Below are 72,089 nucleotides of genomic sequence, written 5' to 3'. Positions count from 1 at the left end.
ATGTGTGCCTAGTTGACCATTATTCAGCGAAAAGGCCCTTAGTGTAGCGACTTCAATGATTTTTATTTTTTTTAGATAACCAATTGATGTTATACATAATTTTGAAGGGAATTACATCACAAGTACAAAACTGAAAAAAAAAGAAAATCTGTTGAACGTAAGTGGAGTTATCTCCCTTTGAAAATTGAAAAAAAGGTGATTTTTCAGGTAAAAAACACATTTTGAGTGTTGAAATTATTAATGTGATATTATGATGCAGAATACAAGTTGTCTGCTGATAAATGTTAAATATGTGAATGTCAAAGTAAGAAAATAATTTATTTTATGCTTTCCGGTGGTTTATAGAAAAATATCAGTGAAATAAAACTGGTATTTCACTGTTTGAAACCGTGAAAAATGACAGTGAAAAATGTCGATATTTTTCACTGTTTTATTGTGAAATGACGTCGTTTTTTCAACGAAATGACGTCATAAATCCAGCGAAATTATACAGTTTAACTCTTTTACAATGTAAATAAACGGTGAAAAAAGCATAAAATGAAAAGAAAATTTGTTGGATTCGATGGCATATCCATTTTAATTCACTCGTGATCATAAAAAATACATATTTTATATGATCACTCGTGAAATAAAATTGATATTCCACCGAATCCAACAAATATCCTCTATATAAACAATCACATTTGCCATAAACAATAATGGCAAACTACAGTCAAACACAACATGTCTGTAAAATCACACACTGACAAAAAAAAATGTACAAAATAAATGCAAGTATTATGACATAAAACATGTGGTAATAGCTCCCCTTCTGTTATGTAAATGTCGTTCACTAATCATTAAACAGCATGTCAAGATGCATTTGTCTCACCACCTTTCTTATATTCTAAACACGGATCATAACGTCACCATCCTGGAACTCCTTTTCTAGCCTTGCCGTGTAAATATCGTCATCATCCTCATATTTCAGGTTGAACCATTCCGGAAAGCCAGGAACCTATAGAACAGTGGAAAAAAAATAACATATTTATTTTAAACACATTGAAAGAAAACATGTATTCGTATGTGTGCTCTTGTTAGCTCACTTATTACTATTTTATTACATGAAATTGATTTATTATACAAATACTTATGCTGTAATGTTATATGTTACGTTATTTATATTGTATTAGTTATGGTCGCCGTGGTGTAATGGATATGGTGTCCACCTAGTGACAATGAGGTCATGGGTTCGATCCCCACTGTGGGAGCGTTCTTTAGATCTCCCCCATAGACACCAAGTACTGGTTCTAGTCCCAGGAAATGGACTCGAGAGCATTTCAAATAAGCCTTAGGCTTTCTATGCATTCGAGCTTAAATAAATAGGTTTAAACTAAAAATTAAACTATATTGTAACACAAAGTTGTCAGTCCAAATGAAGTTTTATGTAAAGCACAGACACATGTTGTTGTTTTGATTTTTAAGAATACCTGAGAGATAACTGTTCCATTGTACCATTTGTACTGTCCATTTTCTTCTATAAATCTGTGCATTATATTTCTACCAACCAAGTCATGTAGCGTTTCAGATGCAGGAATTTCCTTTGCTTTGTTCATGAGTATAATTACATTTTTTACAAGTTAGTGGACAAAAGTTGATTTATTTATGTATTTATCATCAATTTTTAGTATATTATTTTTCTCCATTACTATAGAGCTAAAGAAGCACAATATATAGTATATGTATTTGGACATTTAGGGACATGTGAAAACCTGCTTTGAAAACTGAGCTCGTGGGAAACCCTGGTTCTTAAAGGCCTGTTTATAGGAGGTTTTTGTGTGACGTCACAAGAGGGGTTTTCCGTTACTAAAAATAGATTGGCCGTCAACTTCTCGATCGCGGCCTATTGTATTGTATCAGAGTAAAGGTCGTCGGAAGATTTAATACTTACAATTTCACAAAACAAAACTATAAATACCTGTATTCTTTTTTAAGTAAGACTTAAATAAATGATATTTAAAAAAATATAAAACATATAATAATTTGAATATTATTATAAGTGGTGTGGATGCGATAGTGTTATTTTTCATCAGAGATTGAAATTTAGTGTAAGGGGTGTATTGAATCAGTCATAAAACAAAGCCCTTAAATAGCTCAATACATTTCAATCTTGAAATGTAGTTTTAATTTTCTTTTACATTGAATGAATTTTCGTTTCGTTTACATTGAATGAAAATATTAATTATTTAAGCATTCCAATTGAAAAAACACCTGCATATTTTGCAAATTGAACTGTCTTTGCATGTACATGTATATTGAAAACTCTTCTCTAGTGATAATGAGCGATACAAATCTAGTATTTTATGATACCATAAATCTACACATTTAATTTATTTTACGCAAGTATTTTATATCCGTATATAATGACCAAACGCGATTAGTTGTTTTCATGATGATGTTTCGAACACTGCTGCTGTAACGCACGATCTTTACACATTATAGCAGAGTTTACATTTGCAGGTACCCGTTAAATACGTTAATTGTGAAGCAGTAAATATTTAAAAAAAATTTAAATGTATAGTTATTAAACACTTTATTGTTATGTTTAAACTGGCTAATATATAAACTTAATAGTTCTTAGCTGTTAATCCATTTCGGACAAATGTCATTTTTTTTAAATATGTTCAAATATTTTATTAAAGCAACTGTTAAGTTTTTGACTTAATATGCTAAGAGATGACATGGAGGTATCATAAATTGTGTTTAATGACCAGACACATGTGGTTTATGCAGAGACCCCATACCGAGTCATACAAGTATAGGTCCCTGGGTTTATTACACACTGATTTCTTAGTAATTGTCTGGATAGTATCCGATCATATCGAGATAATCGGTTTGTGATAAACAAAGGGGCAATTAAACACTGGGTTAAAAATGCTGAAACAAAGAGTGTCAAAACTGGTGTGAACAATTAAATAGAAGCATTTACATTTATAAAGAGGATTAAGTTAATCTGTAACAAGGTAAGTTTTTACAGACAAATACGTTCATATCAGTTTCTATATGTTGATTACATAAATTCAATCAATTTGTTGTTTGTTTTCGTACTTATTTGTGTTCGTTCATTGGATTCAATTTAATCTGAAAGAAGTTCAAGTTCTGAGTATTTTTTGTTCTTTAAAAGGGTCGCGAATATGATTGTAATTTTATCACGATGCAGTTCATCACATGCAAACAATAGCAGAATGGCCGCAGTTTTGACGGCCAAAATTTGAGCATGCGCAAACGTGACGTCATTATCGGAATCCCCAAAACCTCCTATAGTTTGGTATTACAAACACTTATTAATTTGGTTACTCATTCATCAAGGCTTACCAAAACAGACTTTATTTATTACAGCAGAGCTCTGAAAGTCCCACTAAATCAAAATAACAGCCAACACGGCAAGAAGGTTCCCTCATATAAGGGTGAACAGGTTGAAAAACAAATTCTCTAAAATAGGAAAAGTTGTGCAATTCTATTGGGCATTGAATTCTCATGCTGCATGATTATCTCAATACATATAGGTGAAGTTATCTTTGTCAGCTACACCATCAACCATAGAAACAGTAAAGACAGCTGAAAACTAACCTGTATGTGAATCTTGTTATTATATTTCAGGGCAAATTGAACAGTCACAATCTGTGTGGCGCCTGTCCCTCATCTCGGAGTTCTTCTGGGGTATTATCAACTTTGTAGTTCTTTTGTAAGTATGAAAACTTGGTATTTGGCTATTCTTGTAAATTTTACTATTTATAAGACAGTTATTTGACTGTATGTCATCACATGAGTACAACATTTTTCGTCGCAGTAACATCTTTTTATACTGCATTATCTAGTATGTTTCAATCTGTTATTTTGTTTTTGGCAACATCCCAATTTTTGCATGGATTGAAGTAAATCTGTAATTCAGCAAAATTCAAATTAAATCTTTTGATTTAAAAAGTTAAATAGGTCCAGAAAATCATGCCTACATTTATATTTGTACATGTAGCTCAGCTGAGCAAAATGTGCTGATTGTGAGCTATTGTGATCAGGTTTTGTCTGGTTTTAATTCAGTGACGTCCATCTTGAACATTTACCCTGTGAAAACTCTAGAATCCACATTTTATTACCCAATATTCATGAAACATGGTAAGAACAGATGCCCTAATAATATCTCAGCAGAGATCAAAACTGGGTCAGGTTGCATGAATAAATTAATAAAGTCAAAAAGGTCAAATGAAAGAAAAGCTTATGAGCTTTCTAAGACTAAGAGTATTTTTTTCCAACCATTATGAACCTTGCTCAGAACATTTGTTCGTATGGTATAATCCCTATTTTGGTGGAGCTTGAAAATGGTTCTGCTGTGTCGAAAAACATGGTTTTTAGGCGGCAGTTTTTCTTAAAGGGCTTAAGCCAAACCTTGTGAACACACCTAAAGTCATATTTTTGCTCATCATGAAACGGTGCTCAGAACATTGGTCTCAGCTTAGGGCCTTAGTCTTTGTCTAATCTTGTTAATTATTTTTCACTATTCATGTAAGGCAACAAAGTATAAACCAGCACAGGTAAGGTATAAATATTATGTACATGAATGGCCTGAACACTTACCGGTAAATATTAATCCATGGTGTGGCTACATTGCATATAACAGTATTGTTTATGGATCTTTTAAAATAATATATGACTCACCATTATGGGGTCATTATAGTTAACTTTATTTAAACAGTAATATTGTATGCATAAATATGATAAGACTTTGTGAAGAATTTTGTTAGAATTGTTGCCTGTTGTGGTTGCTCTAAATTGCATTAAAAATATTATTGTCAGGTCGCCATGGCATAGTGGATATTGAGTCAGCCTTGTGACCTTCTGGTCACGGATTTGATCTGCACTGGGAGCATTCCTTTCAAAGACACCAAGTACTGGTTCCAGCCCCAGGAAACGGACTTGAGAGCGTTTTAATAAGCCTAAGGCTTTCAATGCCATATTGAGATAAAATAAATAGGTTTAAACTTAAATATTATTATGCAATAAATGCAAATGATACCTTTTATATTTTCAGTTTCCAAACAATGGTCTCTGTAAGTATTCCATTAGCTGAAAGCTAATTTTGATATGTTTATTGAAACAAATAAAAAATTTGTTGGATATAAAATGTAATGCCATCATGATCAAATAATAACTTGACAGGACAGTGTTACTAAAACCTTCTTACTTTCCTTGTTTGGTTAAACTTTTTTTAGTATTTTTAAATAAATAAATGTTACTCTGTGCATTCATAAAATGTGGATTGTAATAGAGGTTGAAGTGGATCTACATGATGGCAATGTTGAAGCAGGATTCCAAAATCAAAATCATTTTAACAACATGAAAAATTATGTAACTACATGAACAAATTAATGTTCATGTTTTGCACAGCATACATGTTGTATCAGTACATGTACTTTCCACAGGCCAACTTTTGTGTTTATGAAATTCTTTAGCATTTGTTTTCAATATTAAGCTTTTTAGTATGAAAATTGTTATTACCTGTATAAGGGATTGTTGGGTAGTGGGTAGAGATGGGAAAAAGAATTAGTATATGGTAATAGAAAGAGTCTGGTTTATATGGATGTATTGGGGAATATATTGAATCAGGATTATGCTTATCTTCATTGCCAGAAAGTGTTAAATGTTAAAACAATTTTTGTGTATTGTTATCAATGACTTTATAGCTGTTTTCTCTTTAAGAGTCATTATCTCTCCAAACATCATTACACATGATAAATTTAATAACAAATTCCACTTACGGAGGTGACAACCCTCTCTTACCCACCTCTAACGTCCCTGAATTAGAGGCCATGTTCAAACCACTGTTAACATAACAAAAAACAGGGATTACGAATATTATGAGAAAAGGCTGAAGAAGTAATTGGAATCAACCAAATTTCATTTTGAATGAGCTTATCACCATATGTGAGAACTTTTTCAGACTTAAGAGTAATTTGTAAAACAAAAGTAAATATGAAATTTCTTCTTAAGTTCACGTCCATGCATTGTGAACATTGCACTGTATTTCAGCCAAGCAAAACAAAGTATGGAAACAGTTATTCCACAGACTACAAAGCAGGCAATGACGGAGGGTATGTTGTAACTCAAACTTAATTTGAATGAGCCTCATTGTGTGAAAACAGGGCTTAATGCATTTGTGTCTGCACAGGCTAATCATGGAAACACTGTTTGCCTAGACTGGACTTTGTCTTAGAAGAGACTTCATAAAAAAAAACACAAAAACTAACCATGAAAGCAAAAAGCGTTGTCCCTGCTTGCAGATTGTACAGGCTAATCTGGGATGACACTTTATGCACATGCTTTAAGCCTCGTTTTCCGAGAGAGCGGTTCAAATATTAGATTCCTGATTAAACAGCAGCTACATGTAACAGGTTTAAACATCAATGCGAAAACATTAAATTTCATATTATTAGCTTTATGTTTGATACGTTAACATAGGTATGCCAGTAAAACAGGGAGGGAGTTGTATCACTCTTACATTCAAGGAATTAAACAAATGATACAATTTCTGTTACTATTTATATTCATGTAGTTGTTTGTTTGTGAGAATTTAAGAAAATAGTAGTCATCATTCATGAGACCATTTGCCTATTTGCAGTGGGGGCCGTCCACAAAGAAGAATGGGTGGCTTCCGAGGAGGTCAGGGTAAGAGTCAAAAAATGTATTTCATGAAACGTTTTGATAAACGTACACAATTTAACCCTTTACCACTTAGATACGTATTTTGACGCATTTGCAGTCATTTAGAAAGTTACATTTAACTAAAGACCTTTCTAGTCAGGTTAAAGTTTATAAGGCTTCATTTCGAACCCTTAGATACTAATGTCAGAGCAGCAAACAGCATTAAACCTGAACAGAGTGCAAGTTACTCGCAGGCTGTTCTGGTTTTATGCTGTTTGCACATAGGCATCTTCTCTTTGCTTCTGAGTGGGAAAGGGTTAATTATATTACCGGTACATAATAGCAAAATGTTAGAATTGTTTAAATGAAAATATTAAATAAAGTGTGAAGTACTGTGTACATATAACACAAACCATTTTATCTTAATGTGGATTCTTATTTACTCGCCAATGGAAATTTGGTGCATTTACATGTATCATAAAAAAGTTTGCTTAAATTGTGTTTAATAAAAAATGTGTTGTTTCATAATTTGTAGATAGCCTTATTTTCAATAACCTTTGTGCATGCCAAGTATTTCTTTATTGAATAAAGTATAAATGAGCCTTGATCTGGTAAAACAGGGCTAAATGCACGGGCTAAAAGTGTCGTTCTGTGCAGACTGCAAAGGCTAATGATAACGTCATTTCTGGCTTTTATGGAATTTTGATTTTCAAAGCAGTCTCTTCTAAAAAATAAATTAGCTTGTGCATACTGCACAGCAGGGGTTTTTCTGCTATGTAAAATATGCCTTAAAACGGACCCGATCCCAAAGCAAATGAACCTGTTCCCAAACCGAAATTGTAAAAAAATTCCCAATTTAAAAAAATATTATTTTTTTAGATTTTTTTTAGAAAGAATTGTCCAATTATTATTATATCAGAATTTTATTTTATGAACATCTCACAAAGTATATAACTATAATTTATATGATTTTTTTTCTAAAAGGGCCAGGAAAAGGCCTGATGTTTTAATATTTGTTGATACAAAAAATCCTGATTTTGTCCATTTTGTAGATAAAAAATTCCCAACTTTGCCATTTTATCGATAAAAAAAAATCCCTATTTGACCAGACTCCTTTACCCAAAATGGCTAGAAAAACCCCTGCACAGGCTAATCTGGGTCAACACTTCACGCAAATGTATTAAACCCTGTTTTTCAAGAGCAACTTTCAAATGTATTACATGTGCTTTACGAACACCATGTATCATTCTCTCCCGCAGGTGGCCCTGCCTCCCCACCCATGGGAGGAGGATGAGGTCGGTAAGCCCCAGGGATTTCCCTGTGTTACCACGGTAACCAGGTGATGGTCCAGCTGGGGTTGGCATGGCGATGATATACAGACACTCTTTGAAGAAGAAAAGACAGTCACCTGAATGATCCATCTTTGTTAGTTTTCTGTTTTAAAGTGTCATTAGTTTCTGTTTAAAAGCAACTTTAAGTTTTATTCTTGTATAGTTTGATACACACATAATGCTTATATAAGGATAAGAAAGGAAAATTAATATTGCAATGATAATTTGATGTTAGTAGGATTTGTTAATAACAGTACAGATTTGCTGTTTGTGGCAAATGAATTTAAACTTTCAAAGATAATACTTTTTTTATCAAATTAATAATATGTCTTTATATAAAGCTGTAAAAATATCTACTTTCCTTTACTAGATTTTTCAAAGACTGCCTGTTATATCAAACATGTTTGACGAAACAACTTATGTTTTGGGATACAATGCTACATTTTACATGGATGCATATTCAGTTGGTTGCAGTAAACAGGCTCTGAATGGTCACAGGTGTTGGGCTTAATAATGGCCAATTCACTGATTAACACTATCAATATGTCATAAAAAACACTTTTCATCACTTTGACAAAACAAATTCTGATATAATATATATGAACATATATATATATATATGAAAGTTCATGTACAATGTATATTATATCAGAATTTGTTTTTGTCAAAGTGATGAAAAATGTTGTTTTATGACATATTGATAGTGTTTCAGTGAATTGGCCACGCGCCCAACACCAGTGCTGAATGGAAACCCAAAATATACGTGTCGAGTCGAGAATTCTTGTTGTAAAGTGCTGTATGGTTTCATGCGCAGACTTATGATAGGATGTCTTGAAACATTGTAATGATGTAAGATGTCTTTGATGTGAGCTTTACAACTTGCAAATTCATGTTATTGTTTTCTTTTGCAATTAATGTTAAACGACTTAAAAATGTTAAAAAAATATATAAAAAATTGTGAGAAAAAATGTTAAAGAAGTCATTGGGGATAATTTATTTAATGTAAATAACCTCTGTAATGTAAGTCTTATTATGGTTTGGTACTATGAGCAACCATAATAAGACTTATAATTTGTTATTATAAAATGCATGTTAATGTATATAGCTGGCTATATGGTATATAATTTCATAAGGTGAATACATGGTTTACTTTGAATGTAAGTTTATTTCAAATGTTCTTCCATGTCCTTGTGCATATAATTCGTATTTTCTCTGCTATATAAATCATGTTTGACCCCCTTGTATTAAATTTAGGGGACGATGTAAGATCAACATGCAGCTAAAAGTTATATAGTCAACTGAGTAGAGATGTAGATACACGGTTATTTCCCAAAAGGGTGTTTAATTTGTTATAATTGTTTTCGTGGTATAGAGGTCATCCACCATTTCCTTAGCATAATTAAGCCGCAAAATGTGTTTAAAATAGACGTGTTCATTTGCAATTATTCTAAATAACAGTATGGGTATAAAGCTGCTTTAGTTGAACAAATAATTCTGACCCATTAATTTGGCTTAATTTTGTAAGCTGAAAAAGAAGTTTTAATCTACTAATTGCATTGATAAATGTAATTCATGAAGGATTATTCACACACATGTTTTGATTGCTTTAGAATGAACTTTGTTGTGTTGACTTAAACACAGCCTCATAAACCTGATGAAATCTATATATTTTTTTTCGTACATAATTTTGAACAAAGACATGTCAAGTGCACATTTTGAAAGGACCATTTAAAATGGATGTGGTATATATGTTTATATACATTCTTCAATTATATCAACATATGGTTTGGTGTCAACATAATACATTGTTACAGATTGATGAAAGCTTTTCATAAATATTGAATCACAGTAATTTCCCTTTTTATGCTGGGGAGTATCATACAAGTTGGCTATAGTCTTTCAGATCTGTAGCCATATAAGTCATATGCCATTACTGAGGTTGCCCCTGTTGGCAATGTACTTTTTCTTCTGTTATATGTACTGAAATCCTGCTTCATTCATGCTTGTTATATTTGTATGGCAGACAAGTTGATTGGGTTCTCATTTTAAGAAAATTATATATGGTTATTACAGTTATAAAAGATTGTTTGTCTCCTTCATACCATTTTTACATCGTTTTTGTCACAAATTCATGTCATTATTAAAAAAAAATGTATAAACAACTGTTGGTTTTTGTTTTCATATAGTTTTAACTAATAAATTGATTGTCAGATTTTTTAAATCGATAGTGTTATTGTAACTTTCTCATCGCTCAACAATTGTGCTCATAAAATCATTTGATGTACACATGACTTGCTATGGTTCTTTATGTTATCAAAAACTATGGCATATTTTACATGAAGATTATAGCTAATGGCTTATTTCACAACGCAATTATAGCCAATATCTAATTTTGCTTGTGTATAATAGCCAAAAGCTTTATTCACATTTAAACAATAGCCAATATTTTACTTCACAGAGCAATTCTAGCCAATTTCTTATTTCACATGGCTTCAAAACCAGATATCTTAATTCACAGGACTAGGATAGCCAATATTCTATTTCACAGGATTAGGACATACAATATCATTTCACTGGACTTATTTCAGACAACCAGGATAAGCAGTTTATTGTTTCATAGAATAAAAATAGCCAGTATCTTATTTCACAGTACTAGGATAGCCCATATCTTATTTCACAGGACTAGGATAACCTATGTCTTATTTCACAGAACTAGGATAGCCAATATCTCATTTCAAAGGACAAGAATATACAATGTCTTATTTCACAGGACTAGGATATCCAAAGTTTTATTTCACAGCATAAGAATAGCCAGTATCTTATTTCACAGGACTAGGATAACCCATATCTTATTTCACAGGACTAGGATAGCTTTCACAGGACTAGGATAACCACTATCTTATTTCACAGTACTAGGATAGCCCATATCTTATTTCACAGGACTAGTATAGCCAATATCTTATTTCACAGGACTAGTATAGCCCATATGTTATTCCATAGTAATAGGATAGCTCATATCTTATTTCACAGGACTAGGATAACTGGTATCTTATTTCACAGAGTTAGGATTACCCATATCTTATTTCACAGGAATAGAATAGCCAAAATATTATTTCACAGTACCAGAATAGCCCATGTCTTATTTCACATGACTTGGATAGCCAGTATCTTATTTCACAGGACTATGATAGCCAGTGTCTTATTTCACAGGACTAGGATAGCCCATATCTTATTTCACAGAACTAGTATAGCCCATATCTTCTTCCACAAGACTAGAATAGCCAGTATCTTATTTCACAGGACTAGGATATCTAGTATTCTATTTCACAGGACTAGGGTAGCCCATACCTTATACCACAGGACAAGGATAGCCCATATCTTATTTCATATGACAAGGATAGCCTGTATCTTATTTTGCAGGACTATAATAGCCAGTATCTTATTTCACTTGACTAGACTAGCCGATTTATTATATCACAGTACTAGGATAACCAATATCTCATTTCACAGGTCAAGGATAGCCAATGTTTTATTTGACAGGATTACGATAGCCAATGTTTTATTTCCCAGGACTAGAATAACCAGTATCTTATTTCACTGGACTAGGATAGCCCATATCTTATTTCACAGGACTAGGATAACCAGTATCTTATTTCATAGGACTAGGATAGCCAATATCTTATTTAACAGGACTAGGATAGCCAATATCGTATTTCACGGTACTATGATAGCCAATACCTTATTTCACAGGACTAGGGTAGCCAGTATCTTATTTCACTGTACTAGGATAGCCCATATCTTATTCCACATGACTAGGATAGCCAGTGTCGTATTTCACAGGGCTAGGATAGCCAGTATCTTATTTCACAGCACTATGATCTTATTTCACAGGACTAGGATAGCCAGTATCTTATTTCACAGGACTAGGATAGCCGGTATCTTATTTCACAGGACTATGATAGCCAATATCTTATTTCACAGGACTAGGATAACCAATATCTTAAAGTTTCACAGGACTGGGATAGCCCATATCTTATTTCACAGGACTAGGTTAGCCATAATGTTATTTCACATGACTAGGATCTTATTTCACAGGACTAGGATAGCCTTTATCTTATTTCACAGGACTAGGATAGCCAATATGTTATTTCACACGACTTGGATATCTTATATCGTTTTTAATATGACAATTAAAACAAAATTCTTCTTTTAAGTCATGGAAATGATAGCCAAAAACTTATTTCATATTAAAGTTAAAACAAAAAAATGCCGCAAGAAATCTTAATTTGAACAACAACTATAGCACAAGTATGTTTTCAATCGGCCATTCTATGGATTGTGTTTTATTTGCAAAAAAATCATAGCAAAAATCCAATTTTGTTTCAGCTGGAAATAAAATGATGATGCAATGTATTGTTTGCGCGAACGGGTGATCGAGTTGTTAAAGGAATATACTGGTTGCGACGGGGATTTAAAGGGCTCCCATCCCAGGGAGCAGTATCACGTGACTTTGTGGTATTCACAATTGGACGTTAATGGATGAAAACACACCGGTATGTGGTGCTTTTCATCAGCTAACTTATTTGAACAATTTTCCTAAGAATTTCATTTAGTGCATAAAAACCGTTTTTATGCTGCTTATGGAAATGTCAAATACATGTACATCAGATTAACTTTATTTAATAAGCCTGCGTTCTCATCCGAAAATTCGACCTGGAACGCATTCATTTACACGGTTTTGCCGCACGCAACGTGAAATTGTGGCATCGATTTTAGACGTATTCAAAAATTTATTCTTAAGTCTTAAAACATTTTTACAAACGAATTTCAATAACTAAGATATTTGAAAAAATAAAGTTCTTAACGGTGTATTTACATTCTTTCCAGCCCGTGTGTAAACCCTTGTGAACTCCGTTGATCATGCACCCTGATCCCTTAAAGTTATAAATTAGTGTTATAGCGAGGTAAGTGTTTGGCTCCACAAATAGCGACAACGACAACCTGTGGTGTAATGCTCAGGATTAGAGAATAAACATTTTATGTACATTATATTAAAATATTCTAGATAAAATATCGAAAAGTGTTTCGTTGATAAGGTGTTACATTCATGATCATTAATCTAAAATCTGTTAACCCATTCATGCCTATTGTCCTGAAAAAAGGACATTGCAAACAGCGTAGACCCAGATGAGACGCCGCATGATGCGGCGTCTCATCTGGGTCTGCGCTGTTTGCTTAAAGGAATTTCAGTAAGTAATATTCTAAATATAGAAATAAATATACTACCCATTAATGACCAGCGTCCTATATTTGGGACACCTAGGAAATCTGGTCAGTGTTAATGATTTCAGTGATAAATATACAGCTATCTCTGTTGTGTGGCTGTGCTATCAGTCCTTTGTATCAGGTAACACCAATTTGAAATAAAACAGAAAGAGATTTCATGCATTCATAAGGCTGCATTTAACGACAAGGGGCAATTTTTTCTTGGACTGACAAAGGCTAAAAAAAGGTATGTATTTATTTATGCTCAATTATACATTTTTTGTAGTAAAGTCAAAATTATAGATTTGTAATATTGAAATATGTGATTTTTATAATTTACACTAATGGAAATATAAGTATTTACTTATTTTCCCTTGACTTTGTACTGATCAATATGATGTCCCAAATTTGGGACGCTAAGCACATATGCGTAAAAAATTGAGATTAAGTATGGTCTGTAAAAATAACAAATAATACTATTTTACAACTTCATTTATATAAATTTATGTTAACAGGCTCACTCTTAATGATGTGTTGCATCTTCTTTAAGATTGTACAGACTTTCAAGAAGCTGATGTGTTCATGACTGGACCAGAAGATGCTACAAAAAGTGATGAGGATAGAGGGGATGAAGACCTCGGAGGCAATATAAACAATTTGACAGGGATCCAACTTCGTGCTGATGTGACTGTTTGTTTGCGAAGTGCCACCTGATCAGTCTCAAACATCACAGACACTAACCATTCGGATACATCGCAAGATGAGGGTAGTGATGTAGATTCTATGTCCGATGCATCGGACACCACTATTGACTATGACGTTCAGATCCCTGTGCAACAAAACCAGAATGAGCAAAGGATGTCGAACATTCCTAGAAGGAGAAGAAGAACATGGGTGTGCAAAATGCATGGATCCTGTACAGGTTATCCGCAAAATATCAGAACCAACCCATGGATCTTCTAGATTTCAGGCGGGAAATACGCAAAGTTTATCTTATGCGGTTTTCCCAACGAGCTTTGCGTGGACGTCCGGTTGGGAGGGTCATGCACATAAATCGCAGAGTACCGGCTGCTGTCAGGTAAGACAGGCGCGACCACTTCGTTGCGCTAAATAACATACAGAGAAGGTGTGCCTTTTGTGGCGGAATGTCAACCCGAATCTGCGTGAAGTGTAATGTTGGACTCTATGACAGATGTTTCAAAGCATTTCATCGCCAGTGATAAGTGGAGATATATATTACACAAATTATAGACAGGTGATTGGATTGTCATAAACATGCAGAAAAACATACATTCGTGCATATTTGGAAGTAAATGTGTCATTACTGAAAGATGGAATATATACGAATATGGATATCTTATGTGTCTGGCGTCCCAAATTTGTGACATGACTAAAATTGCATAAAGCAATGATATTCCAATAGTGCATATCATTATAAAGTTGTTTAATAGCATTATTATTATAGTTCCTTACAGTTTTTAATAAAATTGCAAAAACAAATAATTTGGTCATTAATGGGTGTTAAAGTTGTCGGAACACATTGTTTTTTAGCACTTAACATATTCTTTTGTTCTCGATAATTATTTTCTTTATGTAAACTAACGCGTGATCATTATGGCTATCTCCTGACGTTGAAGAAAGAAAAGCTCATCGATGCATGAATGCTTTGCATGTTTATACACAAAAAAGATATCTAGACAAGAAACATTTATTGTCACTTGTGAAATCCGGAGTCTTTAAAGTGACAGATTAACAGCAAAAAATTCTCAATAAGATAAGCGCTTTGTCATAAGACATGAATTATGAACAACGCGCGTCGTAATTATCCAATGTCCTTAATCAATAGAACCTCGTTTTATGTATATTAAAATATAATTAAGAGCAAGTTTGCCTTAAGAAGTTGTTCTAATATTTGATCAACTTTCCGTCAGGAAGACAGGCTATCGGGGGCTATTATATCAAGCACGTCTTAATCCTCAACTCGGAAGGACGGTGTCAGATGAGTAAATCCTTAAAAGTAAGATAAACACAATATCTACCGTAGACTGTTTGCTTAATGAATTTACAGAGTTCGTCTTGATTTCACCGTTTATATTGCCCGCTGATTAACGATCAAGATAGAAGATTGGAAAAAAGTGAATCTGAAAGATAGTCGACCGCGAAAGGTACACGCACGAGGAACTTGTGATATTGTGAGATAAGTGTCGTCGCCATTACCAGTAAAGTGTGCTTGAAAACATAAAACGTTGTAGGTAAGTTTTATGTATATTTTAGACATGACACTTAAATAATTATGTTCTTATGTCATAAAAGCACCAGTATAAGTGATGTTTTATGTATGCAATTTAACCGACATTTCTTTACTATTTTTATATATTTTATCTTGTTCAATAAATTAAAGGGACATATTCACAGGCCAAGACTTTCCAATACTGTAATTGTCACATTTTTCAATAAAGAATATATGGTTATTTATATAGAAAATATTTAACTTTACTGGTACGGATATTGCGTGCAGAAATATGCTGGACAATAGTTGTCGAAAAATGAATTATCATTCAAGAACGCAACTTGAAACGCTTAAACATGTACACATGTTACAGCAATTATTGTTTCATTGTATTAATTTTATGAATATCTCTCAAAAACGCTCGATGGCCAGAGCGCTGGGCTACAAAGCAGAGGATCGCGGATTTGATTCCAGGTCCGGTCACATACCTTGTGTGGGGATTTGAAATTAAATTTCTTCGGTAGTTATTCTCCAATCTCTGATGAGCCAAACGTCATTTCCAGTTTCTAAGTGTCAAACTACAAAAAAAGACAAGGACAAAAATAGTCTTTTAAAAGCTGTTCTATTACGAAAAATACAAAAATACAACTTCTTTATTGTTCTTAACCCATTTATGCCTGGTGGACCCTCCCATCCTTCTAAATTGGATCAATCTATTTCTAAAATTAGGGATTTCTAGTATATTTATTTCTATATTTAGAATATTTCTTGCAGAAATTCCTTTAAGCAAACAGGGCAGACCCTGATGAGACGCCGCATCATGCGGCGTCTCATCTGGGTCTACGCTGTTTGCCAAGGCCTTTATTATAGACGCTAGGCATAAATTGGTCAAAGATTGCATTATGATTGCCAGTACAAAAGTCGCACATATTAAGTCAAGGACATCGAATATACAGTTGAACGTTACATCCAAGTAATTAAGGAACTGAAACTGAAAAAGGTATCAGCGGTCCGACTTCAGTAAATGTGTTCTTTTGAAGATGTCATATACCAACGGAAAACCAGGGTCCGTTAATTCTTGTACACATCATTATAATTTGCAATTAGACGAAGTGGCAGCAATTAATTCATGAAATTTGTTTACTTGATTATATCGTAATTCAGTTCTCCGTGTGAATAATTTAAAACAGACGCATTACTCGAAGTACTAACTTGAAAAAATAATTGTTACAAAAATATATATAGTGTAACAAAACGCCACTTTCCACTGTTAATTACTCTTGTACCAACTCACCGCTTACAATAAACTTTTCAATGTTTACAATTCATTTTGACAAGGTAAAACGCACTTGAAACTATGTATAAACTTTAACGACGTACATTAACAATGGAAAATCATGAATGCCCTGTACATCAGCTTTTCCTTCGCGCCGACAGAAGACAGTTTTGAAGAAAGTTAATCGGCTGGTAAGAACACAAAAGTGGCCTTTTGTTTTTATAGGTATTGTATTTCGTCTTATTGTTTGATTCATTTAAATTCCTGTGTTGAACTGTGCAATGTTTGTCGGATAGTAAATTAAATGTTTGTATTTATAAAGTGTTATTTAAATTTCAATATTTATGTCCGTGGGGTTTGTTTTATGTGATTTTTTCGTGAATAAAACAGACAAAAGCAGTATATGAAATATAATAAAAGCTGTTAAGCGCGGTTTTTAGAGGGACATATTATACATAAAGGGTTAAGTTCTGTATGCCACATTATTGTATATGTTTGCAACGACAAATCATCAAAATGTTTTAACAAAAAAACGGAGTAAAAGAATCAAAACATAAGCCGCATACATAGGCTACGTATGACTTGTTCGTGTACTGTTTAAATGTTGATAAGAACAAATAAAGATGGAAAAGCATTAAGTTATACAGAAGATGTAAGTAAAATCTTAACAATTTGAACAACAGTGTTCTTTGATAACCGGGGCAAGGACATACAGTGGTGAGTTTGCTTTAATAGCTTTGTATTCTGCCTCACAACATAAAAATAGATAATACAAGTGTGTAATATGTGTCAACACCACATCTTCAACGTTAATTTAGAACGCATTGACTTGTAATACAATATCATCATACCAATGGGTGAATGATACAACTCTGGGTACAATTGAACGACGATTTAAATTCTGGTGGATTACAACCGTTGTCATGGATACTGCAAAGGGTTTTAATGAAAATGTGTCAATGTCGCCACTGCTTCGTAAAAAGGCGTTAAAAGATTCCAACGCTCGGGAATCGCCGAAAATGATGTCTTCAAAAGAAGTCAGTTTTTATCTGGACGACAGCGTTACAGGTAATCTCGGGGTATGGGCCGAAACCATGGTGACGTTGTCGCTTGGTTCAAGAAGGGTTATTTAATAAACTAAACAAGATAAATGTTTCGTGCGTTCATTGAGAAAAGGTTTGAACAAAACACGTTTAAATTATGATAATTTTTAATCAAATTTAATTCTACTTCTAGTACTATTACTGCTACTCCTACTTCTTCTACTGCTACTGCTGCGGCTGCTACTGCTTCTACTGTTGCTACTACTACTACTTCTACTACTACTACTACTACTACTACTACTACTACTACTACTACTACTACTACTACTACTACTACTACTACTACTATTACTACTACTATTACTACTACTACTACTACTACTACTACTACTACTACTACTACTACTACTACTACTACTAACACTAGTACTGATGCTGCTACTACTACTACTACTACTACTACCGGTACTACGACTACTACTACTACTACTACTACTACTTCTACTACTACTACTACTACTACTACTACTACTACTACTACTACTACTACTACTACTACTACTACTACTACTACTACTACTACTCCTACTACTATTACTACTACTACTACTACTACTACTACTAATAATAATAATAACAAGCAAATTCGTTGAATTGATATCCCCCGCCAATATGCTTCTGGACACAATAGTGTTATATTTGACACTCAAAAAAGCATTTTTTCAAGATACAAAGGGCCGTAACTCCGTTATTAACAGATGGTGTACAATGCTATTTGGCGTGCATCATCCTCTTATCCATATATATATATACTCATACCAAGTTTCAATGAAATCATCCAAAGCACTTCCAAGATATGGCTCCGGACACACAAAAAAGCATTTTTTTCAAGCTACAAAGGGCCATAACTCCGTTATTAACAGACTGTGTACAATGCCATTTGGCGTGCATCCACCTCTTATCAATATATATATATACTCATACCAAGTTTCAATGAAATCCGCCAAAGCACTTCCAAGATATCGGGCCGGACACAAAATTGCCGGACGGACGGGCGGAAGGACGGAAAGACGGACGGACGGACGGAAGGACGGACAACGCCAAAACAATATCCCTCCGCCTATGGTTGGGGATAATAATAATACTGTTACTGCTACTACTGCTACTACTTGGGTCTTATATTGTTACCGATAGTTTCTATGTAATTCAACGGGTGACTACGTAATAAATATCGCCGTGTTGAAAATGCCCAAAAGTAACTTATTCATTATTAGTTTGTTGTTACCGAAATAAATGGTCCATACAAAGAAACGCGACAGTTACAATAAATTGTTAAACGGACGATGTCATATGAAGTGGACCTAAGTTAACTTCCCTTCATTAACTCTGACAAATGTACAGATACTTCTCAATTTAGAGTAGAAAGTTAAATTCTATGACTTTTTATCAGATGAACCGAAAGATAAAGTCCTAGACCTTTGTGCATTAAATCGTATTTGAAAAGACACATCGCGGTATTGTACTATGTACAATAGGGAGCGATTTTAGTATTAGTGGGTTTTTATGTACGGTTCGGTTTAAGTAACAAGGCGTGCTTATATACAACTTTGTCAAGATGTACTATTTGCTTTTCTTGATTCCGTAATCCTGAATGCATCTACTCATTGAACACGATCAAGAACTGTACGCATATTAACGTTACCGTGACATACAATTCAATAATGCTAGAATATGGCACGATTATCGTCTAATAACTTGTGTGCAGTATATAAAATTGTATTACAAGTTAAACGCACACTACTTAAAACGATTAAATTGATTCAAATGCCAAGGTTGTCAGATATGACGCTTTGGTAGTATCAATTTTAACCCATTTATGCCTAGTGGACTCTCCCATTCTGCTAAATTGGATCAATTTATTTCCAAAGATGTCTAGTATATTTTTTTCTATATTTAGAATATTTCTTACAGAAATTCCTATAAGCAAACAGCGTAGACCCAGATGAGAAGCCGCATCATGCGGCGTCTCATCTGGGTCTACGCTGTTTGCCAATGCCTTTTTCTAGACGCTAGTCATAAATGGGTTAACCTGCATAGGTGTAATTAGCACTGGTAAATATGTTGAAAAATTATTAAAATTACCATTGACCCTCGCAGGATTGGGCTTATTAATGAATACATTTTTGTCAAAATTATGCGGCAATAGCATACAAAATAGAGTTAATCACCAGCGTTTGTCAAAATGACAGCAATTTGTGTGTACTATGGCATTATCCCGCAAACACGCAAGGTTAAAACACGCACACAAAACAACACAAATATCGTTTATACAATAACTTCTTAAATAGCAGCAAAGACGGACATGCATTTATACCAAACGATACACTTATATGCCAGGTTCTACGCCTAGGACGCCGGTGCCCGGAACCTCCAGTACTGATATTGGTGACGTTTTTACTCGGGACGCTATACCCGCGAGCGGTCAATTTTCTGGTCTCTCCACTTCCAACAAGAAGCCTCGCGTCGGACTGAAGACAGTCGCAACAATAGTAAAACTTAGCGTCAGCAGCAAGGTAAAGGTCAATTTGTTATACATGTATTATGATACACTACATCTATAGTATGGTCAAAGTTATGTATGCGTCATAATACCAGAAGAACTTAACAATATGTTGTGTTTGGGGCCGCGGGCATATGATTTTGATTTTGCGTTTTAAACCTATGCCCGTATTCATTAAACGATTCTTAGACTTAAAGGGACATTTTCACATATTTTGGCATGTATTGAAGTTGGTCATGAAATGATTTATATTGATAAATGTAAACATTGGATCTAAAAAGCTGCCGTAAAAACAAGAATACATGTACAATTAAAGAAAGTAAAAAAGTAACCCACAATTGGGCTCGAACCACTGACCTCTGGAGTAAAAGTCTAACGCTCAGACCAATCGGCCAACCGTGCTCATACAATGAGTGATGTATTATTTTACTTGATATATGCAATCCTCGAAGTGTCACAAAATATAACGACAACAACCGAACTCTCAAAATTATTCAATCATTTCGCGTTGCAACGCTTTATAATTTTTAGGTTTTTAAATCGTCAACAGATGCCGATAATAATGGATATTTTAGAGCATGTAAAATGTTCAGTATTACTGTTTCCTCTAAAAAATCATAACTACAACAAAAATTTGCGAATCTGGAACAATTTTCTTTTTAATTTTGTCAATTAACCAAAACATGAAAATATCCCTTTAAGAGTAAGAATGAATAATATTCTTCAAATTGGAATATTCAAGAATTGCATGAATTTTTAGTCAAAAGTGGAATTAGCCTCCTCTGTCAAGATCGCTATTCTTGAAGAACAATGTGTTCATGTCATAATCAACAGTGGTAGCCTGAATATATTCAAGTGCTGGGCGTATTTATGTAAGTTCTAAGTCTGTTATGTCTACGTAAGTCTAAGCACGTGATGATGGAACCAGAAATTTATCAATAAAAATGAAGTTAAGTATTCGTCAATAATTGTATGAATGATTTGCATTAGACGATCACCTTGTTTTGATAGTATGCTGAAATGTTTTTCACCATAGGATTTCACTAAGTATGGGAAACAAAACCATAGTCGTTTAACACCGGATTCGCAACGTCGATTAACACCGGATTCTCAACGCGCGCAGAAAATGCGTCGGAGCACGTTCGCCGACATCAGCCAGATCTCTTCCGGTGATATCAGACGCGGGAGCCGGCAGTTACGGAAGACGATCGGTAGTACAGTGTCGCGGGAGACGGAAAAGAGTAGAGAAAACTCGACGTTGCTTAACATGGCGGTACGAGAGGAAATCCACAGACGGGTATGTTATGAACCTGAAGGTTACATTATACTAAATAATCGAGTCATAAATCAGCATGTTTACTCAGAGGCATGTTTTACAATTTAGACAGTTGTTCTGGTTATGTAGATATCGCTAGGATAAGCACAGGCTTTCGCATCTAAATCACTGAAATATGAGAAAGTAAGATATTATATTGAAACGTTGCGCTTAAGCGGGTTGAAAAAAACTTGAAAACGACCGAAAAAAAACAACAACAACCAAGATTTCAATAGCTTTTAAAAACCAGGTGTCAGATGACTCTTTAAATTGTCAGGAGTCAAATGAAATTTTCAGGGGTCAAAAGAAATTTTCAGGATCAAAGGAAATTTTCATGGGCTAAATACAATTTTCAGAGGTCAAATTTCCAGTGGTCAAAATACTAGATGCTAGACATTTTATTTCTGAATATGTGTTGATTGCTCTAAAAATGTTGCTTTGTGAAACATTAACTCATTAATGCCTAGCGTCTATAAAAAAAGGCCTTGGCAAACAGCGTAGACCCATATGAGACGCGCATGATGCGGCGTCTCATCATGGTCGGCGCTGTTTGATTAAAAGAATTTCTGTAAAAATATTCTAAATATAGAAATAAATATACTAGACATACCGGATTTTGGAAATAAATTTATCCAATTTAGAAGGATGTGAGAGTTCACTAGGCATGCATGGTTTAAGTAAAAATAAACTAATAATACATTATTTGCTAGATTCATTGTAACATTTGCCTCAAAATGAAGCGAGGCAGACAACATGTAGGAATTTAGGAGTCAAAAGTGACAGAATTGCAAAATGCTTGCATAAAAGCAGTATTGTGCTTCAATTAAAATCCCTGAAGACTGAACAGGGCTAAATGCATGTGCGAAAAGTGTCGTACCTAATAAGCATATGCGGACTTATCTGAGACGGCATTTAATGCACATGGATTAAACCTATTCCAATCATCTTCTTTTTCACAGCACCTGATGGAGAAGATGAGGTTCATTTTCAACTTCAGCATTCTATTGAGGAGATGGTGGCTTAGGCACTCCGTCAACGTGTAAGAAATTCTATGGTTGCGAGAGAATGAGTTCCGACGTTAAAATGAGTTACCGTACCGACACTGATCAGGGACGACACTTTCCGCATGGACACTGATCAGGGACGACACTTTCCGCATGGACACTGATCAGGGACGACACTTTCCGCATGGAGCGAAGACTGATCAGGGACGACACTTTCCGCCTGATCAGGGACGACACTTTCCGCATGGACAAGATTTTTGTTTAGTAACGACTTCCTTTAAACAAATAATGCCATACAAACGGAAAGTGTTGTCACTGATTAGCTTGTGCGGACTGCACAGGATATTCTTGGACGACACTTAACACACATGCTTAGCTCAGTATTCCTAGATGGGGTCGTACATGTATATGGTTTGGTTTGTATACAACGTTACGGTATAAGAACTTTTACGACACCATGCATTATTCTTACAAAACGGAGACCTATATGAAAACAGTTGTACAAATATCGTTAACGATATAAAAAGTCCCACGGTTACAATATTTTTTAAGAGTTACTCTTAAATGCGCCGTGAGCGTAAACTCAAAGGCAAAACATTTAGTTTTCTTGTGTACAAACATAATTTTACATACCAACAAAGTAACTAACTGCATTTCCCTAATATTTGGCTCTTGCTAAACCTTTATATTTACGTATTAAAAAAAATGTAATTAAATGAATTTACCAACAAAACTGTAAGATTTCAAACACACAAGTCTACGATAAATACAGGTTAATATAAGCCAGGTTATGTGAAAAATGACTAAATGCATGTTGGTAGAATGTGGCCCCAGATTAGCATCCGCACAAGCTATTCTAGGACGACACTCTCTGAATAATCTGGATTTTTGCTAAGACGATACTTTATTTTAGCGAAAGATACCATGAAAGCAGAAAGTCGTCACTGATTAGCTTGTACGAACTGCACAGGTTAATCTGGAACGGCACTTGCGCAAGTGCATTCAACCGAGTTTTCTTATAGCAGGGCTCATATCAAAAAGAGTTTTTGTTCCACTTTGTTGCCTCAGGGTGTCCCAGACCCACCCGTTCTACCAGCAGTTCCAGATGATCAACGAATCCCCACAGCACGGAACACCGGGGGATAATGCAATCGACTTCAAAGCGTCCTACTTCAAAGCAAACAAACAGGTATATGTACATGCTCTATTTTAAAACTTAAAGCAAACAAACATGTACACACTGTTAAACTTAAAGCAAGCAAACAGGTACACTGTTAAACCTAAAGCCAACAAACAGGTACACACTGTTAAACTTAAAGCAAGCAAACATGTACATGTACACTGTTAAACCTAAAGCCAACAAACAGGTACACACTGTTAAACTAAACGCAAACAAACATGTACACAATTTTAAACTTGAAGCAAACAAACAGAATCACGCTACTGATAAACTTCAAGCAATTAAACAGATACACAATGTTAAACTTCAAGAAAACAAACTGGTTCACGTTGTTAAACTTAAAGTAAACTGACAGGTTCACGCAGTTCAACTTAAAGCAAACAAACAGGATCACGCTGTTAAACTTAAAGCAACCAAACGGGTACACTCAGTGAAACTTCAAGCAAACAAACAGGTACACACTGTTAAACTAAAAGCAAACATAAGGTATATATTGGGAAACTTTAAAGCAAATAAAACACGTACACACTGTTTTACTTATAGCAAGCAAAAAGGTACACACTGTTAAACTCAAAGCAAGCAAATAGGTACACACTGTCAAACTCAACGCAAGCAAACACGTATACACGGTTAAACTCAAAGAAAGCAAACAGGTATACACTGTAAAACCTAAAGCAAACAAACAGGTATATATTGGAAAACTTCAAGGCAAACACACATGTACACACTGTTAAACTCAAAGCAAGCACACAGGTATGCGCTGTTACATCTAAATCAAACAAACAGGTATGCATTGGGAAACTTCACACCAAACACACAGGCACACACTGGGCATAAAAATCGCGAAATCACTCATGATAAAATAAGTAATTGTTTATTCACATAAGTGTAAGATATTTACGCAAAATACGGAACGAAGAAACAACGGTTACAAACGCAATACTTAATCACTGTTACAATCAAAAATAAATTGTTTCGGTATGCGTCGTCACGAGACAATTCATACTAGTAGTAGCGGAACATATACTCATAGTCGACTTGTAAGGGTTCATGTGTTTTTTATCCTTTATGTCATACCATCTGCACGCTGTCGCATAACATATCAATCATAAGCAAACGCGTTTCTTTTTTGTTTACAATACACAACAGAATACCGGGTACATTGTAGTTTATTTTGATTTAAAGCTCATCGTCATTGAAATAGATATACAAGAACAACATGCGTTTAAGGTAATACTACAAATACATCGTTTCAAAGAAAGATAAAAAGGAAATAAAAATGGTGTTTAGAATGTCACATTAATACAAAGCGACCGCATATTGTCATGCCTTGTAAAATAATTGCAAGAATTATTACTTTATTCAGTACTTACAGTATTTCATTTATGAAAAACATAACAATTTGTTTTATACTACAAATATTTTATACTACACATTGTTTCGGTCAAATCCTTCAAGCAGGTGAGTAAATGGCAAAACATAAATGTGACTTGGTAGCGTGCATAATTAAATTATTCAGATTTTTTTAAATGAAAAATATGATTATTTTATACCACATATTTATTTTACAATACACATTTTAGCGATCAGACATGACAGCGTGGTGCATAATGTTTCTGTTTCAGAGGCGTATGCCCCAGGAGTCGGTGCGCATCCTGTCTATGGACCCGGATCAAAGGACCGCAGACGAGGTGTACTATGTAAGTTCTTTACACCAGGAAGCGTATACGTACAATTTATTTCTGAAATAACCATAACGACGATGACAATGACGATAATAATAATAATAATAATAATAATAATAATAATAATAATAATAATAATTATGATAATAATAATCACCATCATCATCATTATCATTATCATCATCATCATCATCATCATCATCATCATCATCATCATCATCATCATCATCATCATCATCATCATCATCATCATCATCATCATCATCATCTTCATCATCATCATCATCATCATCATCATCATCATCATCATCATCATCATCATCATCATCATCATCATCATCATCGTCGTCATCATCATCATCATCACCATCATCGTCATCATCATCATCTTCTTTGATGTCGTTATGTGATGTATGTTGCCAGGCAATGATTGCTCTACGGGGTAACGAGTGTTTTGAGGATTACCCGTTACGGATGCAAGAGGCACTTGCAAGACACGGCATGTTCCAAAGGTATCGTGTAAGAAGGAAACTGACACACTGTTCACTAAGTATTGTCTATTGCGTCCAAACATACGTCGTAACAGGGCAATCATAACAATAATATCAACATTTGTGTAACTAAAATTATTAATATAACTGCGCAGAAACCTATTGCACATGCATATAACATAACATGTTTATTTGATTAAAACAATACGACGTATTCCTTATGTACAATAAAATTTGTATGGAAAATAAGTATTGTATTTACAAAAAATGTATGGCGAAACGAAAGTTAAAATTAATTAAAGTGTGAGAAATCGTCGCATACTTTGGATTTTCAATATAAATCGCATTTAACACCTTTATTCGTTAATCATTATCATTAACCATACCTTTTACATTTAAAATTGCCTTTGTTTTGCAGCTTTGGGTCAAGACGAATTATAATAAAACAGGGACAATCTCCAGTTTTCTTCTACTTTATACTCCACGGGACAGGTATTTCTAAAGAAAATAAACTGCTTAAAAATGACAATTTTACGTTGACTTTGTATGTTCGGAATGTTTTGTTGTTTTTTTTTAATTAAAAATAATCGCTAGATAAAAGCATCAATCTTGTAAACAAAAAAACTTGTAAACATAGAAGAGATTGTTAACAAAAATAGCTTGTAAACAAAAAGAGTTTGTAAAAAAATAAGTGATTTTTAACAAAAGTAGCTTGTAAAAGAAAAGGGTTTTCCAACGAAACAAAAATAAATTGTGAACAAACAGAGTCTTTCAACGAATACCTAGACAAACTATACTAAGATGATAGACAAAGATGTCCTTGGATGTCAAATACAACTATGACATTTTAAGTTATGTCATGACACATTCCCTTTAATGGAACCTTTTCACGGTTTGGTAAATTGACAAAATAAAAAAAAACTTGTTTCAGATTCGCAAATGTTCGTTGTAGTTATCATATTTCTGGGGAAACAGTAATAATGAACATTTACCATACACTAAAATACCCATTATATGCATCTTTTGACGATTTAAAAACATGAAATTATAAAGCGTTGCAACGCGAAACGATTGAATAATCTGGAGAGTTCTGTCGTTGTCGTTTTATTTTGTGAAACTACGAGGATTGCTTATATGAAGTATAAAATACATCACTCATTGTATGAGCACGGACGTCCGTGTGGTCTAAGCGTAAGACTTTTGCTCCAGAGGTTAGTGGTTCGAGCCCAGTTGAGGGTTGCATTTTTTCTTTCTTTATTTTTTTATGGATTATTTTAGATCCAATGTTTACATTTATCAATACAAAGCATTTAATGACAAACTTCAATGCATGCCAAAATCTGTTAAAAGGTCCCATTAATTTGTCCGAGGAGATTTTGTTTTGATTGTGTTTGGTGATTTTATAGTTGTCGTTGCCACCATAGAAACAGGCGAGCCCTATGCAAAAACAAGGGTGACTTTAAGAAGAGGAGAAAACTTCGGAGTGAGTTTTATTTTATTTTATTATTATATTTATTCTATTATCATATTTATTTATTATTTTATTTTTATTATTATTATATTTATTTATTTTATGTTATTTATTTATTTTTTTTTGTGGACCTATCTAATTTGGTTATAAATCACACATACATTTAACTATGTGAACGCATAATTTTAACACGCCATTTTACAGCCACGTTTTCTTACAGATATTATATAATATGAGGGAATTGTTATTTAATTATCTCAATACAAGTCAAAATAACACATTAAATTGTATACATTATATTTAAACCATAAAAATTGCGAGACATAACTATATAATATTTGAGAATCGAATCTTATTTTGAGCGTTTTTCAGTTTTACAGTACATATATAAGAAACATACCCAGTAATCTTTCAACATTCCCGGGAACTAACCAAATAAGTAGACATTTAATATAAATGTCTACTAATGTGGTTAGTACCAGGGAATATTGTAATATTCCGTTTAATTTTAAGTTTACTGATAATCTAGAACTTCATTGTCAGGTCTTTGTAACATCTTAATATCATATATGTATATATAATGAATGGGTGCTCAATATTGTAACTAATTTCTTTGAACTTTGGTATTATCTAGGCTGAGGTAAGTGCAAGGAACGCACCGGAGTGATTTGCAAGTGTTGGCTAGATATATTCTGCTTTACAATATCTCATACCTTTTGACTTTGGTCGACTTTGCAAATGCTAAATCATGTAAACCTGCATTATTAAAAAAAAAAGATCTGTATTCAACTATACTTTGATTGCAATTGATATTTAAAAATATTAATTAGAAAATTGATCTTCAAAATAACAAAACACACGATGTAATTCAGTTATTTATAATGGTAGAGTTTCTAAGTAGATTCCATTTATTTCTGTGTTCGGTAAGTCATCATATTTAAATGATTGGCTGGAAATACTGCACACGCACGCATGTTTTTTTTCTAAACATAGGATGTGGCCGCACTTTTTTTTAGCGTTTACAGTTTCAGCCGCTGCTTGCTTGTATGCCATGTGGATGTCATTATAAAATAACGTGCTTTGTGTGAAAACAAAGAACAAATTGTTTCGCTTTTTTATATCATGGCTATATCATAGATAACCATGGAAGCCGTTATAATGAGAAAAATATGAAAGTTATTTAAAGATCATTATCATATAAACTGCCCCCACCTAGAAAAACAACAATTTATATTTCCAATAAAACGATCGAATGTTTGCTTGAAGCGATTTTGACCTTTTGATTTCTAATATTTAGCAGTTTTTCAATCAGTTATCTCAAAAACGGCCAAAATAACTGTTTTTATAAATAGGACCTGCGGAATGTCTATCTATCATTATTTATTAATATTCATGTTCAGACTTCGTACCAATACCGTAAATAAAGTCCAATTCCAGGAGTTGGCCATAGCCCAGAGAATACCGCGGCAGTCTACAGTGATAACCATGGAGTATACAGAGTTCCTGACGATCGACTGTGACGTAAGTGATGGGCATGTCACAGAGGAGGTAATCACGTGATAGTCAAGATGGCGACGTCTATGCCGAGGCAAGTATTTGATCGCCGTTTTATATCCTTATTACAAGTATTAATTTTTTAAATGCCGCTCACTTTCCAGCCGTATCAGCAAGATAGTTACCAGCGTTTATTTTGCATTAATATTTGCTCTATATCTCGACTTTACTCGCTGCACAATTTCTGAGCGGGATGACCTAAATACAGCTAAACTAAGAAAATTTGCGTGGAGTAAAGTCGAGATATTAAGCGAATTTTGATACGAAATGAAAGCTTTTCACCTTTTTACTGATATAGATGGAAAGTGAGCGTTATTTCAAAATTTAACAAAAGAAATACAGGGTATACAACGGCGAAAAATAACTGTCTCGGCATGGACGTCGCCATCTTGACTATCACGTGATTACCCCCTTGGTCATATTAGTATGGAAATCATTATTCAACGGTTACATTCAAACACGGTAACGTTATCACGATTACAAAGTAATTGCAATGTCTCCCGGGGTGGTTTCAAAGTATGTACTCAAGGGTTGCATTTTCCTTTCGTTTTTTACAGACCTACGAAAACATTTTCATGGCAGGTGGAGTAAAGACCCTCAATGATCCGGACCACAACAACTTCATGAAGTATGTCTAATTGCCCCTTTCCTAGGGGTTGTTGATGCGAAGTCAGGTCAATATACAGCTTGACCCCCCCCCGCCTTATTGCTACATAAGTTATTCAACTGATCCTGGTAGGGTAGAGGGTACTTAATAACATATAAAAAGTTTACCGAAATCGGATCTCCGGACACTTTTTTTCGGCGTAAGCTGTATTAAGCCAGCTTTTCACCCTGACTTGACCTTTGTAAGTGTCCAATAATATTCAAATAAAATTTCCCGCGGCTAGGTACGAATGAATACACTTCATTTATTCCATTGGCTGATTTGAGTATAACACCAGAACATTGGAAACATATCCGCGTCTTTGTAACACTGTTTTACTGCATGAAACAATTTTATCTCTAATGAAAAGGCTCAATAGATAGAACAGTTTTACAATCATTTTTTTTTCAGAGAATTACCAGCGCAAAAGCGTTTATACTAAAGGCTATATTCTCATATTTAGTACTTACTTGCATTGCATTTCAACCCGCGAGGTTTCGGGTCAATTCGCGGCCAGTGTGTGAAAGTCAGAGTTTATATACAGTTCATCACCGGAGTTCGCAGAAGGGGTTGCGATCTTTTCATTGAAGGAAAAAAATGGAATCTATGCTATTTTTGTCTGATGGAGTAAATAGTTCGTTTAGTCGCTTTGTCGATATATCAATATTTTAGGCACAGCTGTTGCCTTAGTCGTGTACAGTTGGCGTTAACAAGCCGTCGTTTCAGCAGCAGAATTGTTACCTAACTTTAATGCATTGCATTCCAATCCGCAAGGTATCAAGGTCAGTTTGCGGTCAGTTGCAGAAATCTTTATATAAACGCCGTCTCGTAAACTTTGTGCACTTGAAGTCTGTTTTGATCAGAAGGATACTAAATAAAGATATTCGGCGATATTATTGTGGTATGTCAATCATCGATTTTTAATATGTTTTCAACATTTGCATGATAAGGACCAATTTTGATAAAATTAATTAGAAATATTTATCCATTTAGACCAGTTTATTAAGCATGAGCACAATAATTCACTATACTATAATTATGCAATTAAATAAGATTCGAGTATTGCCGGCTGACCTATATGCACTCGTTTATTTTCATGTTTCTTGTGTTTTTCTATTCTGTAAATATAGATATCTGAGTAATAATATCACATAAAGCAAAATAAGCCACGAAATCTGGCGCAACACCCCGTAATTGATTTGCTTGTGATGTAGCTAAGAACTGCGCAGAAAAACGGCATCCGCTACTTTTTATCTCATAGAGATAACTTTTGATCGTTCATAAACATCGACCACAATCAACGCCGTATATCTTTTTTTTAAAGATATTTCTTGTCAAGATTGTCTCCAAGATTGCCGCCAAAATGAGAGCCAAGATAGCCGCCAGAAACTAATATTTCCCCCAAACAAATTTGAGTAGATACTGTCATAGTTATAAGTATTTATAAGTTTTGGCAGCCATCTTGGCGGCCATCTTAAAAAAGAAACTTTTCTGAGATCCGATTTTCGTAGACTTTTGATATGTTGTTAAGTACCTTCTATCCTACCAGGATCAATTAAAATACCGTTTGAAGTAATTATTTGGTGGTTGATAGGGTATTTTTCATATAATGACCCGACTTATAAGGTAAAATGAGCTGAATGGGAACACGCGCACTGGGTGTTGCAACTCTAGAAAATACGGTTCACTCGACTACAAATGTGTTCTTTCAATGCTTAATTCATTTGTATAAGTAACTTATTACGAACATTTAACCATGACTTCGTTTAATAAATATAACGTAATTATAAATCATGAGATATGTAAGCATCACACTTTAAGTGTTAAAAATCGTTTGAAAATGTGAATTTTAAATTAAATGAAGGTGAATAATTATTGATATATATTTTTTATAGAAGCATATCAGAGATGCATGGACTCACATACTTAACAATATTTGGTATGGGTTTCCATGACTTTGACAATGTTTCAATGTCTTGCTTATTCGCTTTAGGTCATTATATTTCCTGAAAGACTGGCCTATAGAAATATTGAAGGACAACACAAAAGCCATGAAATTTTGTTATTTCGGGTAAGTAATTTGCATAAACTTCTACATCATTTGACTGTATTGTAATTTATAAATTGTTAACGATAATAAGTTACCAATACAAATGCAGAAGAGGAGTATAGACGAACCCAGGGTAACTAGGTTAAGCCTCTGACTGGTTTCAAAGGAGAGTATCTATTCATATGGAGATTCAATATGCAGTTAAATATATTCGCCTCGCTATAGGAAAATGGGGCTTAATGCATATGCGTAAAGTGTCGTCCCAGACAAGCCTGTGTAGTCCGCGCAGGATAATTAGGGGAGACACTTTCCGCATAGACTGGATTTTTGCTAAGAAGGGACTTCATTTTCAAGAACAATACAATTAAAGCAGAAAGGGTCGTCCCTGATAAGCCTATGCGGACTGCAAGGCCAATCTTGAACAACACTTTTCGCACAGCTCATATTTATCATTTGGATTGATAAGAGTGTGCGCTTTGAGAGATTACACGAATAACATTCACATATTTGCCATTCTTCTTTACAGTCGCGGCAAGTTGATGGTGAAGGACAGCAATACATCCGAGTGGATTTATATCGTTAAATCGGTACTGACGGTATTTGGCATATAGCTCTTGTCGCCTTTTTGCAAATGCTAGTAGCATAAGAACTTAGATTTTCAGTCGGTTATCTGCTTGTTATGTTAAAGGGATCTTTTTACGGTTTGGTAAATTTACAAAATTGAAAAAAGTTGTTTCAGATTCGCAATTTCGTTTTAGTTATGATATTTGTGAGGAAACAGTATTACTGAACATTTACCATAGTCCAATGTATCTTTTGACGATTTGAAAACCTAAAAATTATAAAGCGTCGCAACGCGAAACGATTGAATAATTTGGAAAGTTCTGTTGTTGTAGTTTAAACTTACGAAACTACGAAGATTGCTTATATAAGGTATAAAATACTTGAAATGTGTATACTCGGCGGAATAGCCGAGAGGGCTAATGCGTTTTTACTTCAGACTTACTCCAGGTCTCCGGGGGTCACTGGTTACTTTTTTTCCTTTTTTAAATTTTATTCTTGATTTTTTTACTGGAGCTTTTAAGATCCAATGTTTACATTTATAAATATAAAGCATTTAATGACAAACTTCAAAATATGCCAAAATCTGTGAAAAGGCCCCATTAAGATGTTTAAATAGATGCAATGATACTTACAGAACAACACACTTTGATTTAAACAGATTCATCGAGAAAAAGACGCAACGCATTTCGTATTATAAGCTTTTAGGCCAGCTTAAATTACAAAAGATACAACTGGTGGAGGAATAAACAAGAGGGTCAAAGGGCACATCTCGCTCACCTGATACTGACGGAACGAAATAATTATGTTCTGTGCGAGTTGCATGCTCATCGGGTTAAATGTGACATTTAGAGAAGTCATTTGTTTCAAACAAGCCACATAAGATAACTCGACCGAGATATCATTAAAAAAAATGTTCTGAGCAAGCTTCAAGATTGAACACACAGTGTGACTTCTAGAGTGTTTACAAGAAGTTTCACTAGAGACATATTAAGAAAACTGCCTCGTACATTGAGGCCATGTTTTGCAACCGACTGGAAGTGTTTTCAAACTCTGCTGATGTATCACAAATAGATTGTTCTGAGCAAGTTTCACGAAGATCGGAAAAATCTGGCTCTAAAGTGTTTACAAGGTTTCACGAAGATCGGAAAAATCTGGCGTCTAAAGTGTTAACAAGGTTTCATTGCAGCTATGTGGAGGAAAATAGCCCGAACTCTGGTGGCTATGTTTTTTTAATGAACCGAAAAACACGGCTGAGACATCATTAGCACACATGTTCCGAACGAGTTTCTTTACGATTGGCCAAAAATGAGTTCTCACACATTGGGCATATGGTCGTAGTTTTAGACAACACATGACCCAGTTGATGACTCGACCTAGTTATCATTGGGACTTATACTTTCACATTTTTTAATAATGGGCAAAGCATGTGGCCTCGAGAGTGTCATCAAGATAAAAGTTAAAGTGGGACGACGCACGACGGACAAAAGTTGATCACACAAGCTCATCATCAGCTTCTGTGCTCAGGGGAGCTAAACTATCAAATTCAATAAAACTAAATTATAGTATACGTATTGTATGTAAATAAAATAAAATACCACGATAAAACGTGTTATTTAAGGGTTCTCTTCGAGTGTACAAGAAGCTGAAAAAATGCTATCCGACGGTCAACCAACGGACCGGAAACCACATCATGCGCGCGCACGTGGACGGCTACCACAGTTTCATGAGCCAGGAGTCGGAGTACCACCGGTACGCCATGTACAACAACGTCAATCTGCCGCCGCCACTGTGTCCAGATAGCGAGCCCGAGGAGGACGACGACGATGACGACTTGGACTACTGTTATAGTTTTAAGGTAGTTTTTAAAAAATAGCAAAATGCGTTTTTTATTTCATTTAAAAAAATATTTGATTTTCACCCAAATGCCATAACCTTTTCAGTTATTTACAATAAAATTTGCGTCGGCGCTTGGTTCTAAAAATGAGATGGAGTGTATGAAATATTGATAAACTCATTTTGTAAACAATATGCATGCCATATGACTGCTCACACTGTTGCACATTGCCTTTATTAAAGCAATTTAAAACGGTGCCTTTATTAAAGCAATTTAAAACGGAAGCTTTCAAAACTTCAAGAGCGACCGCTGTAATGTTTCATTAGCTATTCTTCCTACTTTAATCTCAGGGAACGCACGAAGAAAAGGAGAATCTGTTGGCACTTCCGCTGATGCAGCGCGTGGAGCGACTTATCCGGCCACGTACGGCGGAGGGTGGCGTGCTCGCCACATACGGTCAGTCCAAGCACGCCACCGTCGGCCGACAGCGAGCCGCAGCGTCCGCGAAGGAGGCGCGGCGGCGTCCGGTACTCAGACCCGCTCTGGTAGTTAAACCACGTTTAGAGTTATTATTAAAGATATTGCGCTCAAGAAGATATATTTAAAATGTTACACCCATTATGCGAATAATTTTGTATTTGAAACGAAATTTTGTATGATCTTATAAAGTATATTATTATACTCATTACTTATTATTTTGTAAGTAATTACATGTAGCAACTACGTTTAAAACCGTTTGAACATATATTATAACTATTGCAATTAATGGTGGTAATAAATAAATTACCGCTTGATAACTAGTGTGTTTGATTTGCAATATAATGAAACAACGTCATGTTATGTTGGTTATGTTTGCAAATATTCATTATGCTATTTTTAGTATAATATTATATTGTACTTTTTAATTGTGTATTACAAACGAAAGATAATCATAATATAAAGTTTTGTTCACAAACGAAACACCATAACTTAACGTGTCCCATTTATCAACAGAAACAGTGTGAAACGTGCTCTATAATAATAAAATTACATATGATTTAACCGATCTTATTTATCGGTACTTTAATCACGTGCACATACCCCGGTACTGTGCATACAAATAACGAACGCCTTTTTCATCGTTTATTTTAACCCATTCTTGCCTAGCGTCCTGAAAAAAGGACATTGCAAACAGCGTAAACCCAGATGAGACGCCGCATGATGCGGCGTCTCATCTGTGTCTACGCTGTTTGCTTAAAGGAATTTCTGTAAGAATTGTTCTAAATATAGAAATAAATATGCTTGACATCCCTAATTTTGGAAATAAATTGATCCAACTTAGAATGATGGGAGAGTCCACTAGGCATTAATGGGTTAACTTCGTTTAAAGGAGGTCTCTTCTAAGCGAAAATCTAGTATAGTCAGATGTGTCGTCTAGTATTGTCAGATGTGTCGTCTAGTATTGTCAGATGTGTCGTCTAGTATAGTCAGATGTGTCGTCTAGTATAGTCAGATGTGTCGTCTAGTATTGTCAGATGTGTCGTCTAGTATTGTCAGATGTGTCGTCTAGTATTGTCAGATGTGTCGTCTAGTATTGTCAGATGTGTCGTCTAGTATAGTCAGATGTGTCGTCTAGTATAGTCAGATGTGTCGTCTCTGATATGTCTGCACAGGCTCATTTTGGGAGACACTTTACGCACATGCATTAAACCCCGTTTTCACCGAGCGAGGCTAATTTGATTCCAGGTAAAGAACCCGTCTCCTCGAACTACTTCCTCCGTTTCCAACGTGACGAGCGACATCAGCATTGAGGTGTCGTCTGCCACACCGGATATGGCTGATGGAAAGAGAACTCTCGTGGACGACTTCGAGAAAGCCTCCAGATTGAAGGTTCGTAGATTCTCACCTTACAGTTAAAACAAACGAAGAACTTATGCAATACAAACGTTCTAAACTACTATATTAACCCATTTACCCATAGCGTCTAGAAAAAAGGCCTTGGCAAACAGCGTAGACCCAGATCAGACGCCGCATGATGCAGCATCTGATCAGGGTCTGCGCTGTTTGCTTAAAGGAATATCTGTAAGAAATATTCTAAATATAGAAATAAATATACTAGACATACCTAATGTTGGAAATAAATTGATCAAATTTAGAAGGATGGGAGAGTCCACTAAGCATAAATGGGTTAAATTTGTTAAAACCACATCATGTTTGATCATGACCAAAAGATAAAGCTGCGTTGAAACTACAGCATACACATTTCTTTGCTGTTTCCATATTAATTGACAATTTTTTTTTTCAAAAAATAGTTTTCCAGATTGTTTTCGTATTGATATAATATGGCGATGATAAGTTGGTAACCGCTAACAGTATTTCTTAGGTTTGTTTCGCAAATGAACGTCTCATGTTTCATTATCCGACCTATCTTCGAATTCGATATCATAAAAAATTGCTTAGTTTTATCGTATATATTTGACTTAGCACGTTCAGGATTTATTCTACTTCTATATGTGCATGTATATCATTGATGAGTCGCACATAAGTTGATCAGGGACATTTTCCAACTACGGTCAATTATAAAAATATTCAAGAGACAACGTAATACCATCTTGTCGCGGATGTCCGCTGCAATAATCCCCCTTTATCACGCGTGACATTTCGAGATTGACGCGCTTCCATCAGGTGAAGTTGTCTAATGAATCATAACAACAAATATCCGTTTCAAAATATCACAGGATTTTCCTTTTCTATTGATATCACACAATCACTTGTCAAGAAATGACAAAAAAGAACTTATACAGGATTACTAATCTGACAGCATTTTTTTCAGGTCTAAATTACGCAAACTCGTTCTGAATATGAGCCTTGATCTGAGAAAACTGGGCTTAATGCATGTGCGTAAAGTGTCATCCCAGATTAGCCTGTGTAATCTGCACAGGCTAATCAGGGACGACACTTTCCGCCTAAACTAGATTTTCGGTCAAATGGGACTTCCTTGAAACTAAAAATACCATAAAAGCAGAAAGTGTCGTCCCTGATTAGCCTGTGCGGAGTGCACAGGCTAATCTGGGATGACACTTTACGCACATGCATTAAGCCAAGTTTTCTCATAACGCGACTCATATAGATACGTTTTGCTTGGTACGATAACAATGTGTTTAATAATTAAATATGTTTTTAATTTAGACAAGTTTTGAGTATCTTATTTAAACAGCTTTTCTTTGAGATTATAGTGGAAAATTATTGAATACAAGTCCTTAAAAATTGGTGCAAAATAAATGTTTAATACCATTCATTGAGTCAGATTCTGTTTGTATTAATCATAAAATAAAACTGTGTCCTACTAACATATAGTATTATGGGACAACGGTATATTATTCACGATCTTGAACGATGGCAAAAATCATGTCGCAATTTTGACTGCATGTACATAAACTCCAACTCGCACGGGCCTGTAACAGTAGTCGTGTTTGACCAAGATGTATTCAGTTTGCTTCCCTCATCACTACATGAGCCCATTACTCACTGATATTAGACGTATGTCAATTCATCTCTTTTGTAAATGTACTTTCAAATATTTGTTAATAGTATGTGTGACTTTGAATGCATACATAGTAATGCAAACATGGTCTCTGTAAGATAAGCTGAATGCTCATAACTGTGACATCTTCCTTTATCAAACAAATCAACATTGAAAGTCTTGAACTGTTTTAGTTCAGATAATTTACTATAGCCTTCTCTGAACATGGATTCCATTGACTGAGACATGGTCTGAGCCTGCAATTACAAAAGAAACAAAGTCGTCTTCCTTGTTATTTGTTTAGACAAGAATTATATCTCCTTGAAATTTCATTAATATACTCATTATTTCATTAACATAAAATATGATTGAAGAATGCTGAACACGAAAAGCGACTTCAGACTCCGGATGGTAAACCCTCTCCGCGGTTGCGTCCCAACGCTGACGTTAATCCGCACGCGCTCAGTACACGTCATAATGTGTTTGTTACTGACGTGGTAAGGCGTTATAATTCACGTGTGGTTTTTATGCAAGTTCCATTGGCGGTGTCAGGGTTTTACTTGTCGGATATCTGCTGTTTGCTGTGTTTAAAAACCTTGTATTTTGCTTACAGATTGTTTGTTATTTTGTCTTTGCTTTTGATGAATCAGTCTAACTGAAAAAAAACATGTGCCAGTGTATCGTAAGTCGTGATGCAAGCATTTGGATTAACCAGTAAAAATGATAATTAGTGTTCTACCCTTCAGAATCTTATGAAAACCTATGTTTCGTTTATTTTTCTTTATTTTGTCATGTTATGTTGGTATTTACCTACAAGTAATAGAGAGGTTATTGGCTGTTAATTTATGATAAAAACGAAGCCATATACTGACTGCAAAATCACATTTTGGTTCAACTAAATATTAAAAAAAATCACTCACAATGATAAGCGTTTCTTTTCAATATAATACAAACTTTAAAATAAGTTAAATAACGCTTTCATAAAACGAAAAAGCTACAAAAAAACGATAACACCAAACTTCACCATCAAATAGGGACACATATTTTAAGTTCATTTTCATATGACATTGATGTACATGTGGTGTTTTGGGCTATTCATTCTTAACGCACACTGTTTCTATTTTTTGGAACTTGCAGTTTGTTGTGTAACCAGTGTCAGCTTAATGAGAACCGTTATTTATATGAATGTGTGACCTTAGACCTGCGTGTATGTAGAATAATTACATAGCTAATGTATAAAAGTATGCAATACTGCATCGTTACAAACATCAATCAATCGAGAATAATACATTTTCTTAGGGAATATTCAAAGAAAAAATTGTTTAAAGCATATTCAAAGTTAAAAATGTCGTTGGTTTCTGTACGATTTGAGAGTCGATCAATTTCTGGCTTAAGTGTTATCTTATTTGGAAATGTTCCGCGTTCTGAGAAAACTGGGCTCAATGCATGTACATAAAGTGTCTATCCAGATTAGTCTGTGCAGTCCGCACAGGCTAATCAGGGACGACACTTTCTGCTTTTATGGTATTTTTAGTTACAAGGAAGTCCCTCCTTACCGAAAATCAAGTTTAGGCGGAAAGTGTCGTCCCTAATTAGCCTGTGTGGACTGCACAGGCTAATCTGGGATGACGCTTTACGCACGTGCATTAAGTCCAGTTTTCTAATAACAAGGCTCATATTTTAACAGGAAAATGACCAAAGTTACTCTTCCTTTTGTATCAATATATAAGGCTCACCATGGACACGTAGTTTAATACTATGTCGTATTTTTGCAGAAAAGGGAGATGACGGAAGCAGATAAAGACCCGGAGTTTGTTCTCATACAGACACTGACAAAGGGACAGGCTTTCGTACGTATTGTAAAAGCACATTATGGACTTATCGAAACCTGTATATATAATTAAATATGTACATTGTCTTTATCATTTATCAAACGTAGACTATGCAGTATTTGTTTCGGAACGATGCACTTCGTCATGTCTGATTCGGTAAACAATATCAACAAATATAAAGATTTCTTTATTATATATATATATATATATATATATATATATATATATATATATATATATATATATCATCCTCTTTATTATTTAAGTTTTTTTTTATAAAACAACGTTGTATCGAATTTCCCGTTTAATTTAGCTTTTTTAATTAACGCTATTTTATTCTTTAATAAAATCTCTTTTAATGTTTGGACATACATCAAGTCAAAGTTATAGGAAGATACAATGAGAAATTTGTTTTAAAAAGAAACATATTTCTCTCATGAAATATCTCAAACTTCTAATAAACAGATCTTTTGCATTATTTTCGGAAACAGCAAGAACAATAAATACAAGTGTTCTTCTCTATCGTTATACATTATATGGGAATAGCGAAAACAATTTCTTACAATAACGTCTTCATCGAGCATTGCAACCGAGATAACTATAAATATTACAACATGTAATCAAGAAACCCAAACGCAAGGAAGTATTTGAATAATTAATGGAAATATCAACGTTTTAGCAAACTAGCGACAAAACAAATGATAACATCGTACTCATTGTTTCGCCATAAAACAAATAATTTTTCAGATATTCATGGAAGACATGCGAAGGTTACATGAAGCCGCGCTCGATCCGTTAACGAAGAAAACAAAAAAGAGCAATTTAAAGCTGCATCACCACTCACAGCAATAGTGTACAATTAAAACGGATAAGACCCTTTGAACGACCAAACCTGCAATAATTTCAATTAGAAATGAGTTAATACAAATCGATATGCAACGTCTTGTTTCTATGAAACCTTCACATGTCAAAGCGCAACATAAAACAAAACAGCTCAGCGATATTCTCACACAATTTAATTTGAAATGAAAGATACACGTACATTATATTAATTTATTTAGAAGTGTTTTTTAACAACTTTAATAGAAACAGTCAGTATCAAGGGCCCCAAAAGTTATATCGTTCATATCGAGTATAAACGTATGCTTAAGAAGCATTCGTTCTCTATTTAAATTAATACGAGCGAATGTTTTTAGATCGAATTTGCTCTGGTAAAAAGATAAACAATTTTGCTGGCTTTACACATATTACCCAGAAGCAGGGTTTGGTTCCTGTTATCAAATCACATAACGCTTTCAAACGGCCACTTAACAATATGCATATACACAAAAGGCAAACGTGTCCAGAAAGTCTATAACATTTTTCTATCTGATTTGAGACTGTTTAAAAGTATATAATTTACTGTTGATTCATTTCATTTGCAAAGGGAATCCAGCAAGTTCTGATCGAGAGTCAACCAAGCTTGACCTTGGTCAGCGCAGGCGCAGAGTGTATTCTTCTGAACAAGAAGTTCTTCAAAGAACACGTGGACCCGAATATGTTACAGAAACTAAAATCACAGGTTTGTTTTTATAACAAAATACGACATGAGTAAAAAAAAGTCCAATAGCACAGTAACTATTTTGCATATAACAAATCTATCTATGAAATAAGTGACATAACATTCAACTTAACGGGTTATCAGACCACTGACCAATAACACAAATTAGAACGGTCCAAATACTGATAACGCCATCAGTATAACGTATCAAACACGCGTAACTTTTGCGACGCCACATTCATCTGATTTCATATGGTATTCGAGTTATAAAGCATATAGTCTCTGTTTATTCATGCAGACATTTAAGTGTCAGGTTAAAGTTTGTTCAATACAGAAAAAGTTTGTTCACCACAGCAACCCTTACCTATTAGTCCGTGTGGCATACTTATGAAATAGTCAGTGGTTGAATAAAAAACTCCTGTTTGATCACTTCTTATTTAGTATCTTTAATAAATAAGTGATACGATGGTGCTAATATCTTTTTTAGCTTGTTTGTGCCCATTTCAGGGAGTAACCGAAAACATAAAAAACATTGTAGTTAGATTATATTTAATAGAACGAAAAAGGTAGAACATAAATCTTATTAAATAAAACTTATTTATCTAAGTCTCAATTTAGCAGACTATTACTTGTTGGATAACATCAGAACAAAATAAAAATAATTTGTTACAGATTTAAACACTTTTGTTACAGGTCTCGCCGTACCCAAGTGACCAAGAACTCCAAACTAATCTACAGACTCGGGTGAATTGGTTGCGATTCAGGAAAATAACTTTAAATAATTTAATGGCAGAACGTAATGACGGGAGACCACAAAGACTTAAACCAAAGAGAAAAGTGTTTGCGTTTCATTAAAAAGGAATACAATCTTTAGCTCATATTGCAATTACGTTTACACGTTCAATTTTATTTTGCAAAACCGTTACACAGAATACTATATAAAGTATTCATCACTAGAAGGTCATACATGAACATGTTTAAGAATGCTTAGATAGGAATCCCTTGAAAGCGTTGGCCAAGTTGCATTAATAAAACTCATACTACAAATTAACAGTAATATATGAATCTGCGTTTGTGCATTCTTTCCAATTTGGGTAAATATATTATGGTGTTTTTAATTTATGAACCTAGAAACATTATTGATAATAAAACGAGGTGTGAAATGTAAGAACATCTTAATCGGTTGCATCGAATTGCGATCGTCAGAAGATAAACATTTACTAGGAGTTACTATCAGTTAACGGCACAAACGGTATTAACTCAATTATGCCTAGTGGACTCTTCCATCCTTCTAAATGGGATCAATTTGTTTCAAAAATTAGGGATGTCTAGTATATGTATTGCTATACAGAAATTCCTTCAAGCAAACAGCGCAGACCCTGATGAGATGCCGCATCATGCGGCGTCTCATCTGGGTATACGCTGTTTGCCAAGGCCTTTTTTTCTAGACGCTAGCCACAAAGGGTATTAACGATACAATATCATTATGTTGTTGTGGCGTAATTTGTTTCCATTTTTATTATAGAGGCTTCTTTTTTATTAAATTCAAAGTACATGTAATTATAAGTGAGAGTGTCTATTCTGTTAATATGCTATAATATATTATAATTTATTACGCTGATATTGATAAATTGTTTTTGTGATTACTTTTGTGAAATACTTTTTTTCTTATTTATAAATTTATTGGTTGCAGAAATTACAGTACATGATTTGCTTTGGTTTCCTGTTTTTTTTTGTCAGCAGTAATGCTACAAACCGGGCAAATCCAATTACCTCTTTCCAACCGGATCTCTGTGTTCGTCAAGTCTTTTTATGAAATTCTTCCACTGTAAAATACGTGGTAATTAACTGTAGTTTCCAATCAGACAATGATGAATAACCATCAAATATGTATCACTTGCTAGGGTAATTCACCATTCTACTAAGTTAATTAGTTGTTGTTCGCATTTCTATTTATTTTCTTGTGCTTATCAGAGCTATAAAAAACCTAATCGTAATCTTTTAGATGCCCGTACAGTAATATAAATTCAAACAAAGAAAACCCCAAACGATTCCCTACACAAGTGAATAAACTAATCATCTGGTATAAGCCGCTTACGAATATGTCTGACAAAACATATAAATAAATTCTAATCTAAAAATCATGCATGAAGACCATTATGTGAATTGTATTAGAGCTACTATTGCAAAGTTATTGACGTATTTTGTTCTTTTATTGATTTATCAAATTTTTATCCTGCTTCATGCCGTTGACACAATTTATCAAAGACAAATGATTAATTGACATAACAATATAATTATTCTTGGGCCTCCTACATTCCTGAATACCGAATAACTACCGATTGTGTCACGTAAAAATAGTTCCACATTAAACTGTTCCTTTTAATACTTTCTTATTGAAAATATTAGAAGAAATAAAAAACGAATCGAGAATGTGATATTTTTCTTGGTAAAAAAACCAACAAAATGCAGCAGCAAAACAAAAACTAAATTTTATTTAGTGCATCCTGCATGAAGCAGGATATAATGAAATACATGGTTAGTGCCGAGATGGAGAAAGTTTATTCGGTTCGGCCCGAAAAAGAAAAATATTTTCTTTTTCTAAGTCTCACCGGATAAACTTTCTCCATCTCGGCACCAACCATGTATTCTCTATAATCTTGCCTAGTAATCAATAAAAACTGGAAAGAACACACACAATGAAAATGTAAGCAAACACTCAACGAAAACCATTACTATAAAAACGATGGGCATACAAAATGATGATTTTGAAATTGTTTAATCAATAGGCCGATATCGAAAACAGACTTTAGGAGAGAACAACAGAACCACAGCAGTGTTGTTAGAGAACAAATAGTTTGTTATAGAAGGACGCATTTGTAGGAACGAGGCATAATTTCTATCTTAATTTATATATCTCTTTTTCAACTTCTTCATATATTCAATTTTAGACACTTTATATTCAAACATCTTATTACAAACGCGTTGCAAGGCAAAGCGGTCAGCGTGGTGACTAAATAGGAAAAAACCCGAAATAGAAAATGCATGTCGTTTGTCTATGTTATAGTAGACCTCTTTAAAGAATATAGTAGATTTGTCAAAGACACTCATGCCGCCATTACATGTTTGAACACATACAAATCCACCATTTACAGAGTGCATTATTCTACACAGATGTTCATCTTTATATGTGCTAAATACTTGTAAAAATGAGAAAAAAGTTGATAATTATACACAAATAGTTTCAGCTCAAACTCCTTCTCATTATCTTATCTTAACAATTTCGTTATTCAGTTGTGAAGTTTTAAGCAAATTCACCAAAGAAGAAAATTACTTTTGCCACTGTAAGCATATTTTAAATATATACATTTTCTTTTGTGATTTTTTTTATAAGGGCCATAAGTCTGCTAAAGTTGATCGGATACGAAATTCCTTTCTTTACGGTCACCTAAACATGGATTTTCTGAAGCTGTTAAATGTTTGATCGAACTCTACCAAGGGCTTAAGTTCACACAATTTAAGGAAATAACTGTCCTACAGTGGAAAAAGAGAATGATGAATAGTTCTAAATTGAAAGCAAACACCTACAAACACCTACACACCTAAGTTATTCAGCTGTGAAAGTGTCAGAGAAATCCGAGTTGCAGTTCAGGAGAAGTATAGTACACACGCATTTATGGACAATACATCGATTGATGGAAAACATAAATATGCCAATATTGTGCAAAAATGGTCACAGCCGAAATTAATTCCTTCAAAATCAATTACACATTAAGATCATTCAGCAAGTTTGAACAAAGAATGTCAAAAGGTTCAAGAGCAGTTGAGTTAATAAAATTTTTTGTTCATAGCTACTGCAATACAGATGCGTAATGTCTCTCACTTTGAGTGGGCATAAAACGAGTGATGCGTAATGCCTCTCACTTTGAGTGGGCATAACACGAGTTCAAAATAAATCGGTAGCGTAAACTTTATTGACTTAATACTGTGAATATTGTCCTTTTAAAAATAATGATGCTTCAACCACTAGTTTACTTAGATTTAAAGCATCATTGAAATTGACTTACTATACAAGTAGAGCCCGAGATGTACAGGAAGTCAGCATTAAATTTTGTGATATCCTCGTAATATAGGATTATACTACAACATTGTATTATCTCGTTACGATTACATTAGCTTCGAAAAAGTATTAATCAGCTCATAAAACCACAAATAATTATGCCAAACGGCATTACATTCAGACTTTTTAGCAGCTGTATATGTAGACTGACGTAATTGCGTACCTTGTCGCATGTCAACGCCATAAAGGACTGAGAGGTCAAAAACAACGTATATATTTATCATAGAATGCGTATAATTAATTTGCTATCTGAAGTTAATTTATATTCAGCCATGCTTGTTTTCAGATATAGATGTCATTTCATTCTTTATTCTTAGATTTTATATGTATCCATAGTTTCCTGAAAGTGGTGATAACACTGGGATCTTGCTCGTACACCTGCGCTGAGTTTATTTAGTTGAAACAGAAATCTGTGTTTTTTTACCTTAGGCGACCCGTTGAATGTCGACACAAAATGGCACTCCAGTGACCTTGAATAAAAATAACTTAGAACAGGTGACGTGGATCTAAAATGTGGGGCATGTGAGGTACAGTTTATGAACATAGGCACACGTGTTTATCATAGAATAAACATTATACGTAAACAAAATACATTGCAAATAGCTTGTTATCATCACAAAGTGCAGGTCACCTAAATGCCCTATCTTTTTAAGTTAAAAAAGGATTATCCAAGAAATGTATGTTGTTTTGTTTGGTTGAACATGTCAGATGGAACACCAAATTTTTAAATGAAATAGCGATGGTTATAGTGTAACATCGTTAAGTTATATTTCTAAAACTTGGCCTTTAATATTTCTTGTCCACGTGGTCATATAGGTGACATACGGATCACTAATTTTTAATTTTGGCAGAATAGTGTATTTTATAATGCTAAGCTGTTACGTTTGCTTGGCAAACAGGACTACATATCAGCCAACTTAACTCAGTTCGGAAGGTATATTTTCTTCATACATAATCACCCTGCTCAAATACAAGCCAGATTGATATATCTGTTTTTGAAAATTTCTTGAACAAACGTGTCACTAATTACAAATAGTTATGACTAATAAAGTATGTATACATATCGGTTAGTAATTATGGGTCACTAAAATGTCCCTCAAGCGCTTTCGAATAGACATATTTCTTAAATATTTCATCACTAATTTATGACAGAGTGGAGAGTACAACATATGCATACAATTGGGAAACAAACATCACACTTTCAAAGACGGTTCAAAACACGGGTATATGCATTCATTCTTATGCGAACTTGAGTTACTGGGTAATTTGGTATATTATTATATTATAGCATTCGGTTCGTTTGTCCGTCTCATTTTTTGTCTCGTAATTACCTCCAAACGTACAATCGCTAGATGAACGGAACTTTATAGGGATTACCGTTTATACATCACAAACTATTTTTGGAATTGTTCGGATATACGTCAAATGTTTATCAAATATTATTTGACTTGCAGGATACAACTCGACAAACACTTGTATTAGTCAGTATTTGAACTTGTTAATATAGGTATTAGAGCATTATTTCCGAGTGTTGCTTAAGTTAAGGTTTTTCTTTCGCAGACATGACATTTTTAGCTCATCTATTTTTTGAAAAATAAACTGAGCTATTGCCATCACCTGGGCGTCAGCGTACGATTCAGTTTTGTGTTTAGGTCCACTTTTCTCATTAAGTATCAACGCTATTGCATTCAAAAATGGAGCACTTACTAACTATCACGAGGGGACTGGGCAGGCAAAGTTAGATAACTCTGTCTGGCCTTTTGACAGAATTATGTGCCCTTTTTATACTTAGAAAATTGAAAATGTTGTTAAGTTTTGTGTTTAGGTCAACTTTATTCCAAAAGTATCAAAGCTATTGCTTTCATACTTGCAACACTTACTAACTATCATGAGGGGACTGTGTAGGAAAAGTTATGTGACTCTGACTGGCATTTTTACACAATTATGGCCCCTTTTATACTTAGAAAATTGAAAAGTTGGTGAAGTTTTGTGTTTTGGTCCACTTTACTCCTAAAGTATCTTAGCTAGTGCTTTCACACTCGCTAACTATCATAAGGGAACTGTACAGGACAAGTTGAATAACTCTGGTTGGCATTTTGATGGACTTATGGTCCTTTTTGACTAAGTAACTTTGAATATTTTGTTAAATTTTGTGTTTCGATCCACTTTACTTCTGAAGTATCAAGGCTATTGCTTTAAACTTTAAATACTTTCTTACTATCATATACTGTACCTGGCAAGTTGAATTTTACCTTGACCTTTGAATGACATTGACTATCAAGGTCAAATTATTAAATTTTGCTAGAATTGCTATAACTTCTTTATTTATGATCCGATTTGATTCATACTTTGACAAAACAACAATTACCTGACATACCACAATAGACTCCACCCAAACCCTCCCCCCACGCCCCACCCCAGAATCCCCCCCTTTTTTCCAATACTTTTTTTATTTTTGAAAGATCATCCAATAAATGGCCACACGCCACACTATACCCCCCTCTCAACCACTCGACGCCCCCACAATTTTTTTTTGAAAGACTGTTCAACCATCCCACTCAAGAATCCCCACCCACCCCACATTTTTTTCTTTTTTTTCATTTTTAAAAGATACTGTAATAAATGACCACACCCCCACACTATACACCCCTCTCCACCCCACCTCTCACCCCTTTCTGATTGAAGTATTGAGATATGTCCCAGCACCTTTATAAAAAAATAGATGAGCGGTCTGCACCCGCTAGGCGGTGCTCTTGTTGGATTTGTGTCGCACGAACTCAAACTGGGTTTGTGACCATTGGGATAATGTAAAAGCATGTGTCTATACTGACAAATGTGTGGTGCATACTGTTAAATACTATGTTTGATATGATACATGTACTGAAGAATTACTGGTTTTAGTATTCTCAGCTGTTAATAAATCTGTTAATTATGAGATTGTTATTTCAAAAAATTCTGATAAAGAATATGGCATAGAATAAAGTTAATAACTTATTTTCAAATTATTGTCAAAGATCTGTGTAGTATTTTTTATATAAAATATATAATATATAAGATATAAAATTCTTATTAAATGATAGAAGACAGTTAAGTAGTTTGTAAGTATTTCAGAACATATACTATGAGAAAATGGCTCACAAAGTATATAATACAAATTCAAAACATTTTTAACAAAAAGCAACGATTTGATCTAAATTTTTCTAATATAACATTTTGACAATAAGGTAACCCGATGTGTTTTCTGCTTGCCATACAATCGGGGATTGTGAGACCAGTTAGACAATGAAAATGTAATTAGTCTGCACGCAAGTCATAAACAAGCAATACATTCGAGGAGAGGATTTAATTCGTTAACACACACGTGAAAAACATGTACATTCAAAATCAAAGACAATGATTGATTTCTCTTTTTTCCTTAAGATATGTGTGTTCACATAAATTATATTGAACCTCATTATCAAATGATGTATTACAAAAGCCAAATGAAATTTTGACATAAATCTATCTGATATTGTAAAAGGCGTTTCAATAAAATGAAACTACAACTTAATTAATGGGAGCATATTTTCGTTCGATCTTAAAATTGTCTAAAATTGTCTTGCAATAATGTCTAACACAAAACCCCAAAACAAGGAAGTATTTGAATAATTAATGAAAAAAAAAAAAAAAAACTTTATAGAAAACAAAAAAGGATGAAAATGGACTCGTTTCGCCATAAAACAAATAATGTGTCATATATTCATGGGAGACACGCTTAGGTTACCAGAAGCCGCGCTCGATCCGTAAATGAAGAATAAAAGGCAATTTAAAGCTGCATTGCCACTCAGAGCATTCACGACATATCTAAACGGAAGAATTTCATTGCACAAACTAACCTTATATATTTACAATCAATAGTTAAGTTTTTGATATCGATCTGAATCCTCTTTGTTTTGTGATTTGTGTTCATACACACTAATGTGATACCAACATAAAACGAAAAAGCAGAGCGGCATTCACACACCATTTAATTTGTAATGAATATATATATATATATATATATATATATATATATATATATATATATATATATATATATATATATATATATATATATATATATATATATATATATATATATATAATGCACACATGACCTTACTTTTTTAAGGACAGTTTTTTTTATCTTGAAAATACTTATATATGTTAGTACACTATGCCTAAAATGATATATCGATCAAATTAAAAATGTAATAAAGAAGCTTCCGTACAAAATTTAACATACGTGCGAATCTACTTTGATCGATTTTTGCTGTAGTAAAAGAGTAAACTATATTATAATGCATGAAAATAATGCAACGACTGCATTATAATGCATGCATTTTAATATACAAAATTTATTACGCTTGTATTGATAAATTATATTTGAAATACTCTGTATAAGAGGATAATGTTTTCTAATTTATTAATATCCTTTATGAAGTAATTACAGAATGATATCTATTTTGCGTTTCCTGTTGATGTTTTTAGTAACGTGACTAAATCCAATAACCTCTGACCAACCGGGTGCTTTTTAAAGAATTCTTCCATTGACAACTACAAGATAATTATATGCAGTTTTCATCAGACAATGATGAATAATACACCGATATGCTGAGGTCATTCACCATTCAACGAAGTTAATTTGTTGTTTTTCGCAGTGCCATTTTTTCGTTTGGCCTATCGGAGAAATACGAGTCCTGCAAGTAAACAATATTTTCAATTCCATTTTCCTGCAAAGCTGAAAGCACAGGTCATCTCGTGAAAGCAGATTACAAATTTTACTTTGATTGTTGTGGAAAACAATTCAACACGTTGCAAACTGAAAACATATATGAAAGTCATTATATAAATCATATAACCTTCTGAAAGTTGGTGATGTATTGTGTTGTTTCAGTTGTTTGCCAGTTTGTCTGTTAGCAAAATCAGAACACAATACAAATGGATGCGATTGAAATTTACTGAGATCGATGGACATATGTGAATAACGGATGAGTTTGATTGCGATCCTTATAGCATTTATTATTATGTTGCAGATAGTTTTATCCAAAAGCGTTACGGTGTATGGATAAATGTTCAGCGCTTTGTACAAGCTAAAACACTTGCTAATATCTAGTCTAGTAATCAATCAAAACTGTGCGAACCATTGACAATTCAACTTAACACTGATCATAAATGTGTCGGCAACGAAATCCATTAATCTAGTGTAACAATTGGCATGAAATATTATGTTATTAAAATGGTTGAATCAAAACGCGGGTACCGAAGAGAGACTGCTGGCGAGTTTTCAGAACCACAGCATGGGGAAAATGTGGAAATACATTGTTATAAAAACGACGCATTTGAAGGAATGGGACTTAATTTCTTTCTAAATATATCCGTATTTCAATTTAATATATGTGGCCTGTTCTGAAACTTTTGGTAAAAATGGGGTACGTGTACAAAATTGAGTTATTCACATTTTCAGAAGCTTTCACGTATGTTGAACACCGAACAATTAAGATTTTTGCATTATTATTCAACTTAAGGTGAAAAGGGCTGCTTTAAAAATTCCTATTAAAACACAAAAATAAAAATGTCTTAATTTATTTTCATGTCAATAAAATAAGTTTATGCATTTTTATAAAATCTACAAGTGCAGGATTACATCAAGAACACATAGTTAATAATATGATATAGTTAAAACTACTCAAGAATAATAAAACATTATAAAAGTTATATTTGTTTCCATGGAAACACCATAAATGATCAAATTATTGAAATTCTGTGTATACAAAGACATGTTTCATGTTTTTTTAAATGACTGATATAAGAAAAAAATTCCATTCAAAATGCAGATGCAAAGTCAAAGTGTCGTTCTCAATAGATATAGACCCTGGTGATGATTTGCTCTAAATTAGTTTGCTGTACATTTGGAGCAGATAGGAAAACTAACAATAACCTCATTAAAGCAAATGTAATGACACTGTAAAATATTCAAACTCCAAAACTGCAAACCCCATTAAATTCCACAGTTTGCTTCTACTTTTCCCAAATAAAATCATTGATTGTTTACAAGGTATATCACGGTTTTAGCTATCCTGTAACCATGGAAACATCAATACACAAAATAATTTATTTAAAAGAGGTGAAACTAGAATAATTTATTTCAAAGAGGTGAGACTAAATAATGTATTTAAAAGTGGTGAGACTTTATTAATTTACTTACATAATTTATTCAAAAGAAATCAACATTAAATATAATGTTTATAAAACCTTGGAAACAATAATACACAAGCTTATTAAAAAATGCATTTTTCAATCTCTCAGCAATTTAGTTATAATAGTAATTCAATGATAATATAAATTTATAAAGAAATTTTAAAACAGATCAATAAATTAAGTACATACATAGACTAACATACTTTTCTCAGTTTTGTTCAATTTTCATTTAATAGTTCAATTCATTTTACACATAGCTATCTTACAACCTATCAAATTACAATATATTCATGAATAATAAATGTTCAAGAGTTAGTTACACAACAATTATTACAGCTTTGTGGTTACCATGATAACATTTAAAATACAAAACAATAATGCAGTAATTTAAAGTCCCTTTTGCAGAATTGAATATAAATTATATAATTAAAACTGCATAATAAAATAAGTATAGGTAAAATGTAGTCTATATTCAAACATATTCCATAAATAAGAGTGAGGTCTTGCGGCATTTAACTCTTAAATCCATCATTGTAATAGCATATTATCATAGACTTCACATGATTTTAATGTGTTACACAACTCGCTGTATTGTGAGCTGTTATAAGTCACATATTGTTGGCATTGTTACATCCTCAAGTAGGATAGACGGGAACTGTTTGTTTTGCTCAGTGTTCTAATTCTTCCCTTTCCCTCTTCCCTTCACAGGCATTTAGCAGAGAGGCTAAGTATTTCTATTCCTGTAGGTGTGGTATACAGTAAATTAATAAAAGCAAGACATGTTGTATTTGTTTTGTTGTTTGTCATCTTGAATAGCAAACGCGTCAAAATAAAGTATGTTCAGACGATGTACAATTTTCATTGTTTATTGTTTCTGAATGTGTGAGAAAACTACAGAGATCTAAAAAAAACGTCAATTACCAGTGAGAGTACATAAGGCACATCTAAGTTCTTCAGCTGTGAAAGGTGGTGGAAAAATAAAATGCCATACTTTCGCAAAAATTGTCACAGCCTAAATTCGTTTCTTTAAAATAGTTTATTGAGATCATTCAAGTCATTAAACGTTTCAAGTCATTTCTAAAACCGTTTTCGTGCCCGGCTCTGACTGAAGCGCACAACAATTCTCGGCTTGCTCGAGACCAGTGGTGTCGCGCCGGACGGCCCCGAGACCGGAAATGCTTTGAATACACGAGCTACAAAGCGGCAAAGCGTAATTTTAGACGCCTCCATAGGGTGTGTGCAAACCAATTCATGGCGGACATGGACCAACAAATTGATACAGCGGCTGAGGTGGATCAAACTAAGTTCTGGAAGATGGTCAACTCAAGACGGAAAACGTCGGGGTCAAAAATGAATGAAGGAATAATATTCCACGGAACCGTTGTTCGTGACCGCGATGAGCAACTTCAAGGATGGGGAAACTACTTTGAGAATCTGTATAAGCCATCAGCATCACGCGACTTTGACGAACAATTTTTGTTGAAAACGTCTACCGAAGTGGAACGTACCCTTCTCTCCACGACCACAGACCCCAACGCATCTGTGTCCCCTGAAGTGATTGAAAATATCATCAATACACTACCGAGAGGAAAATCATCTGGCGAGGACAATATCGTTTATGAACATTTCATCTTTTCACGGACAGTTGTAGCCCCTGCACTAGCTAACCTCTTCACGTACATGCTAAGACTAGGTCATATCCCGAACTGTATGAAACGTGGTGTGATAATAACTATCCATAAAGGGGGTAGAAAAAGAAAGGATGACCCAAATAATTACCGTGCAATTACTCTTCTCTCGGCGGTTTTAAAATTGTATGAATCAGTTATTTTGTTGCGTTGTAAAGATACTATTTCCGATACTTTAAGCATGCAACAAGGTGGCTTCCAAGAACAACTCGGCTCTATAATGACGTCATTCGTGTTACGAGAATGCATTCAGTTTTCACGCGAGCATTCATCCAAGATGTATGTCTGCTTCCTGGACGGGAAGCAGGCATTCGACAATGTGTGGCATGCAGGGCTTCTGTACAAATTTTTGAAATGCAACATTGACCCCACAAGCCTCATTGCGATTAAAGAACTCTATATGAACGCCAAAAGCTATGTTCTTACCCATGGAAGACGTTCCCATGAGTTCCCGGTTTTGCAAGGTACCCGCCAGGGGAGTAAAAGCTCACCGCTCCTGTACCTAGTGTTCATCAATGGGCTTATCAAACAAATGGAGGATAGCGGGCTGGGTATGTGTATCTACAACATGAACATATGTTCGCCGACCGTAGCAGACGATATGGTTTTAATATCGTACTCAAAAACGGGACTTGATAAAATGATGGATATATGCTACATATACTCGAGAGTACGGCGCTATGAATATAACGCAAGTAAATGTGCCGTCATCGTTTTTAATGAGCGTACAAACACAGGAAACTCCCGCGTGTTTAGACTTGGAAGTGAAACAGTTAAAGAATCCGAAAGTTATTCACATTTGGGGATAACTACCGACGCGTGGCTTTCGTCGCAAATGCTTATAGCAGACGCCTGCAACAAGCTTCGAGGTACATACCTGAGCATATGCAGCAGCGGCTTTAATCCATCAGCACTCAGCCCAATCACCTTAAGAACAATTTATCAATCCGTGGTTGTTCCGAAAGCATTATACGGCTGTGAACTGTGGACTGTTATCGGTGCCAGCGATATGTTACGCCTTGAGCGCTCTCATCGGTTTTGTATTAAATCTATGCAGCAATTTCATTCCTTAACGAATACGGACTTTGCATTAGCATCAATTAATGTAAACTCGATTGAGAATATCATTGACAGGAAAAAGCTAGTGTTTTTTGGTCAATTATGTCGTTTACCAAACCAATACCTTGCCAAACAAGTGTTCATTAACAGACTTGTACGATACCTGAATAACGACAAACAAACTAAAGGCTTCGTTCCGGAAATCTACAGACTGCTGTATAAATACCAACTGCAATCGTGTTTAGACGGGTATTTACAATCAGGTTTGTTCCCGTCTAAGCAAGCGTGGAAACAGATGCTCCAACGATCGGTATCCGCTCCGGAACATCACAGACAGTTGGAAAGTATCCGGGACGTGTGTCCCACATTGAACCTTGATGATGTTCTACACGTAGATAAGCCCTCGTCCCTCTGGAAAATATCCCGGATTTCGCCTAAGCTATCGCCCTTAATAGCCACCCTGATGGCACAACTGGGAGGATTCCTCTCTAGATCGTACCCAACAACCCATTGTGTGGGATACACACGGAAAACAAACTACTTCATTCAGTGTGTTTTTGTTCGAGAAGGGAACTGTTACGTGAATCACTTTGGGATGCTGTCATTTACCAAAAGGGGTCTCAGTGTTTTATTAAATTAATACGAAAGACACCATTAGAACAAATCGTAACGTTGTTTCAAATGACGCTATCAACTACAGATGACAATCGCCTGAATAATCAATTAGCAATCCTATTGCTGAGACTAGTTTGTTAGTTTGTGAATGTCTAATTATAAAATCGTCTCTCTATTGTTGTTGATATGCATGTACATATATTAATATACACATATTATTATCTATTGTATACATTAATGATGTAAATACTTGTTGTAAATGTGTTTAGCTCTCCATAAATGGAGGAAATAAAGAATCTATCTATCTATCAAGGGCAACAATTTTTCGGGGCGTTGTACTGATGCGTTATGCCTCCCACTTAGCGTGTGCATAAGACGCGTTCTAAACACCGGTAAGTGTAAACTTCATGGACTGTGAATATTGTATTGCTGTTTTAATGATTATTTAATCACGGGTTTATTTAGTAAGATTTAAAACATTATTCACATTGACTTACTATACAAGTAAAAAACGAGATGTACTTGAAGTCAGCATTTTATATGTTCGTAGTAGGTGATTTAACTACAACGTTTGCAATCTCGTCACGATAACATTACCGTAATTACTCTATGTTTTCGGACACTTAAAAATAATTATTCGTGTTCGTGTCCGAAAACTTAGATACTGAAAATATTCACAAAATACAGGTTTCCGAAAACTTAGAGTCGAAAATTTAAGTGTCCGAAAATAGCGTCAATTGTATCAACGACTACCGGTTATGGCACACGCTTGTAAAATACCATGCCGTAAAGTATAAATTACAGTTATATATGTTTGCGGAATACGGACAAAACCCCTCCCGGATAAAAACCCTCCCGTCATTTTCATAGGGGGCGGACGAAAACCCTCCCATGAATAAACATGGGCGGACAAAAACTTTGACCAACGAGTTTAAAGATGAGCATGTGATGTACCGATACTCGCTAGAATGAACCTGTAATTAACGCAACAGAACAGAACAGAACTTTGTTTGTTCATTTCCGATAGTTGTTGTCTAACACCTTCCATTGTTCGTAAAACTTGCAATAGGGTGTATCACACGTTGAATGATACTCGCTAGAATGAACCTGTAATTAACGCAACAAGAAAAAAAATGAATTCTTTGTTTGTTCATTTCCGATAGTTGTTGTCTAACACCTTCCATTGTTCGTAAAACTTGCAATAGGGTGTATCACACGTTGAAGCGTTTGTTATTTGTCACAGTTATTTTACTTAGAAGGGGTAGTACCAATGCGGTAGATAATTGAACTTTTAATTGGCGCTATCCCTGGTCTTAACGCTTAAGCTATCGGGCGAAACCATTGTTTAATACCGGTTTACAAGGTTATTTACCCAATAACGCAAATGTAATGGTCCGTTGCCCTTAGGCATGCACCTGCCATGTTTTATGATGTTAATCTGGTTGTAAAACCCCATGATCGAAGTGTCATTAGATATCGAAAACAGGACCGAAATTTGGTAAAATAGCGCTGTAAAATGTACTGTCCGAAAACTAAGAGACATTAATTATGGACGAAAAATCGTGTGTCCGAAAATTAAGAGTCACGAAAAATAATTATTTTTTCTAAAAAAGGGGGTGTTCAAAAAACAACAACTACTACTACTACTACTACTACTACTACAACTACTACTACTTCTACTACTACTACTACTACTACTGCTACTACTTCTGCTGCTGCTACTACTACTACTACTACTACTACTACTACTTCTACTACTACTACTACTGCAACTACTACTACTACTACTATTACTACTACTACTACTACTACTACTACTACTACTACTACTACTACTACTACTACTACTACTACTACTACTACTACTACTACTACTACTACTACTACTACTACTACTACTACTACTACTACTTCTACTACTACTACTACTACTACTACTACTACTACTACTACTACTACTACTACTACTACTACTACTACTACTACTACTACTACTACTACTACTACTACTACTACTACTACTACTACTACTACTACTACTACTACTACTACTACTACATACTACTACTTCTACTACATACTACTACTACTACTACTACTACTACTACTACTACTACTACTACTACTACTACTACTACTACTACTACTACTACTACTACTACTACTACTACTACTACATACTACTACTACTACTACTACTACATACTACTACTTCTACTACTTCTACTACTTCTACTACATACTACTACTACTTCTACTACTACTACTACTACTACTACTACTACGACTTCTTCTACTACTACTACTACTACTACTACTACTACTACTACTATACTACTACTACTACTACTACTACCACTACTACTACTACTACTACTACTACTACTACTACTTCTACTACTACTACTACTACTACTACTACTACCACTACTACTACTTCTACTACTACTACTACTACTACTACTACTACTACTACTACTACACTACTAACTACTACTATACTACTACTACAACTACTACTACTACTACTACTACGACTACTACCTTAACTACTACTACTACTACAGCTACTACTACTACTACTACTACTACTACTACTTACTACTACTACTACTACTACTACTACTACTAGTACTACTAGTACTACTACTACTACATACTACTACTACTACTACTACTACATACTACTACTTCTACTACATACTACTACTACTTCTACTACTACTACTACTACTACTACTACTACTACTACTTCTACTACTACTACTACTACTACTACTACTACTACTACTACTACTACTACTACTACTACTACTACTACTACTACTACTTACTTCACTACTACTACTACACTACTACACTACTTACTGACTACTACTACTGACACTACTACTTAACTACATACTACTCTAATACTAACTACTACACTACATACTACTACTTCTACTAGCGTACTTTCTACACTTCTACTACAACATACTAACTACTACTTTATCATACTATTCTACTTCTAAATGGACTTACGACTACTACCCACTACTCACTTCTAACTACTACTACTACTACTACTACTATCTTACCTACTGACTACTACTACTACTACTGTACTACTACTAGTTACGTGCGAAATTTAGTCCATTGAGTTTCTGAGACTGAACATTTGGCTTTTAAATACATGCGTTTTTGTAAACGTATTTTAGATTTCATAAAAACATTAATCCATAGGGGCGCCTCTTAAATTATAAGAGTTTAGTTAGTGTGCGTATATAGTCCTTCAACTTTCCTTGCTTAAAGAAATTGTGTGTATCAAGATTGAAATCTCATGTAACAACAATAACAAATGTCTGTGTTTGCAGCTAGTCCATGTGAGGTTTCTATCAATTTCATATGTGGTATCCGCATTTGATGGGCAATACACAACTCCAAATAAAATGGATACATTTAAACTAGTTTAATTTTTAGATATCTACATTCTAGGCCGTTAGGTGCGAGGTCAATTCTGCGTATATATTTTAATGATTCATTAATATAAACTGCTACTCCGCCGTAACGCCAACCTTGAAAGCAGAAATTACTAGATGGAAAAGCCACGCTTCAGCAATAACATCAAATGTATTTGAACTGTTGTATAGAATAGACCTTTTTGTTGGCAATACTTTGGACGTTGTAATCAACACATAAAATCATATTATTAAGCATGTAGATACTCACATTAGAAAGGTAACTGGTGTAGGAGAATGTTGGCAAAGGCCGGCATTAGGATGTATATCACCCAATCGTGATAAAATGATAGCTGAATATAGACAACACGACGTACCGGCTAATATTCCCACAAATTGTCTTGACAGTTTCCTATTATACTCCGTTTTACTCGTCTTGTTACGTACTTGTTTGAATGTTGTGCGATCATGAGAGCTTGGTTTTTAGAAACTGTCATTTGGTATTAAAGATATCAAAGCGAGTGTTTTTACAAATATGCACAGGAAAGTGAGTACAGATATAGCAATGGAAATGCAGTTCGTAGTTTGAATGATGACAGGACAACGTTTGGAGGAATTTTGTTGAATTCGGCCGTTATGGAATATAGCTGATTTGAACAAGATTGGCCTAAAACACTATCATTTGGTCATCAGAAGCACACGCGTGCATCTGCAAAACTGTTTTTACTTAGATGTCTGTCACAATCAAGAAAAATGGGGAGAGTTTAGAAGAAAAGATATGTAAAGGGAGCGAGTAAAGTAAACACGCATTATAAAAATCAGATGGTTTAGCATCCCCCAACTAGGGATATTGAAATTGAAGACAATAGCAGATCACATCAAGCAGGAAGGTAACTGAATGTTGACTAATAATTTAACCCATTTATGCCTAGTGGACTCTTCCATCCTTCTAAATTGGATCAATTTATTTCCCAAATTAGGGATGTTTAGTATATTTATTTCTATACTTAGAATATTTCAAACAGAAATTCCTTTAAGCAAACAGCGCAGACCCTGATGAGACGCCGCATCATACGGCGTCTCATCTGGGTCTACGCTGTTTGCCAAGGCCTTTTTTCTAGACGCTAGCATAAGTGGATTAAAAAAGTAGAAGGTGCTAGACAGATTTAGACCTAAAATATGCCCACGTAGCTTGAATACTGCTTCTTAAATTATACTGTCATAGTGCTAGGTAGAAGAAGTTTTAGTAGTTTATTTCACTCAGAACATATAATATGTGGGAAAGGTTCACGCATTGTATAACACAACTTTAAATCCCAAATTTACCGAATACAATTAATAGAACTTAGTTGCTGTTTTATAACCGTTAGACCATTATGTAACCCCATTTGTTTGCTGCATACCAGAGGATCTGGAAGTGCGGTTCAAGTTTGACAGTTAGACAATGAAAGGTAATTCTAACGTCTGCACGCAACTGCACTGCAATAAATAAAGAATACATTTGGGGATCAAGTTCGTGTAGCCAACAGTAAAAGGCATTTTTTTAAATAAAAAAAATGAACCTGTTTTATGTTGTTTTTTATCTGTGTTTTTTTTCTTCGTTAAGATAAATTGGTGCACGCAAATATATAAACTTTATTATATAATGACGTTCTTGTGAAGGACCGGAAGCGAAATGAAATTATCATAGACATAAATATATCTGATGTTATGTATACGCTGTTAATTAAATAAAACGGCAACTGATTCAAGGTAAGTGATTTTTCTTCCGATCTCATGAAATTTCCGGATGTAAAAACGAAGATTCGGGTATTACGAGGCAACTAAATTTTTTCCAAACAGAGAGTCATTCACGAAGACGAGAATCTTTTGTTCATTTGTTCAATTGTTCAATTGTTCAATTGCCAAGATATTATGCATTCATCATTCTAAATATTTCAGATACTGAATTGCAAAAAAGGTCGCAATATTCTGTGTGTGCATCAAGCACTTAAAAGCTTCATTGTCCAACTTGTGTTATCCCGCGTTTTCTCGTAAATGATTTGCTATAATACGCTTTTAGTTTTAAAGCGACAAAATGATGCAATTAATTAAAAATCACAATTTTACTCCTGTATGATGGAATAACAAACAAGGCGGCTAGTGCGCTGGGGCGCCTTAAATTCGTTGAATGTTATTCGTTTCATACACAAATTGAACTTTTTAGAACTGCGTTAAAACCATAGCACTATGGAGCCATTATGCATATTGCAAAAATAGTTTAATCATATTTTCAAGGCAAATGTAGCTCTGTTCTCATCGGAGGCCACCACCGAGCGCGGCCTGGCGGTCATTAACAATAAAGTTGTTACAGTAACTTTTGTTTTCACCGTCAACCCCGGTTTAATTCAGTATACTGAACTTGATACAGTGGCTTAAATATGTTTTGTGCGTCGTACGGGGGATCAATTTCGTCTCACTAGTATTATTTCCGTCCCTAACATTCTCTACAGTGCCCTATCTACAAACAGCTGTCCTCTGAAATCATCTTTTCTTCAAGTCGGACGGACCCTCTGAATCGTTCACAATGGCTTTCAAGTTGCTCGCTGTCACGAAGCCGCCCCTCTCACATACCAGTGAAGTGTGCATGACTTGTTCACGAACTAGAACATTTCAGACATGCCTACTTTCAGAACGAATTTGAAGCCCGCACGAGTTCAGAAACCATCAAATACGCGAGCAAAACAATCAATAAACTGTTGATGTTGAAAGTTTAATTTGTAAATAGCGATTTTTTTGGAGACTTTAAGCAAAGTTTATGACATAAGCTGTTTAATACAATACTATTAATGTCCTCGTGAATATTCAAATTAGAATTTACTGAATTCTTAAATATTACATTCGCGTTTGTTTAAACGGTCTGATACAGCATTTTGTTTTATTTATACACTTAAATTCGTACTATCACGTTAGCGGAATGGGGGTCAAATGAATGCAGTACACATAACATTATTATGATTAAAAAAACAGATCGGGGATGGAAAATAATGAAGAAAGCTGGAAGGTATTACGTAACGTAGTGGGGAACTTTACTCCAGTGATGAAATACGATCCTACATCTAAAACACACAAGTTGAAGACAAGTTTTACAGAAATGTTGATGCAAATGTCAAGGTCCATTCTGTAAAGAACTCATATAAAATTAATTTTAAACACACAGCCAGCATTGCACTTTTAAATAAAAAAAATACGCGTTGCGTTATGGATGAACATTTACCTGTTGAGATCTTGACATATTTAGTAAGCAATCTTAATAAACATTAAATCACGTTTAAAGACTCCCAGTTTCGCGTTACGCAATTTTCTTTCTAGAATTCGCATTTTACCGACATACTATCATATTATGAAATTCATTTCTATTTCTATAAAGTCGAAAAGTCCGATCTGTATCTACCCAATACAAAGGAACTTAGTTAAGAAACTAATAAAGATAAACTGCTTACAAACGTTCGATAAGTCGGATTTGATAGCGTATTAAATATCAGCGTTAAAAAATCATGCGAACAAAATAATAAATGTCGATTTCAAAAATTGCAATTAAATTTGGAAGTATTAATTAATATTCATGAGAGACGCAAGAGAACTTCACATTCGGCAGAATACCGAGATTATTTCTATACCAGTTCAAAGCAAATTGCCAATTGCACCAGAATCGCCGTCGACACACTGCACAATTAAAATTCTGCTTATTGACAAGTCAATCTTCAAACACCTACCAGAATGAGGCCTCAACTCAAACATAGATTCGTTCTCAAAATGGAACGAGGAAGAGTGTTACACCATTAATATAAACATCGGCAGAAATGACGCAGCTGCTAGACCGGCTGAACAGTACTGGTGTGACGATGCTTTTGAAGAGGATGAATATAAAAGCGTCAATTTAAGTTTATCTACATCACCACAATTGTGTATGTGGGTACGAACATTTTGGGTATGAAACAAAAATGGGTACGAACATTTTGGGTACAAAAATTATGCAAAAATAATGGAACGAAAAAAAAATTGGTTACGAAAAAAAATTTGGATACGAAAAAAATATTGGGTACGAAAGAAAAAATTGGGTACGAAACAAAATTTGGGTACGAATCAAAAATTTGGTTACGAAAAAAATGGGTACGAAAAAAAAATGTGGGGGTACGGGGTAGTAGTACCCGTGGTGAACTTGACTCATTCAGCGAAACTGGGAGGCGGGGTACATTCTCGATCAAATATAACAAGAAATATCTTTAAAAAGATATTCGACGTGTATTTTCTGTACCACTTATCTTAAAAAAAACGTTCTGTTACAGTAAAACGTTTGTGGGTTATAACATTACGTTACGTAGCAGATATATTCAAAACTTGACATGCTCTCTAATTACACCATGCTCTTTAATTTCATATGTATATCATACCGAACTTTATATTTCACTTTCCAAAGTTAATAATGTTATGTGTATAAACGTGATTTCACATTACCATGTGCATGAGCATATAATTTTTCTCTTTTGATTTTTTTCCCTCTAATTCAATAAGCTTAGGCATGTTTGTTCGTTAAAACTAATTTCAATAATTTCATGATGATTCCCGAAAGTGGGTATGAGCACATAGTCGAATACGACTTGAATACGTGATTTCGCCCATGAACACATGGTATGGTTAACAAAATCTCCGCGATTTGACCTAATGTGTGTTTAAAATAGAAAACAATATCCAACACACGAATAATTTATCAAACATAGAGTGTGCACGAATGTGGCTCTGTAATTTCTGTTTGAAAAGTTTATTGAATATGCAAAATGAGAGACCACGCATAAGAGCGAGTTGTCGCAGGGCTATTATGCTGTTCATATACCATACTCGCTTTAACGTTTACAAAATGCATGTTCGAAATAATTCGTTTTCTTTACACTCATGATCGCGTTAAACGTTAGTTATACACGTTTTCATTCGCAATTTATTTACAGAATCACGACAAATGTCAAATACAATACTGAAAATGCATAGTTGTTTCATTGATCTATAAACATATAATGGATTTAATATAACTGATTTAAAATTAACGTCTTCAAACTATTATTAAATCTTTTTCCCAGAATATGTTGTCCTATTTATAGCTGAGCTTCCTTTGCCTTTATCAATAATAATCAGCGAGGTATACAGATTAGAAAACTCGAGCTATCTCAATCGGACTGGCTCGGTCTTTTACATAGGTCGGCATTGTGAAGAATCTTCTCATGGTATGATAACTTAGACGAGCTGCTTCGCAGCATTGTCAAAACACTGTTTTTTAAAGCATTGTGTTACCTAGAGAAGATGAAGATGTTACTCCATTAAATCAAATGATAACAATCGTTATTTTTGCAAAAAGTTTTTAATTTGATAAACTGTACCGTCAAGATGGAATCCCATTGAAAGCACGTGGATCATCAACATAGCCTGTGGTGTATCAACAATACTGTGCGCATTCAATAGAATAGAATAAAAATTTAATAGACATAACCACTGGCAAACCTGTACGTGTTGAAACAACAGGCAGCCCTAGAACACTGATATTGAAGATCGTTTTTGCCTATTTGGCTGAACTACCAGCGATTACTCCAACAATTATTGAATCACTCAAATTCAGGTCAGCAAATATATAAAATAACTATGCATATCTAAAGCTTAAGTGGTAGACCGTTAATGCCCGAAAATTATAAAACTATGTGGGGATACTATTGTCCTTCAACTGATATCCATGGTATGCTAATAAAAGCATCTTTTCAGATTTAATGCCTAGTGTTATAAAGGAAGCATATGCTATACCAATAGTTGCAGACTCATGTAGAGTTAATATCAATAAATATAGGCCTGTTTCAATTAAGCCAACCATATTCACAATATATGAAAGAGCACAACGCAAATCAACTCAGGTATTAAGCACATTGTTTAGATTAGGTGATGATTGTGCTAATGCAATTTATAGAGGGAAATTAGAAAGGGCATATTTTCTTGATTTAAAGACCTACAAACACTCAAAATCAACGAATATATCGTAAAATATTTCGTAAAATAAAGTAAACCCCTTAAAAATAAATGTCTTCTTTATAGTAGATATAGATAAAATTCAACGCTTCATGGGTTCTTGTGAAATAGATTTTACGAGATACAAAATGCTTGTTGACGATGCAGCTTCACAGAAGCAGCTCATCTAAGTTATAATACCATGAAACAATTCTTCACAATGGCGACCTATGTAAAAGACCGAGCCAGTCCGATTGAGTTAGCTAAATTTTCTAATCGGCATACCTCGCTGATTATCATTGATAAAGGTAAAGGCAGCTTGGTTCCCGTCCTCTTTCAAATTATCGAGAGGTTCGGTCAGGAACCAGACACGAAACTGCCAGGTAGCACTTCAAACGCTGTGACGCTGGGAAAACCTCCAAATGTAGTTATTTTTAGATTTGATCGAGAATGTAACCCGCCTCTCAGTTTCAATGAATGGGTCAAGATCCCCACGGGTACTACTTCCCCGTACCCCCAAATATTTTTCGTGCCCCAAATTTTTCGTATCCACTATTTTTTCGTAGCCAATTTTTTTCTACCCAAATACTCAATTTTATTTCCTTCCCAATTTTATTTCGTACCCAGATACCAAAATGTTTTTCGTACCCAATTTTTTTTTTCGTACCAAAATTTATTTTCGTACCCAATTTTTTTTCGTTATTGTTACAGATATCCACGTGACAATCAGCGAACATAAAGAAAAAATATTGATATAGGTGTTATTTTTCGATATGTTTATTCAAGTTAATTGGAATGCCTTTCGAGTTCTTTATTTTTATTGTATCGAATAAAAACGTACACATGGTAAATCAACAGACTTTTAGATTTTAACCTCGCACATAATAGCAGACATATAATACTAGTTAAACGCTATATTGTAGTCTAAAATATAATGAATCTGTTGCCACGTTACCATTTGAACATTTTGTAATCCTGTATTTTGTTAAATTATCAAAGAGAACAGCTTTGCAATTAACATGTATTTTAGGTCTGCACGCAAATCATAAATAAGACGGTGGATGATCAATCGTGTGTTCTCAATATTAAAGAGAAAGAGCTTTCAGATCAAAGACTGTAAATATGAAAAACTCTCTGTTATTAACTGAATCTTTGTTTTTCCTAGAAGAAGATTTCCATGAACAATGTACATTTCTTGAACACAATGAACGTTTGGTAGCATGCAGATAGCTTTACCTTCTTGCACCCTACACAGAATATAGATTTCCCTCATAACAATCAAAAGAGAATGTACAGATACACTCACATTTTAAGTACATGTACATTTTACATGTCTTACCTAGTGGAACACTAGCTTCCTATCCATTTTTACACCCCTTACCCAAGTGAACACTAGCTTCCTCTCTATACCTGTTTGTTAAACAAACGCGCATATAAATGGTATTAACAAATAAATCAGTATGTTTTTTTCGCTTTGAAATGATTGAAAACATTGCGAAAATAAAGACCATGTTACTCTCGAATACTACATGTTTCTATGAAGCGCATGTCATTTAGTTCATTACCTCAGGCGTTCAAAAAACAATGGAACTAGTCTTTAAGTGAACACTATGGCTTTATTCTCGTGGGAAATCAAGAAATATCACAAAGCGAGTGTGTACGGAACACGGTTACAATTAAATTTGTAAACGGTATCCAGTTATATTTTAATATTGGGGTAATGTGTATCTTATTCAACGATAACACGTGATGTTGGAAAACAAAGTATCATAATACCATCTCAAATTATGTACACGATCATACCGTTTTATTGATTATTTATTTGATTTTAAAACAACAACAACAACAGCAAACACACAGCGTAAGTGTCGTTATTCATTTAAGAATCCAAAAAGGCAAAATAATATAACAATTATTGGTAACACGAATTCGTTGAGTACATTGAAAAGAAAAATAATCTTGTTTTTTTATGGAAGTAGGCCATACGTCAGAGGTAACATAAAATGGACAGGCACAATGTTTAACAAAGCATTATTTTGCATGCAAACATATGTGGGTTATTGAAATAAGTATGCAATGTATGCGTTAAAGAAAGTCTTAGATGAAGATCAAAACAATATTATGAAATAAATACACCTCAACTACAATTAAAATAAAAGGTATTATTTTTGATATAATACATTGGTTCCTGATGGGGATATTCAAACATATTAATCGTTTAATAGTGATAACAATGAAGCCCTAACAGCATTTTGTCATTTAATAATTGAGCCTGTATAATTATTTTGAGCAACAAATATGCGATCGTTGTTATAATATGCCCGTAAATGAGTACAATCAAACTTGCATTTAGACAATTGTATAAACGGCCCTTAATTAGATTGCATTAACTATAGCCTGTTATCTATTGATATATATGCTTGCTTACAAAAGTGTAATTATTTAAACTACTTTTCATTACTGTGGGTAGCTGATGGGAATAATCAAAACCAGCACTTAGCGTAAAAGCATAATCCCATTCCTATAAAGATTATTGGATGATAGTATGTCGTATTTTTATGCATAATTGGTTTAGTTCGTGAGGACGTTGGAAACACATTTTGCAGACTTTCTATTTCGATCACATTGTTTTAAAACTATAAACCGAAGGAAACTTACCACCTTCTGAGATATTTTAGTATATGTATTTCGAATAGGTGGCGATAATATAATTAACATATTTGGGTGCGTATCTTATTGGAAATCAAACGTGAATGCTGGTATCCACTATTTGAATAGCATCGGTAAATAAGCAGCAACATTCCATATTTCCTTCTCTGAAACAGTACAATGGCCATACACATACATGTTAAAATCGAAGAAAATTACTTCAAACACATTTGTTTTTACAAATATTCCCGATATTTCATAACATGGAAATGGTGACGTTGACTGTCAAGAACAGACTTTGAGGGATAGACAATTATAAATACGTATGCGTTTGTCTTTGAAATGCGATAAGCCTATTTCTCAAATATCGTTATTAATCATTGACTCTCAAGCAGGGCTGCGAAGTCATATTGCCCAATCAGAGAAGCAATAGCAGCTATAGATGTTTAGCTCGAAGGACTTTGTTAATTCACCGGGCCGTTATGACCTCACGGCATGCTTGCCCGGTATAGCAAATGTTTATTACAGGAGGATTTCATATTTGTATCTACAATATCTGCCAGCGCTTCCCGTTTAATATTGTATACACGCATATTGTTGGCGTCGCACTGGAGAGCGGCGACTAGTATGTAATGCATTTTTTTTCGCTTATGGGAGGAGAAGTTATTTTACGGATCAATGTATATATTTTTGTTTTAAGAATATCTTGCATAGTGGTGATTTTTTGTATAAATTAGTGTAAATAAGTACTGCATTTGTTCCTTACACATTTATTACAACATTTATTGCCAATAATGCAAAGCTAATTGTTTTAATTAATAACTGATCCACGACTGATCACATGGGAAAGATCACAGGGACTGGGCAAGTACGCGAAACTTTCTGGTTTTGTATAAAAACAAAACATAATCAAAATAGATTTATTTTGTGGTTTTTCTAATTTGCTTATTTAGTGGAGAATCAATGTAGTGCGATATTTGACGACCTATCGCGCAAGCAAGTTTATTGGAAGGCGTAGTGGTACGAACACGTACAATGTATTAGTTTATTAATAGACATATAATAACGATCGCTCTACACAACTTCACCTAATAGCAGTACATAAATGCTGTCAGCCGAAATAGCTCTCAACCTAACTAAGAAGACTGTGTTTCAACATCCAATCAGACTGCGAGAATCATAGTTTCAAACTATGTTTCAATCTATGATTTGACCAATGAGAACTGTCCTTTTCTCCAGCAGATTCCATCGCTATTCCGCCATCTTGAAATCGTGCTTTCATGAGCTTGCTGATCATTGTTACTTATTTGCAGCTTTTTTCATTATATTTATGTAGTTATTTATATTGTATTGTGAATTCAGCACAGTCCATGTTGTAGGTAAGTGAGTTTGAGCTGCATTTCTACATTAGATTAGCGATATTTACTCAACTTGGACTCGTTATTTTCGTTCCATGTCAATTGTTTTCAATAAATGCGTTTTAAATCCATTACTCCATGTGGATTGTTAGGGTAGCTAAATTGTAGAATGAACTCGTCTACCGGGTAATATAACATGTTTGCATATATGATAAATTTCATTTGATATAAGAGGTTTTGTTTTGTATAATTGTTTGATATGATGCTGAATTGAAACTTTGAATTTATCAGATGCCACTTAATTGTATGGAAGATACATGGTAAGTGCAATAAGATGGACTCATTGTCAGATATCCAACATGTATTGAGTGAACAAATCAAAATTAGAAAATTATTTTTGATTCGTAATTGTTTTTGCGTATAGCAAATCCACGTGTATACTTTGGATACATATTTTTATCATTGATCATTACTTTCTTTGGAAAAATTAATATCTAATTTATTTCCAAATTTCTTCTGGCAATCTGAATATAACCCTTTAATTAAGGATATCTCAATACTGTTTGAATATACAAGAATGAGTTGCCATCTCAACTGTGGTACTCGTTGATCTCACTTAGGCAATATTTATTGCAGCAAGTTTGAGTGTTATGTACTTTTAACCCTTTGCATGCTGGGTAATTTGTCTTCTGCTAAAATGTCGTCTGCTGAATTTCTAAAATAAGCATTTTCTTCGATTTTTTTTCAAAGAATACTATCAGAATAGCAAACAGTTTGGATCCTGATGAGACGCCACGTACTGTGGCATCTCATCAGGATCCAAACTGTTTGCAAAGGCCTTCGAAATTCGGTTCCCGCACTGAAAGGGTTAAAGGTTGACTTTGCGGAATGTTATAAATGTTGCGTAATGTGAACAACGAAACCACAGTTATATAGTACTATGGGTGATTTGTCAACACTGCCTTAACCTCATGCCTTAATCTTAACCACAAGAGTCTTTTAAGACAATTGTTTACGTTTTGTTGAAATAAGTCATCTATTAGTCAAAAAGAAGTTTGTTATGCTTGCATATAATAAAGAGAACAATTGTTTGTTTGTCATGAGATAGATAGTTATATCTTGCTTTGTAAGAGCTATTTGCTGTAGAAAATGTGAAAATATTAATTATATCCTGTACCAGTGATATAAAATCTTATATGCCATGGCAAACAAACAAGTATTGTCTATCTAACTTATATATAGATGAAGCTACCTAGTATTAAAAATGTGAACTAAATGAATCCGGACAAATGAAAGATAAGTGTTCAAAAAATGAAAAATAGCTTTTACATAACAACCCTGTCTTTTCTTTACTTGTAGACATTTTACAATGTACACTGCACTATCACTCTATTAAAAGCAGAAATGCAATTAAGTATCTTAATACTTTCACAGAAGAATGTTGAAAATCAACATTAAGTCTTCAAAAAAATAAAAGCAAACAACAGTAGCATGCTATTCAATCACATTGATTGAAAATTATCCCTTTCTGATTTAATTGTATCATTTGTCCGATTTCATACCTTTTATAGTACTTTTGGTGTGGCTTAGCTTTATGATGTGTAATTGTAGTTGTGTGCTTCCTGTATTATGTATCCCTCATTTCTCTGTCAAAACCTAGATTTTTCTTTTCTTTGTATAATCAATATTTTTTCCATTATGCTCCAGCCTTGAATTGACACTTTCATTCTTTTCTTTTTCTATTACTCAACATATACTCATTTTAAAATATTTACAACAAGAAACTGTTGTAATTAAAGATATTGCTTGTACGCGTGTTCTTTTTTATTTAAATCTTTCTTCCAAACTTCTTTAATACATTTCATTTGTCATTATTAACAAAATTAAAAATATCAACTGCCAAAACTTGGAAATTGGATTAATTACAAAATGTCTTAGGAGAGGGATATTAACATATTCAACTGTTTTAACCAGAAAGGAGATGTTTAACACTGAAATAAATAATTAAATTACATGAGCAAAGCATTATTTAATTTAAAAAAAGCTGCATAAGGCAGAGTGTTTTCTGTTGTGATGAAATAATCTAGGATAATAATTGATAATTGTTTCATTTACTAGAGGTTCTCTTGTCACCCCTTTGTTAATGAAGACATTCTAAAAGAATGAGACAAATGTAGACTTTGCTCAATTTAATTATGAAACAGCTTTTCATTATTATTTTGCTTTTTGTTGACATGGTTTCAAAGTCATGCTTAAATGATTGGACACATGTATAGGATTAATACACTTTGTACTTTGTCATGTTTATGTGTATGTTGTTGCTTCTTTTTTTTTATTAGCTTTCTCACAAATTGGGCTTCTTCACATATCAAGATAATTTCTTACATTAATATTGATATGATAATATTTTGAATATTTAAAAAATTTAAATAATATGAAACAATTGAAAGTAAGACCAATATCTGTTTACCATTAGAATTTTGAAAAACAATGTTCTTAATAATATTTGTTTTGATACTATGATACTTTGATTACCTAATTTTTAGCATTTCAGACTTATTCACTTCAGTTTGACAACAGTCTTCAATATGGTTCTTCTCAACTCTTTACCAAACGACACATTTTGAATTGTCCCAAGATGGAAGAGGTTTCAGCTGACAATTAACATTCTAATGGAGAATGAAATTTTTTCTTTTTTGGGGTAGAAATTATTGTGATAAAAGCAGAAATGGCTATTTTGAGCAATTTCTCCTTTCATCTCGATGATTTCATGAGTCGTCTGCAACAACCTGTAAAATTGCATTATTGTTTGGTAATGGGTTAAAGCAGATATCTCTTCATTTTTATGTGGTTTAATTTATATATCAAGCCAACCAGGGATTCTCCGTGGCGGAGTGGTTAAGGCGCCCGACTTAACCGGGAGACCAGGGTTTGATTCCCTAGCCTAGTACTGGTTTGCAACCCAGGGACCATGAATAAGTAAATTGCCTGGTTTGTGGTTTGAGCATAGTTTCACTCTTTGCTTCAGCATCTAGTAATGGAACTCAGAGACAGGATCAAGAAGGCATTCTTGAACCAAAACCAGACCATCCTTCAGTTTCAGACCTTCAGCAGCCGACATCGTCTGGTAAGTGGATAATATGTAATTAATATTACTCGTTACTTTTATTTGCTTCTAAGACTTAATACATCGACAAATTCTAGCAATGGCAGCCACTAAGACTGCGGCTTTTAAGACTTAGACTACTACTAAGACTACAGCAACTACTTAGACTATTGCTAAGACCATTACAACTATTTAGACTATGATAACTACTGAGACACCGACTATTACTAACATGATGATTACTACTAAAACTACAACAACTACTGTGACTCAAATCAAATCAAATCAAATCAAATTTTATTTTAAGTCGGTACATGTGTAACAAAGAAACATTAGCTATGAATAGCTATTAACCGACATTTACAATAAAAACAATAAATAACATGCATATTTAAAACAAACATCAGCATTAAATGATACATAATCAATCCTATAGACTATTAAGACATGAGGTATTTAAAACAAATATATTCATGCAGAGAAATTTTTTATAGAACTGTCAGACTACAAACATCACAAAAAACAATTGGCAGAAATAATACATTAAATTAAAATTTGTGTTGCTGATCTTGACCTAGGTCTAAAAACTGCAATAAAACAAAATAAATAAGAAACTGAATAGGAAAATAAGCACAAAAGTGCGACAAATAAGACAATTCTAAAAAACATATATCCCCCAAATCAGATTTGGAAAGAACTGATCAGCAACTTCCTCACAAGTGCATAACACAAATTAGAATATATTTCATAGTTAAGACATGAA

General features: G+C 34.1%; 2 protein-coding genes across 5 annotated transcripts in view; both read left to right on the top strand.

Moving 5' to 3' along the window:
• LOC127831385 (selenoprotein K-like) overlaps nucleotides 1–10,169 on the top strand; it is a 10,666-nt gene extending 497 nt beyond the window's left edge. Inside the window, exons 2-6 of the mRNA XM_052356377.1 lie at nucleotides 3,640–3,724; nucleotides 5,066–5,084; nucleotides 6,064–6,125; nucleotides 6,653–6,699; nucleotides 7,935–10,169. Coding sequence (XP_052212337.1) covers nucleotides 3,640–3,724; nucleotides 5,066–5,084; nucleotides 6,064–6,125; nucleotides 6,653–6,699; nucleotides 7,935–7,969 — 248 coding nt within the window. The 3' untranslated portion in view covers nucleotides 7,970–10,169. The remainder of the gene's footprint in view (nucleotides 1–3,639; nucleotides 3,725–5,065; nucleotides 5,085–6,063; nucleotides 6,126–6,652; nucleotides 6,700–7,934) is intronic.
• A 4,158-nt stretch (nucleotides 10,170–14,327) lies between these two features.
• LOC127831379 (uncharacterized) lies at nucleotides 14,328–42,113 on the top strand. Of its 4 annotated transcripts, none has more exons than XM_052356368.1 (20): nucleotides 14,328–15,519; nucleotides 20,218–20,393; nucleotides 21,417–21,677; nucleotides 22,655–22,734; nucleotides 23,768–23,888; nucleotides 25,505–25,579; nucleotides 25,988–26,076; nucleotides 26,474–26,547; nucleotides 27,462–27,538; nucleotides 28,964–29,047; nucleotides 29,638–29,708; nucleotides 31,720–31,797; nucleotides 32,303–32,363; nucleotides 33,959–34,195; nucleotides 34,525–34,719; nucleotides 35,900–36,043; nucleotides 38,051–38,173; nucleotides 39,452–39,526; nucleotides 40,935–41,069; nucleotides 41,742–42,113. In XM_052356368.1, exons 3-20 carry the CDS (start codon nucleotides 21,507–21,509, stop codon nucleotides 41,901–41,903), a joined length of 2,052 nt encoding a protein of 683 aa, XP_052212328.1. In that variant the 5' UTR covers nucleotides 14,328–15,519; nucleotides 20,218–20,393; nucleotides 21,417–21,506; the 3' UTR covers nucleotides 41,904–42,113. The 4 variants fall into 4 exon arrangements, with proteins under 4 accessions (XP_052212328.1, XP_052212327.1, XP_052212325.1 ...); XM_052356367.1 differs by having other exon boundaries at nucleotides 14,328–15,523; XM_052356365.1 differs by lacking the exon at nucleotides 14,328–15,519 and adding an exon at nucleotides 16,888–17,002.
• The last annotated feature ends 29,976 nt before the right edge of the window (nucleotides 42,114–72,089 follow it).

This window comes from Dreissena polymorpha, chromosome 5 (assembly GCF_020536995.1).
Source record: "Dreissena polymorpha isolate Duluth1 chromosome 5, UMN_Dpol_1.0, whole genome shotgun sequence".
In the NCBI taxonomy this organism is placed as follows: Eukaryota; Metazoa; Mollusca; class Bivalvia; order Myida; family Dreissenidae; genus Dreissena; species Dreissena polymorpha.
This window is presented reverse-complemented; position numbering and strand designations above follow the sequence as displayed.

Excerpts from the sequence above, each read along its gene's own strand:
- LOC127831379 (XM_052356365.1), top strand. The coding sequence starts at position 16,903 with ATGCCCTGTACATCAGCTTTTCCTTCGCGCCGACAGAAGACAGTTTTG. Across the intron at positions 21,678-22,654 it reads GAGAGGAAATCCACAGACGG|CACCTGATGGAGAAGATGAG; the intron begins GTATGTTATGAA and ends TCTTTTTCACAG. Across the intron at positions 29,048-29,637 it reads TCCTGACGATCGACTGTGAC|ACCTACGAAAACATTTTCAT; the intron begins GTAAGTGATGGG and ends CGTTTTTTACAG.